The sequence below is a fragment of the Betta splendens genome, chromosome 12 (assembly GCF_900634795.4).
Source record: "Betta splendens chromosome 12, fBetSpl5.4, whole genome shotgun sequence".
Classification (NCBI taxonomy): domain Eukaryota; kingdom Metazoa; phylum Chordata; class Actinopteri; order Anabantiformes; family Osphronemidae; genus Betta; species Betta splendens.
The window spans coordinates 3644364-3713846 of record NC_040892.2 but is presented as its reverse complement, the minus strand read 5'-3'; the positions used below and the strand labels follow the sequence as shown (position 1 = coordinate 3713846).

The following is a 69483-nucleotide window of genomic DNA, read 5'->3' as shown; positions in this document are numbered from 1 at the left end:
TTTTAATTCTAGGTGTGTAACCTTTTACAAGGAATACTGCATCACGTGTATAAAAATCCTAATCAAGGGTGTTCGAATTATTGGCCCAAGGCAAATTTTTTTGTTGCAGCTCTTTTAAAACGTGTGCGTGTTTAAAGGGGGGAATAAAATGGTGAAGGCAAAGGAGGCGAAGGAGTGAAAGAGGCGAGGAGAACAGGTTTTACGAGAGTGAAGGAGGGAGAAAGTGAAGAGAGGTGAGTGAAATGAAAAAGTAAATGGATGAGAGAATGGAAGGACAGGGGGTAATGATGGAGAAAAACACCAGTAGTCAAAAGCAGAGAGAGAGAAAGAAAAGAGTCACCACAAAGAAGGAGTTATGAGCACTGTGGTGATTAGTTCTGTTTTTAGCCCCTAAAAGGTGCAGGTCAATATTGTGTGTGTGTGTGTGTGTGTGTGTGTGTGTGTGTGTGTGTGTGTGTGTGTGTGTGTGTGTGTGTGTGTGTGTGTGCGTGTGCGTGCGTGTCTCTGTGTGTGTGTGTTGCAGTGGGCGGTAGTCGTCTTTTTAATTTTTTTTTTTGAGGCCTGGATCTGTAGAAAACTGGAGCTATCATTATAGTACTGAGCTGGCAGGCAGCTCTGCAATTAACCTGAACATTACGTGTGCAGGCTTGGAACCGCGTGTCGCAGAGCACACGCTCGCACACGCCTCGTCACACGTCACCTACACGGTCACTGCCCTGACCGCAGTGACCAGGCAGACGTTTCTACAAATCCTTCCTCCCTCCTCCAGTTTTTTTATGGCCCAAAATGAATGAATGAATGAATGTCTTTAAAGGCTGTGTGGAATCTGTATACGTCTCCTTTTATTTTCTCCTCCTTTGTAACCAGTGTTTGTTGTTTGGGATCAGAGCAGCGGAAGCTCTATGCTTTTATGGATGAATACGATATAAGATCTAAGACCTAATCTTTAGGTTTCACAGAAAGTGCCAGGTCAAATCACAATGTTTAGACTTCATCCTGCAGGATTTGGCTCCAGGTGTGAATTCCAAGTCCGGTCATTCATTCATTCATTCATTCCGGTCAGTCATGGCTTCACCTGGATCTGGACCCTTTTTCAGGAGGGCTTTTTTTCTGCTCTTCCTCTATTTATTTGCTTTCTTCTTGTATAGTTCCTCATTTTTCTTTGTGAACGTGTTTTTTGATGCGTGCACGTGTCAGAGCTGCTCTCTGTTCCCGTGAACGCTTGAGCTAAATACACCTGGTTTGTGGCTCCACGTCAAAACCCAATTTTCATTTTAATAACACAAAGACAAACACTCCTGAAACAGCTTAAATAGTAATGTTAATGATAACCCCAACTATAATTTATTCATTGTTGGTTGTTTAGCAGGCATTCATCCTAAAAGCTGTCATTGCCATTGCCGTCGAGGCTTTCAGACGGCTTGAGTGAACCTCAATCTATTGTTCAGACAAGGTCAATCTGATTGTTCATGAGGTCAGACTCAGAAGATTCAGGCATTGCTGGAAAGCCGCGCGTTTAGTGTTTGTCACCAACAAAGAATATTATTATTCTGAAATAGGATTTAGATCTCGCTGTCGTTGTGCGTGCACCTGGAGAGAACTATCTTTCTAGCACTCGTTTGTGCATTTTTTTTTTTAAACCTGTGTGACCTAATTTTATTTATTTATTTTTCCCTTTGCATGTACGGTGGTGCTCGGCCCGTCTTTTGCAGTGTGTTCAGTGGTTTCCAGACTTGCTCCGGACAAATAATCCGTTTTATTTTTTCTGACCAAGGTGAACAATGTCGCTCTCGGTCATTAACATCAGTCAACCCTCCCCCCTTCGCCGTGTCCTCTCCTTTACCCCCAAACATACACATACACTCATAAATATACATGCACACACACACACACACACACACACACAGTTTGGTCCCCGCCTGGTGCTTCTGTCGCGTCACATCGACCGGGAGGCTGGAACCGTGCACCTTGACCCCTAACCCCTAACCTGTGACCTCTGCTGGCTGTCTGTTTATGGGCTTTGTGTGTGTGCTTTCTAGGGGACGTGAAGCAGCTGCTGGTCTGGATCCAACGGAACCTGCTGAAGGAGCGGCCGGAACTCTTTGTCCAGGGGGACTCTGTGTGAGTGTGTGCGCACCTGACACACAGCTGATCCGCGTAAAACAGCATAACCTTAACGAACACAGCCTCTGCAACAAAATCGTAACTTCAGAATGGGACAAAACGTGAACCTGGGCTCCACTGAGTCCTTCTCAAGCTTATTCCTCCATCTCACGAAGGAACTGAAAATAAACAGACGGTGCACCTTTCTCGTTATCGGCTTCAGAAGGATGATTACCTGTGTGTGCGTGACTGGGTGTTTGTATGCACGTGTGCGTTTGGGTCCAGTGCTCGCAGCAGTCTATAGGACTGGCTGACTTTTACAGCTGCCTTTGTGCAGGACTATTTATAGCACCACCCAAGCAATGAATGGAGAAAAAGCTCGGCTGCCTATAAAGCTTATAGATTAGATGTGTGTGTTTGTGTATTCTTCATGTTGGCAGCAAATGCAAACCGTCATCACAGCGTTTCTTCTATCTCTTAAAACGATCCAACATTAGTTGGTCGTCTTTATTTTTTTACTCCTATGCTTTTGTTCTTTTTCTGTGTGTGTGTGTGTGTGTGTGTGTGTGTGTGTGTGTGTGTGTGTGTGTGTGTGTGTGTGTGTGTGTGTGTGTGTGTGTGTGTGTGTGTGTGTGTGTGTTCTCGTTCCTCTCACGTTGCCCTTTCTCACTGACGTCACGGACCATGTACAAGGTGGACGGATGCTGGAACGTGAGCTTCAGTATCTGTGTCAGGTGCTTCTGTTACCATCTGCATTAATGACAACAAAAAAAACAAATAAAATACACACCTGCACCCAAAGGTACCTGTCGTTAACCTTCACCATCGTTCAATTAGTCCCAGGGATACATTTGTTTCATACATTTGTGACATTTGGAATGTTTTTTTGTTTTTCCTCTTTTTTACTACAAGCCTTTTTACTCTAAGGACTTTATAAATTGATAAATAAGGTTATATAATATACTAATATAAATATAATACTATACAGCTGTGATTATTTTAAAGAGGAGATTTTTGCATTTATATTATACAACAATTTATGAGCCTATATGTGCTGAAACAAAGCAACAAAGATAAACACACACATAGTCACCCACCAATAAAACAAATGATCCTATGAACATACTGTACCATGTTTCTTTTCAGGCATGAAATAGGTTGTATACTTATTTTATACTGTAGAAAACACACTTCATTTAATTTACTGTGTTCTCAGGGATGCACAAGTTATTATATTTATTGACAAATAGATTAAAATGTTTGTGTTTTTTCTAGGCTGGTCTGTTTAAAACAATGGTTCATTTTGACAGAGGAAAAAAATGAAGAATCTCCAAACTGTTACATTTCATTAAACATCATTATAAATGTTCCCATACCACCCTCTCAAATAAAAACATCCTGTGTGTTTTCTGGAATGATTTTTATTTATTTAGAGATTGTGTCTTGTGCACGTGTGTTTGTGGGTCTGCGTCTGTCTGAAAACGGTGTGTTTTCCCGCAGGAGACCTGGGATTCTGGTGCTTATCAATGATGCAGACTGGGAGCTAATGGTGAGTACTGGGAGGCGTGATGGTGTGCATGGGGTGGCTGTGTCTTCAGAAAGCACGGTTTCACTGCTTAATGCTGGAATCCTGGAACGCAGCAGTGTTTACGTCTGCATGCGTAGGTTCCCCATCAAGACCTAAATAAATCGGGGCTGCTGCTTGTGTGTGAAGGTGAGCCGGTGTCTTCACTCATACTGAGGCCGTTCGTTCTCTCTCAGCGTTTATAGAATGTGGAAGCAACAGCAACACACGTCTGTCCTTGGGGTCCCATATCTGAAGCCATATTTACATGCACACACAGTCTAAATGCTTCAATTTGAACCCATTGATTAAATTACTGGACTCAACACAGGATGTAAATGAAATGAAGAGTTTGTCATTGATTGGATCCCAAATGGGAACACGGGAGCAGTATAAATATTTGTGTTGGTAAACGCTGATATTTCTCCTTTTGACTCTTACAGCTGTGTGAATATTGAATATTGCTCGTGTCTTCTGCACCTCAGGGGCAGCTGGATTACAAACTACAAGACCAGGACAACGTGGTATTTATTTCTACTCTTCACGGAGGATAGACGCTGACGAACACACCTGACACCTGACCACGTCCGACAACGCGTCCACCAGCACCTGAATGTTGCTCACAGGACCTGGTGGAATTTCAGAGATGCTTAGAAATATGTGAAAGCTGTGAAAGTGGAAACCGTTTACATGTTTTTATGTCAAACAACCAACATTAATAACCACAGCTTCTGTGTCTGCTTGAACTCTGTTGTGGCTCAAATGACTGAGAAGTAAAGAAAAATGTCCCACAGTTTAACTCTACACATCAGCATTTCTCAGAAATAAATAAGAATTTTCACACACTTTATAAAACACAATAACGTTGTTACATATCAGTTGGCATTTTAGCTTTTTATTAGTGTATTTGTCAACAATTACAACTTGCAACATGTCATTTTTTAATTATTACAGCTTTTCCAAATTAATGCCATTCATGTGTTGACACATTAGCAATGAAGGCTTCACAGATCAACGTCTACAACTACGTCAAAAAAATTAATTTCGTGTTGAAAAAAATATAGTTCCTAAAACTTTGTGTTCCTGATATTTTTTGAGTTTTTATAAATTATTTCTGAGACATATAAACAAACGTTTTTTTTTTTAAATATTTTCACTAATTTCACAAACATTCTTTTCGTTACAAGTTTTTTTTTTTTTAATAAATATTTGAAAGCTGTGTATTTCTGTTTTGACTTACGTTTCTCTTTTAACGCCTGTACTTAAATGTATGCGCTGGAATTAGGACAAATTGTTTAAAATTGATTAAACTTATTATTAATATTTTTACTGAATGAATAGCCAGTGGTGTTTGTTTGTTCGAAAAATAAATGCAGCTGTCTTGCGTTTTTACAAAACCGTATGTGATTTCTATGAAGTGCACTGATCCTATAGCTGAAGCGCGCGCACAGGCCTGCAGGCAGACGCCTTTTTCATTTAGGGTTTTTACATCTCGCTTCGATAATTCCTGCTGATAACTAATATCTGATCGATTTAAGCCCAGCTCTGTGATCACGCTGCAGTTTTAGGCTGATTAAAGGCGACTTTAGGGAGATTTTACGTCCTATAGCCCTGCTCAGCTGGAATATTCATTAGAGGGGTGGAGGGCTGCGTGTGCGTGTGTGTGTGTGTGTAGAGGAGGTGGCGGGTGGGGTGTAAACTACGGGACCACTGCGGGAGGTCGAGGTCTAGCCTCCGGGCTGCCCTCCCCTGAACGCCCGGGGCGACCTAAAACCTTTTCTCGGCTGTGGAGTCCGATTTGCAACGGGAAACCGGCCGATAATGGCCGGTAGAAAGGAAATGCTAATGAGGCTGTGAGGGGGTTACAGAGGAAACTGAAGCACAGCGTCAGCTGGTGCGGCCCGGGACAGTCTCTGTGTATGCGGTGCCTGGCAGTTTAAATTAAAAGCGGATTTTCTCTCGGTTTGGGCCGAGTTTTAGGATAAAATGTCGAAGCTCACGCGGCTTGTTTAGTATTTTAAATGTGATATTGTTCTGACATATAATCTAATTAGCACACCTTACATGGGAATCTAGTTTTCCAATTTGTGTGCAAATACGGTTTGTTCCCAAGTGTTATTCTCGTTCATTTCCCATTATTTGCTTCTGTGCACCGAGTTATTAATAGAGCGCCTCTACAGCGGAGTCGTGCAGGGCTCGGACTAATACCTGGGCCTGCACCAGGCTGCTCGGTGCCGATGCTGCTGGTGAGAGTGGAGCTGGCCTCGCCGTCGCCTCACACACGTGTGTCACAACTGTGGCCAGTTCAGGTTGTGTGTGCGCGCGTGTGTGTGTGTGTGTGTGTGTGTGTGTGTGTGTGTGTAGAAAGGTCCTCTGATCTGCAGTGAGTGCAGACAAACCATAAAGTAAACGCCAGCTAATAAAAGCGAAGCACCGTTATGATTTAACATAATAGCGTTGATGCTCGTTTTGTCAAATTGTATTGTGGCCGTAAAAACAGCAAAACTGTCTTCAAAGTCAAGTATTTCCTGTGTGACTATTATCAGACCTTAATGCGCCTGTTGTCATGCGATCTATTTACTAAAGTGAAGCCTGACTGCTTTAAAGCAACTGTGGCCAGATCTGCTGTGAACAAATGAGCTAAATGCATCTTCACAAGTCTTTGAATTAGAGGCACAGATGCATCAATATGTCCTGCTATTACAACGCAAAGCTACAAGCTGCTTGTTACTAAATGGGATTTATTGTGAAGTTCAAAAGACTGTTGGACGAATGAGTGTTTTCCTTACATGCAGATGAGCACGTGCACATCACTGCATTTGTGCAGAACAAGCTTTGAATATTAGAACAATTAATGTGCAGTTTTGTCAGCATTCTGCAAACAAAACAAGTGACACACTTAAGGATTTGTTTGCGACATTATATCAAACAGAAACATCTGTGCAGGAGCAAACATGATGCAACGATCCTTTGGAATTAAGGAAGGTTAGCCTTTAATATTCAACATCACAGTGACTGTGTGTGTGTGTGTGTGTGTGTGTGTGTGTGTGTGTGTGTGTGTGTGTGTGTGTGTGTGTGTGTGTGTGTGTGTGTGTGAATTAATCAGCCTATACCGGTCAAGAATAACAACCTAAATAACAAAACATTTCTGACACAAACTAAAAGTGTAAGTAAATGATTTTATATATTTTCACATATTTACCCTTAAATTAGACATTTTTCCTTATTATCTATTTATTAGCATACATATTTGATAAAGTAAATTATATTTATTGCATTAAAACAATAGTTGGTTATTTTTATGCTGTTAAATTATTTGTTTTAAACTGAGAGAAATTCTAAACACCAGATTGACCAGTGTTCGTCTTCTGAGACTTGGCAGCATCACTATTCAGTTTGTTGTCTATGCTTCTATACTACTGTGACTCAGAAATATTCATTCATCATTAGTTGGAGTCTTAATAGCAACAAATACGATGTCTAACTGCTACAGTGTGTGGTGAGCTGCTCTGTTGCACTGAGCTCTCGGTTTTATTAAAAGGCTCTAAATATGCTGTAAGCACGTTTTCTTTCGGAATAAATGCAAAAAAACGTTCTAGGGGCAGATTTAACGTCCCATCCTTCACGTGAACCTGCCTCGTCGCTCTCTCGGTGCCTTCGTTCCCGTTTTCGGCGAGCAGGCCTCAACTCCGTGACCACTCAACTTGCTGCCTCCACTATTTGCCGAACACAGTCGATACATCGACGCTTCCGGTCGATATTTGCCATTTAAAACAAACAGTCTTGATTAGATCTTCGACAAAGTGTAAATACCAATCGGGCCAAAGACAACGCGCACCCAGAAAAACGCGGTGCACGAGGCAGAACGGGGCTCCCTGCGCGGCGTGGGCCCGGTCCCGCGTGCGCTCCTCCATCACACCCACACCGCGACTTGTGTCTTACCTGACATGCGACTGCTAGGACGCACAACCGCACTAAAGGCCGCCCTACAGCCTCTTTGTCGTCCAGGGGCCTGCACGCGCTCCCGACGTGGCGCTCGGCCAAAGGCAGCGGTGACGAATGTGGGTCCGCAGCAACAGATGTCCATACACAATTCTTGGGGTTGAATTTGGGTTTACTCAAGAATTGCGTTTGGACAATCAGTCGCGGAAGACCCGTGTGAGCCCGGTGCCAAGAGGGAGAAAGGAGAAATGAAGCATTTAATTATTTAAATTACAAACGTGCACGGCCAGTTATTGTGCGGGCCCGTTGTGCACCTGCTGCGGCTGCCTACACGTCCTCTGGCAGCACCGGCTGCCTCTGACACCCACAACTCTTTATCTTTCCTGTCTTTCTCTACCAGACGGAGACTTGCAGCACTGTGCATTATTTTTGACATCCTCTCTGCTCAGCATTGCGTCTTGGATTTTTTTTTTCCCCCTTTAGAAAAAAAAATCTGCTTTGAGCTGCTTCTGCAAAGCCATAGTATAAAAACGGTCCAAACGGGGCCAGTGGGACAACTTCTCTCCAAACTATGATCCAGGGTCGCGAGCATTCACGCATACGCAGAAAGTGGCAGCTACAAACGGAACCTGTGATCGCGGAGTGATCACGTTGGAAAAGTGGACGCTGCTAAGGATGCATTGTTGCAGCCACGGTCGTTTCAGGACTTTTATTCTGCGGCTTCGTGCGGAAATGCGCACACCGTTCGCTACCGGTGTCCCTCCACGTCTTTGCACTGGTTGCTAGTTGTAAAGTTAACCCCAAGTCTGTCCAAATCTCGGTCGCTCTTAAAATGGCTGAATGGCCGCTGCGTTTAAAAGCATCTCCCCTGGCTCGCGGCAGTCACACTTTGCAAGTGTTCTAACACACGGGGAGCAGGAATCGAGCATCTCGGGCGGATTTGCTTTGATTTTAAAGTCCGAGGTGAGAGCGCCAGGAAAACGCCATTTCTGCACCTGTGTACTGTCATCGATTGAGGAAAATACGGTTTAGTTCTGGTGCCTCAAGATGCACAATGGCTTTCCACTGATGCCAAATAAAAAAAAAACATCCCCTCCTATTTGAAGGAAGACGCTTGGAGCGTTCATGTGTCCTCCTCTGCTGCTTCACAGCTGCGGGCGGAATCGGACAATTAAGAAAAAGGAAACCCCTTAGTCCCCGGTCGGTGCGTCCTCGGTTCCGTTCCCACGACGTGCCGTTTTTCTCGCACACGAGCTCCGTTCAAATGCCCCCCAGCGCGCGGCGTCGGATGGTGACGGAGGGGAAGGGAGGCTGCCGAGGAGCAGGGGAGCCGCCGGGCTGCGTACTCTCCGGACAGTCGCTTCCATCCTCCCTTGGCGAGTGTCTCGGACTGACTGACTGGCGGACTGGATGCGCGTCCCTCTGCCCTCCTGGCTTTTTCTTTCCGCTGCTCCAACAATAAGCGCTGCGGCCGCGACGCGAGGCGGAGTAAGGAGTGGAGAAGGTCCTCGCTTGGTACTGAATTTGAATAACACCACGGGGTGATAAATGTCCATTGTACTGCTTAAGTAATGAATCTCCACTGTCCTCTATGTCTCACACACACACACTCACACACGCACGCACGCACGCACGCACGCACACGCACACACACACGCACACACGCCAGCAGCTGCGATGAGGGACCAGCAGCCCCTCTTAAAGACACAACAGCCCTATTTTCTAGCAAAAAAGAGATTACAATCCCGACACTGTTTACTCTCTGACCGCACTGCATGACGCGTAGTGTTCCTCTTGTGCCCCGCTCCCGTGTGAGCAAACTAGTGCAACGCTGTAACCAGGCACTTGGACATAAAGCGGCGCCTTCAGCGCCATGTGCAGCCGTTCCGCCGCAGAAAGGGCAGCCTACTGTAGGCCTCTGAGGCGAGTGTTGTCCGAAGTGACAGAAAAGGAGCGGATTATATGATGCTCATGTGACGGACGATTGATGGGGCCACAGAGGCCGGGCTGTCGCCTGCTTTGCGTAAAGATGCAACTTTGCGAGCGGACGCCTCGGTTCATATCATCAACTACAGCATTGTAACGAGCAAGTTGCACGAATGCAGATTTTATAATTGTGGTGTCTTGTTTGTTTGCTGTTCTGTTGACTGGACGTCCAGCGCAGTAAAAAAAAAAAAAAGAAAAAAACGTTTTGTATGAATGCATAATGTACAATTTGTTTTTAATGCAAGAGGAGAAATTGAAGTTAAAGTCTTGAACCTGTTTCTTTTCACTGGAAACAGGAAACTGATTCAAAGCCATCCGCATGTCGCGCATATCAGCACTTTCGAATGCTGCGTTTGCGCTACAGCTTGGTGATGCTTACAGACGCCTCCTCCTCTCTCTCTCTCTCCCTCTCTCCCTCTTTCTTTCTAATAAATCATCCTGACTGATCCCGCCCCAGGCGCAGGGGGTCCTCCTCTATAAAGCCCAATCCGTTTTTTCCCTTTTCATCCCCCTCAAGAAGCCGAGTTAACCTCTGCTGATCCACGGGGCCAGAGCCCCTCTCAGTCCCAGCCCGCCTCTCATTCAGGCGGCCAGTCACTCATTCATTGCTCCTTTTTTGAGCGGTGAAAAGCAAAACCGTCCATCCCTGCTCTTTTCTTCCCCGCTCTCTCCCTCCCTCCCTTTCTCCCTCTCTTGGCCTTTTCATGTCCTGACTTTTCCAGAGGCGGGAAACCCTAGTAAGAAGTCAAGAGGGTCCACTTTCGCTCTTGCCTGGAGAGTCCCCGCTTAACGCACTCATTTGTGGCTGTAAATACGTCTTATATTACAGCAGTGCCGCAATAATTCCTAAGACAAAAAAAAATGGAACAAAGATATTTTATTTTGATTGAAATCCAACTTGCAGCTCAACAAGTCATCTTTTATTTGTGTATAAAAAAGCTCCATAGGTTTTTCTTCAACGACGTGCAAACAAACACATTTGGCCGTTTAATCTATTTCCTTGTTGTTACTTTAAATTGTGTGTATATTTTTAGCTAGTGAGGATCAATGCGAATCGCACCTCCTAAAGGCTAAATAGCAACGCGCAGACACACCCACCCACACTCACACATGTCCAAATAGAAACACTATCCACCTTCTTCAGTGGCTGGATTAAGGCCTTTTAGCTCCGCAGCTTTCATGTTGTCTTTTCGTCTTGCTGGTGTATAGCAGGGGTGTGTGTGTGTGTACACACAGAAGCAGTGGGGATCCGCGGCACTCTGGGCAGGGGCCACTGTGCTTCCCTCCATTCACAAATCAATGTTTAACCCGCTGGCTAAAAGGCCTGGCAGGGGAGAGGGAGCCCCAGTCGGCAGGGTGGGCCATGAAACCATCCCATTGAGAGACGGAGCGCAGGGAGAGGACAAAGAGAACAGGGGAATCCGTAAAGTAAACCTCCTCTGGCGAAGGCATCTCCTCCCTGCTGCTAGGGCACTGCTATGGAGGACGGAGGTGAGGGAGGGAGGGAGGGAGGGGCGACGCCACGGCACGGAATGTCAGGGAAATCTGTGCGGAACGGAGACTGGGGTTCCTGGAGTTCAGGGGTTCATTTGTTTCACTCAGAAACAGAACGTAGACGGGAAATACGGTCGACTAGAGGTTAGAGGAGGCCCAGTTCATCCCAAGTCACGGCACCACGTGTTCCAACAGCCCGAAGTTTGGATTTCTGTGAGCGTGGAGAACAATGTGCCGTCAAATTGGCTCATCAGAGCTTCCAGCTGCATCCGTGACACTCGTGAAGTCAAAACGTGTGTGCGGGACTCATCAAGCTCCGAAACGGCTGCCGATTGAAAGATCAGAAGACGATTCTTACGTAAATGCATGAGCTGCTGGTCTGTACCCAGACCTCCACACACTCCTACCTCTGTTTAGGAGGTACACACACACACACACGCACGCACACACACACACACACACACACACACACACACACACACACACACACACACACACACACACACACACACACACACACACACACACACACGCTCCTTCCCAAGCATGCTGCCGCTGCCTAAACATCCCCCAGAATTCTTTGACAGTGGCTGCTCTGTTGCCTGGCAACAAGGCGACAGACGGCGTCATCCAGGGAGTAACAGAGAGGATGGGAAGCAGAGGAGTCTACAGTAATCTCGCCATTACGTTGTGGGGATCACGGGGCACAAGGAATCTCCAGGAATATCCTGTGATTATAGGATGGAAGCGACTGCAGGACTGAAGCAAATCCTGTCCTCCATTAAAACATGCAAGTTTGAGATTCCTGAGCTTTTAAAGTTCCGGATGCTGAAATTTGTAAACTGACTTTGACTCGCAGAAGCATTTAGATGCTGCAGCATCGTGATTTCTGACCATCAGGAGACTTTTATCATGGAAAACCTCGGCGTTAGCAGCCGTGAAATCACTTTAATGAGTCCTAACTAGATTTGGCAACATTACTATTCAATATATGAAAAGAATCTAATAAGAAATTTTAAAATGGTAAATGTTTGATGTTAATCCGTTTCATATGCATGAGAACACATAATGTAATCATACCTGTATCACTGACCTCCTAATCTCATTACTTCTGCCATTTCCAGCCATTCAGTCCGAGCGTTAGACTCTTTGTGCTGACTAAGTGGTGTTGTGTAAAGACTGGACTTGATGTGTACAGGTAATTTTTTTTTTTTTACTGAAGCAATTCTGTTTAAGTGCTCCAGTCAAACAGCAGTATTGGCCACTTGGGGTTAAAAAATGCCCAGTCCACTGGGTCGGCGGTCAATTTATCTATACTGCTGTTGACTTCGCAATGTCCCAAACGTCCGACGAGCAGGAACATGACGTGTGCAGGGTTCACTGTATGCATCACTGTGCATTGGATAAAACACACCTTTCAGACAAACAGACAAACCACAGCTGTTCTTCATCCAATTCCATCATGGTATTTTGTGAATGGTGCAGGAAAGTGCTGCAACCTCGACTCATGCAGATCTGAGCTCTACTGGAAAATGGGGCTGGTTTCAAAAAGGAGGCAGGCTCGTCCTGTAGGTTTTAAGAAATACTTGAGGAACTCCACTTAGTTTACATCGACTCATTTCCCAGTCATAAATTGCAAAACGCATGCGACTTTTTAGATCAACGCATTCCCCACAAACAATAGACACGGTCCCTTGGAGTCAGACATGTGTGATGACATGGGAGGAGGAGGACTGACAGCGTAAAGCTGCTGTAGCTGCTGAGTAAGAGCGTATGTGCCACGACTCAGATCCTGAGTGACACGTATTGACCCACTCAGGCCGACCGCGTCTCTGTGGGAACGCTATTGATTATCGCCGCGGCAATAAAGGTCCCGGAAGCCGGTGAGAATGTCACGACTCTCCGCTGCTCCTACCGGGCCGGGTCCCAACACGCCGGCACCGAGACAGGAGACAGACTGGGCCCAGGACTTAAAGGGCGGCTCCAGGGAGCATTCCCTTTATTTCTTAGAATGATGAAACATCTGTGCCACCAGTAACAACAGCAGTGTCCCAAAAAGCACGTTTCAGAGGACGCGGAGCTGCAGGAAAATTAGAACATTTGTTTTTCTTACATATTATATAGTTTGGGTGATTTAATATGGCTGCGGCCCTTCCGCTATTGTTCCTTCAGTTTCTCTCGGTCAAATTTTTGGTCAAAAACAATAAAGGTTTTTCCCTTTGTGGCCGTCTCCTCGCCGTCCCCGTCTGTCCCCCGTTCACACGCATCCCCGCACACAAACGCCGTTTCCACCCTTGACCCCCCAGTGAAAAGTTAGTGCACCCGAGGTTGAACTCTCCCAGATCCGCCGGCGCTGGGAAAGTGCCCCTGACACATATCTGTATATGCGAGGCCGAGCGTGAGCGTGGCAACACTCGGGGTGTCATGAATAGGAGAGATTTGACCCTCAACCCCCTGACCTGTCCACACAAACGGTGCTTTTAACCCAAGGTCACTATTGTTAGCGATGACGGCTTTAGGTTTTCACAGAGACCGCTAAAATTCATTATTTACCGCTTTCCTTATTGTTTGCTACCCACGTTTCTTCTTTCCTCTCCAGTTCCCATCACTCCTTTTTGCCAATTTTAGAGCCCCTGACTTCGATGTCTCAATATCTCATTCTGATTTTAAATATTCCCACCGAGCAGATGGTCAGTGCTAAAATTCATGCCTTTTTCAAAAAAATTTTTTCACATAAGACTTTGCTGTGGGTAGTGTGGATGCTGGACTGAGCACGAATTAATCAGTATTTACCACTGATGCATGATGGGAGTCCACCCGGTTGAGATATCCTTCACTCATTAGACGGGTTATTTCATGTCTTTAACGATGCGCTGCAACGTGTTTGTTGTTTTGAAAACATCTGACAACAGCTGTCTGGAGCCCTCGTGATGTCAGTGTATCATGTTGGGAAATACAGAGCGAGATGCACTTATCTGCTGTAGCAGTGCTGCGCGTATTAGGATGGACACGCTCTATAACAGCGTGCATTCATTTTAAGTTGACTAATGGAAGCTGCACACCTCGCCTCCATTAGCCACTCGTTTCTTTGCTTCGTGACAGGAAGTACAGGCTGTGATCAGACTCTGTGCTTCCAGGCCTGTAATGAAATGACTCACAACCTTATACCCTTCCGAGCAGAATCTTAATCTTTAATACATTCTTATTTACTTATTTTTTGCATTGACGCATCCCAAACAAATGATCATCACCTAAACGCTACCCACAATGCACCTGCCTGCTCCTGCAGTCTTTACTTCGCGTTCTAACGTTAGTCTCAGTGATCATTACAATAAACAAGAGCTGTTTTGTGTGAGTCATATGATTTGATAAATACTGCAAAAAACATGAACGACAACTTATAAACCCTTTATGAAAACACAATAATCCAACTTTAAAAAGTTAGTGTTATTTGTGTGCAAATCCATTCGTCTGTAGCAAACTACTGTATTTTAAGTTTATTCAAATCCTATATCTGTGATAAAATAGTAATCTATACTGTAAGTCACACAGCCTCCACCTCATCGTGACAGAGGCTCCACTTTGAAGCACGTCCGGGAAGTGATGCTATCCGCCACAATTCTTTGAGAATTCCTTTGACACCGTTGTCTATATAATTGTGTTTAACCCAACACAAGCATTATGGTCAAGGGCCTCACGCTCCTGCATTTTTATGGCCCTTCTCTTGGACCGAACCCACCCTCTGCTGGTTTATCTTTGAAACTGCTGCCAGAACAAACAGCAGAAAAGTACGCGAGCAGATGTGCGCCGCAGTTATTTCTGCTGCGGGGACGCCGTTTATTCCTACGGCCTGCAGGAAACGTGCAAAGCATTTCTGCGCGTTAACACAACACATGCTTAGGTTTTTGGGGGAGTTTGAGAAAAATAAAAGAGTTGCTTGTGTGGATGTTTGGGGTCTGGGTGTTCATAATTTCCTGCTTGTCCCACCGGGACGCGTGATTTATGGAGAGTTGCGCTTTTGGCCAAATCACGCCTTCATCCGAGTAACGTTGTGTGACTTCGCCTCGAAGCGGAAGTTGTAATGTACTGTACGCCTTCGTCGGACCGGGTTTGGACGCGTTCTTGGAAGAAGCGAGCCAGCTCGCAGATAAACGGGGGCTGAGCATTCGGGAAAGCCCTGTTTCGTTTTTTCCTTTTTTTTCTTGGACTGCTGACGCGTACAAGCGGCGGCTTCGTGCTCCGCCGCCGCCGCCGTGGGTCGTTCGCTGTTCCTGCACCATGTTGCTCCGCTTTCTGCTCCTCGGGGCCTTGCTTTGCCGCGCGGAGGGCTACTTTTCGGAGGAGAAGTACCCGGAGGAGTCGAAAATGCAGCCTCCCACCGTGGTGGTCGCTATCATAGCCCGCAACGCCGCGCACTCCCTGCCCTACTACCTCGGAGCTCTGGAGCGGCTCAACTACCCGAAGGACCGCATCTCCGTGTGGTGGGTTTCACTCCTCTCGTTTATCCGACTCTAGCAGCCGTTCAAAAGGTCAATGGCATTTAAATGAGCCGGTGAAAGCGGCAGCCAGGCTTCCTTCTTGCTCATGTATTTTCTTTAAAGTTAGTCTAAACAACATTATTACTCACTAATACTAATAAAAAGTCTGATTAAATCTCCAACATCAATCATCAGAATAAAAGATCCCAATTTTGCATATGCTGTAAAAGCGAAGCTTTTGTTATACAGCTGCAGATGTTTGCAGCTGTTGACAGTGCAGCGTTCCCTATGACGCTCACACGCAGAACGTGTTCACAGCTCTTCATCACTTTGAGCCGAATGAATTCATGGATTTCGTTCGTTGGCCTCTCTCCTTTTCAGGGCGGCCACGGATCACAACTCGGACAACACCACGGCGGTGCTGAAAGAGTGGCTGACGGTGATGCAGAAGTTTTACCATTATATCGAGTGGAGGCCGATGGAGCAGCCCACGTGAGTGGATTAACACGCGTCACAAATTAAAATTTCCCCGTGTGGACGTTTGTCTGAGCCACTGAGGCCACGAGTGGAAATGAAGGCGCTGCTTCCGGTCACTGAACCTGCTGCTTATAGTCACTCTGTGCCTCAGGTCCTACCCGGGGGAGCTGGGTCCTAAGCACTGGCCCAACAGCAGGTATGAGTACGTGATGAAGCTGAAGCAGGCAGCGCTGAACTTCGCCAGGAAGCGCTGGGCCGACTACATCCTGGTACTTCCCACGGCAACATCGGCCAGATTCACGCGCTTTGATTTATCTGCTGGAATTTGTTCCTTCTTTGCTCGCGCTGTGTCGCTGAAGGAACGCTTCCAGCCATTGTTCCGCTCTCTCTCCCTTCCAGTTCGCTGACACGGACAACGTCCTCACCAACCCAGACGTGCTGAACCTGATGAGGGCCGAGAACAAGTCGGTGGTGTCCCCCATGCTGGACTCGCAGGGCGCCTACTCCAACTACTGGTGCGGCATCACTCCTCAGGTGGGTGGCACTGGTTCCCAGCAGGCTCGGAGCGACTGGAGCCCGTTTACACTGTGTGGTGCGTTTAGGGATACTACCGTCGGACGGCGGAGTACTTCCCCATGCGTCATCGCCAGAGGGTGGGCTGCTTCCCCGTGCCCATGGTCCACTCCACCATGCTGCTGGACCTGAGGAAGGAAGGCATGAAGAAGCTGGCCTTCTACCCTCCTCACGAGGACTATTCGTGGCCGTACGACGACATCATCGTCTTTGCCTTCTCCTGTCGGGCTGCAGGTTCGTTTGAGCGTCTACATCCTCCACTTGCATTGGAATTGTGAATGAATCCACTCATGTGGTTGCCGCCGCTCAGAGATCCAGATGTACCTGTGCAACAAGGAGCGCTATGGCTACCTGAACGTCCCGGCCAAACCTCAGCAGACGCTGGAGGACGATCGCATCAACTTTGTCCATCTCCACCTTGAATCCCTGAGTACGAACCCACAGCCCGCATTCACGTCCTGTTTACAGACGCTGGCTCGGCCTAATTGTTGTTTCCACTTTGTTGAACAGTTGATGGACCACCCATGTCCCCCTCTCGCTTTGTCCACATGTTCCCCAGACAGCGAGACCTCATGGGCTTCGATGAGGTGAGAGAGGCTTCATTGGTTTTCTGTCCGGTCGAGGAAGGAAAAATCTGTATCTGTATCTTGTTAGTGCTGTCAGTGAAAACCTTAGACAGCGAGACCTTTTTGTCCTTTTTGTCTCAGATATATTTGGTAAACCTGCGACGGCGCCAGGACCGCAGAGACAGGATGCTGTTCTCTCTGAACGAGCTGGAGATCGACGTCAAGGTGGTGGACGCCGTGGACGGGAAGTGAGTAGAGCAGCCCACCGAGGAGAACAGGCTCCGCTGGTGAACCGGCGCCCTGGAGTAACTGTGTGTGTGTGTGTGTGTGTGTGTGTGTGTGTGTGTGTGTGTGCGTGTGTGCGTGTGTGCGTGTGTGCGTGTGTGCGTGCGTGCGTGCGTGTGTGCGTGTGTGCGTGCAGCTCATTGAACAGCAGCGACATCAAGGTCCTGGGTGTTGATCTGCTTCCGGGCTATTACGACCCGTTCTCTGGACGCACCCTCACCAAAGGGGAGGTGGGCTGCTTCCTCAGCCACTTCTACATCTGGAAGGAGGTGAGAGCCCACGTTTCCTGTCACGGCCTTCGTTGGGTCGGGGTCATTCTGAAGCTTTCCCTCGTTTGTAGATGGTGGACATGCAGATGGATAAAGCGCTGATCCTGGAGGACGACGTTCGCTTCCAGGCCAACTTTAAACGCCGGGTCCTGAGGCTGATGGAGGAGGTGGAGCAGGTGGAGCTGGACTGGGACATCATGTAAGACGTCTCTGCCTCCCTTACGTGGAAGCGTGCGTTGTGCCTATCGGCAGGAACCAGTGCCAGCCTTTTGTGTTAGCGCTGTGGTTTCTATAACTTTCTGCCACATATGCAGAAAAGATGCTGCAAAAAAACAACAACTGAAAATTGTTCCAAGACTCTTGGCAGCAACAGATTTCAGATGTCCGATGTTTTGGAAGCGCTTCTTTTCCTCGTGCTTTTAACCCTTTCCTTCCATCCACTTGTCCGTTGCACAGATACTTTGGCAGGAAGCAGGTGAATCCCGACGACGAGGAGCCGGTGGAGAACGTTCGGAACCTGGTGGTGGCGGGCTACTCGTACTGGACCCTGGGCTACGCCATCTCCCAGCAGGGGGCTCAGAAGCTCCTCAACGCTGAGCCGCTCTCCAAGATGCTGCCCGTGGACGAGTTCCTCCCCATCATGTACGACAAACATCCCAAGTACGTGTCGCACCTAACTTACAGTTACATCTGTCCTGCTTTAGGTTTGGGTTAATGCTCAGGTTCATTGGCTTCTGTGGCCACAACGCGTCTTACATCTGCTTCAAGGGCCAAAAAGAGATCTCGTGATTGCATGAAACGGTCTTCTCTAAAGCTTCCTGACTCGTACACACAACGTATATTTAGCCTAGTTTTTTATGGAGTAACAGATTAAAGGCCAGGAGTCAGTCTTTATGTTATTTTGGGTTCGTCAAGTGAAGTTGGACGGGGTGGATTTTAAGAGATGAATGTTTTATTTGTAACATTTTTATTTTTATTTTCATTTTTTTATGACCACAGATCTGCATGCGCTCTCTCACCTCTGACCCCAATGATCCCGACATCAGGCTTAAGCAGACAACTTTTCTTCTCATGGACACTTAGTGACTGTTCAGCAGCTGTGCTGGTGTATAGAGAAGTGGCCTAATGCCAGCCTGATTTCTCCATTTTCTCTCTCCTTCGCTCTCTCACCTCCGTGATTGTATCTTAACACGCTCGACTGCTCTGGTAAAAATGCAGTGATCGCTCGGCTGTCCAGTGTCTCCCTCTCTTGTCCAGTCAATGTATTTCATATGAATCACACAAGCATTACTCCTATCATGTTTCACATATTTATGTCAGTAGCAGACTTTTAAAAAAAATATTATTTAATCTCTGACTTCTGTCTTTGCAGTGCGGACTACATGTCACATTTCCCCAATAGAAATTTACAAGCCTTCAGCGCTCGCCCCCTGCTGGTCCAGCCGTGCTACTACGCCGGTGATCCCCAGTGGGTGAGCGACACGGAGACGTCCACCCTGTGGGACGACGACTCGGTGCGCACCGACTGGAGGGGCTCCCACAAGACCCTGAAGGGGTCGGCGCCGCCGCCCCAGATGCTGTCGGCCGCCTACAGAGACGAACTTTGACGCAGCGGAGACGCGGCCGCGGGGGACGAGCCCGCGGCTCCATGCGTCACGAGGTCAGCGTTCTCAGCCCACTGTGGGTCACACCGGCCTGCTCGGTGGCAGTAACTGGACCTTTTCATTCAGGTTGCAAAGACAATATCAAGGTGTTTCGGTACAACAGCATTTTCTCAGATTTTTGTTTAAATGGTATTTTGACAACGTTTGGGAGTTTACGCGGGTGCTTTGACTGATGCTGGGAGCATTTTGGGTTTAAACGTGTTCCCGTGATGGTGCGTGCTCCGGGTGATTGCATGGCTGTAATGATAATTACAGAGCCTTTAAATGGGAACGGAGCCGAGGACTTTTATTTGATAATCCTTTAATTACACACTGAGACTCCAGTAGCTGCCCCGTTTAACACCTCCAGCAAGTCGGGACTAAAGTCTGATACTATTATTACAGTTCTTGTTTAAACATTGTCTTCCATTTGGGAATGTTGGAGATAAAGATGGACCTAATCCAAAGCTAAGCATTTAAACAATATACACTTTTTGAAAATTTATTCTGTAGTGTCACTGGGATGCAGAGTTACAATGCAAGTAATTGATTTCATTCTCGTGTCCAACTGGGACTTAATCTTAACACATACGACAATCCTTTTTTTCCATAAGCTTTATAAATGTTTTCTTTCTATTATCACTGGGTAACGGATTTCTATACGTGTGACAGTTGTCAAACATCAACAACAAAAACTTTGTAAAGACATATTGATGTCAAACTACATGAGGCAGATTCATTTATGTTTACATGTCCTAATTTATTTGTTGTTGTTTGTCTGGATGTGGTCCACAGATGAGTAGCGAGACATGCGCTCAAAAGGCATTTACTGCCAAAATCGTCTTTGAGAAATTATTTTGTACTCGGATGTAAAACGTTTGTATAGAAAACCTTTCAAATGGTAATAAAATGTGTTGATACGCTTGTTTTTATTTCATCAATGTTTTTGTGCATTGGAAAAGAAATAAGGTGTAGGTACCCAGAGCAACCACGAGGGGGAGGAGCCGTTTATTAACCCCTTGAGGCCAAAGAAAAGATTGTTTTTCATACTAATAACATGCGCTAAGTCTGATTTATTTTGGCAAATATATTTTAAAAAATTCGGCCGAACATTCATCTTCTCCATTAGTGTGAATTTATGACTCATGTTAAGTTGGGTTTCTATCCATATACATACAGTATACAGTACACATGCACAACGTCAGCACTGATGTGAGAGTTTTACTTCTGCTCGGTTTAGTCTCTGGACCTTTTGAGCAGCAGATGGGACCCGTGCATCCCATCTACACACACACACACACACACACACACACACACACACACACACACACACACACACACACACACACACACACACACACAATGACAATGACTCTATTTTTGTGTTCATGATTAATAAACGGATGAAAACATTTCTGTCTGTGTTGCGTCTGCACAACGTTGCAAATAAACGGAATCATCTCATTTCAGTGACCTCATTTCTGGGCTGCTCCCCCTTCTTTTACGCACACGCGTGCACGTCTGGGGCATATTTGGACAGACTGGTCCCACAGTGAGGGGAGGGCTGAAGACAGGAAGTAGTGTACAACTGCTGACAGCGTTGCAGCTCCTACGAACTGACCTGACAGCTGCGAACCTGCAGCTCCTGGGTCACAGAACCGAACTGTCCGGCCGTTTTTCCTCATCCCGGTTCCTCCCCATCCGCTTTTGACTCGTTTGTGAGCTTGCGTCGATTTTACGCGTGGCGGTGCGTGAGAGGCGGAACCGAACGTAAGTGTGCGCACCGGACCGTTTTCACGCCGCCGAGCCGCAACGTGGTCCAGTCTGCAGGTTCTGTAACGCTGTGTTTGCGGAGACCACGGTCACACGTTCGGTGCCTCGCTGTTGCGCGTGGCTCTCGTGTGTCTGAGTTCGGGACGTGGCGTTTCTGCGAAAATGAATCCCGTCACTTTAATTACTGTTGAGTCTCACGGACGATCATTTGGAAACGTGCTGTGAAAACGTTACAACGACTTCGCTGCATGAAGTTGCAACTCCTACAAACTTCAGAGAAACTTTACTACTGTTTTTCAAACATCTGACGTCATCAAAGTGTAAAGTCCACTGTGCTAAAACAGTCCTCGTGCTCAGTCAAATATGTCCACACATGTTTGGAGCTGTCAGTCAATATTAACTACTGTTGTGTTTTCGTCAGGCTGCAGCTCAACACCTGGATTAATTATTAACGGCACGTTAGGGGCGGAGAATCACAGCTGAAATCACTGGCTTCTGACCATAAACCAAGATTTGTTTAAGACTGCATCCAGAAATAGTGCATATAGAATCTGCCTTGTACATGAACGGTTCAGACTGCTCCCAGTACAGTCTGAGCGTCCTCTCGTAGCCGCTCTGAGGCCCTGTTTGACCTCTGGCTCTCCTCAGGGGCCATGGCCTTCGCGGGGAGTGCAGTTCGACGGATGGTGTCGGCCGCCCAGCGTCCCTTTGCTCCGTCGTGGCAAACGGGCGCGCGGTCCTACAGCTCCAAGCCCACCAGCGCCAAAAACGTCCCCTATGAGAAGACCCTCAGACAGGAGGAGGGGGCGCCCACTGGACCCACCAAACCCCTACCGAGGTTAGCTTAGCGCAGAGACGGAACAGAATTATACCACAGTCTCCTTTCTTTGAGCTCATTTCTAGTCGCTGCTCAGGTCTGCAGATGCGGTGGTGATCGGTGGCGGCAGCCTGGGCTGTCAGACCATCTACCACTTGGCTAAGATGGGTTTGACCAATGCAGTTCTGCTGGAGAGAGACAGACTGACGGCTGGCACCACGTGGCACACGGCAGGTGAGATGCACAAACGCTCGGCCCGGACGCTCCGGCCGTCGACTGATGCGTCCGTGTCCGCTAGGCCTCCTGTGGCAGCTCCGTCCCAGCGACGTGGAGGTGGAGCTTCTGGCCCACACCAGGAACGTGGTCAGCAGGGACCTGGAGGAGGAGACGGGTCTCCACACGGGCTGGATCCAGAACGGAGGACTGTTCATCGCCTCCAACAAGCAGAGACTGGACGAATACAAGCGGCTGATGTCTGTAAGAAAACAGATGAAAGCTCCGTTGTTTTTTTTAATTGCAGCTGTTTCTAAAATTCATCATATGAACAAATACTGAACTGGTTGATGTTCACTAATGCTAATGTTATAACTAGAACAATGTTGTTCCCTCTGACAGACTCCTTTTTCTCCATATGAGTCGAGTGCATTTAAAAATGTAATTAGTTGGTGTGAGGTGCAGTCATTATAGCTTTAAATGGTTACCATAGCAACGGGTGTCATTGCAACCAGTGTGGTATAGGTGACAACAATAGGTGTGCTCGGAGAAGAGAGACTAATACTGTACCAACAGCAGTGAACAGAGATGAAAGAAGCTTCTTTATATGTTTATTGTGGCCATTAATTGCAACAAGGAGTTGCTCAAAAATAGGATTGAATAATGACCTCAATTACTGCAATATGGCTCCAAGTCCCCTACATACTAGCGTTTGAGGCTTCTCTTATGGTTGGCCTGAATCACACAGACCCAAAGAGCTAAACGTGAGTCACATCCTTTTCCTCTCAGCTGGGTAAAGTTTACGGCATCGAGTCTCACGTGCTTTCACCTGCGGAGACGAAGGACCTGTACCCGTTGATGAACGTCGGTGACCTGTATGGAACCCTGTACGTCCCCAACGACGGCACCATGGACCCAGCCGGTACCTGTACGACGCTGAGCAGAGCGGCCTCGGCCCGGGGAGCCACGGTAACGGGCACCGCTCTGTCTTTGCTGCACTAGGGTTTTGTTAAGGCCCCATCTCAGTTGAGCCTCCTCAAATCAGGTGATCGAGAACTGCCCCGTGACTGGTATCAAAGTGCACACAGACGACTTTGGGGTGAAGCGGGTGAAGGAGGTGGAGACTCCCCACGGGGCCATTGAGACGCCGTGTGTGGTGAACTGCGCAGGTGAGACTGGGACGAAGCCAAGACACAATCGCGGCAAACATACACGAGTAGTTGAGCAGGTGATTTGTGTCTGGTGATTGTGCTCCTCGTGTCGTTGTGGGCGTTGCAGGCGTGTGGGCCACCAAGCTGGGGAGGATGGCTGGAGTTAATGTTCCCCTCGTCGCGATGCACCACGCCTACGTGGTGACGGAGAGAATCGAAGGCATACAGGTAGGACCAACATCTGTCGCATCTAAACAGCTGGAATGTGGTCAGAAAAAATATATTATTAAGCATGAAACCTTTCAGAGTGGAGCCCACATGATGATTTCTGTTATATAAAGCAGCTCAATATTTGCAACAACTCTGAATAATGACGCAGGCTGTGTCTCAATTTCCGTCAGACGGAATTTATATTTGAAATATTATTCAATTTGCACCATTCAGTCTCAATCATGGACGTTATTACTGTAATTTAGATTTAATAGTTCATTCAGTTCCCCGTGGAGACGCAATTTGCGTCAGTGTGTGTGTGTGTGTGTGTGTAGCGTTCATGCGACCACCAGGGGGCACTGTGGCTACACATTCTGCCTTACAGAGGTCTGATCCAAGGAGCTGTGTTGGAAAGGGATTGTTTGCTTATTGCTTGTTGCTTGACAGACAAGCAGGTGGTTGTCTTTACATACAGCAATGCATGACATGTATATTTTGGAAGCGTTGCGAATGCTCTGTGTGCAGACACAACACGCGCCGTATGCCCTTTGCGTACACGCGCGTGGCCGCGCTCATCCTGCAGAGGCCTCACCGGCTGCGAGAGCTTCCCAGCGTCGCGTCGTCTGAGAGCAGCTCAAGCAGCGTTGCTGCTGCACCGTGCACGCAGACATCGGCCCACGCGCTGAGCGGTCCTCTCCCACGCGGTCGGGCGCCGGCGGGGAACGGGCCGAGCGCCCGCCGCCGTCCATTGTGGTCCCGGAGGGCCGGCGGCTCCCAGACCCGAGACCCGATCGATGGCGTGGGGTTCACGGCCCCCACGGTGCTCAGACGAGACGGGGAGGGGGCCGTTTGCTGGTGGTGATATGTGGCGTTGCTAAATGTCAGCGTGTTCGCGGTTATTCTGGTCCTGCACTCGGAGAAGCAATTGACTTTAGAATCAAAGGCACTCATGACACAGTGACTAAAAACGCCAGCGCGCGCAAGTGTAACTATTCATCACACGTTCACTGGCTGAACGTGTCCGTCTCCCGTGTTTTGAGAGAAGATTTTACGGTTTGTCACTTGCTGTGATGTGGCACATAAAGATGTGTTATGATCTGATTTACATGCTTGTTATGCTCTGGTTTGATCTGTACCTGTTGCAGAAACACACAGAATACAATGCGAGAGCAAAAGGCAGAAACCTAATTTGTTGAGTGGCAGAACATCTTGTTTTTTCATATTAACGGTCACGGGGCCACTTAGAGTCACAGCTTCTTACCTTTCTACTTTTTTCCAGTCGTCCTTATTGTGTTTCCAGGGCAACGCCTCATGTGTAGCGCTTCCTCCGCTCTTTGTTTGCAGAATATGCCCAACGTGCGAGACCACGACGCGTCCGTGTACCTGCGCCTCCAAGGCGACGCCCTGTCTGTGGGCGGCTACGAACACAACCCCATCTTCTGGGACCAGGTGGGCTTCAATATTCACTAATGGCTAATTCATTATTAAATGCTCTCGGTCCATGAGTGAAATCAAAGAAGTCACTTGCAGATAAACTGTAATGTTGTTTATTCACTTTCCTTTTTCTCTGTCAGTTTGATCTCATCTGTTTTTCTAGTCTGATTCGAGCTTTTACAGTTTGGAGGTCGGCGCCTATTTATAAAGTGACTCATTTCAGTTTACGTAAATGTTTTTCACTAGTGGGAGATAAAGAATTTGGCTGTTTGCTCACACTCTGCGCCTGGTGCAGTATACGCAGCGCTGGAAGGCCCGAGGCCACCGCTGTGTGGAGCGCTTTGCTTTAAGGCCGACGCCAGGAACACGGCGGCCCAGCTCGCACCGACTGTACCTGCGCCGGAAAGAGCTGCTTGACTGCAGACGGAGCCTTTATAGAAGCTTTGACTTGTTTGATGCAGACATGTCTGCTGTTCCGCGCTTAAAACATCTCACTCTTCGTTGATCCTGGCTGATTTACTCTTAAGTCTGTGCAGTCGGGACCCAAATAACCTCTGAATCCAAGCAATGCATTCATTTTGTCTCCGTTTTTACAAATGAACTGTTGCTCTTATGTTCTGGGCTCAGAGGCTGCAGGACGTTTGGTTCCGTTGCCTGGGTAGAGACTCCGCAGCGGTTTCACATTGTAGAAGGTTTTTTTTTTTTTTTTTTGTGCAAAAGCAGCTTCTTTTGTTCTCGCTCTGCAGCGGAGTGTTACTTTGATGTCCTGAAGTGGATGGATAAAGAAAGAGGAGATGGAAGAAAGAAGAATTAGCAGGGAGATGCGCAGAATACAAGAAGCCTACTGAGTAAAGATGAGCAGGATCAATGGTTCGGGAGCGGTGGAGAGGCTGAGTGTGTGTCTGGGACAAAGAGGAAGCCAATCCTGCATGTCAGGCGATCCAGTCGAGTGTCAGAGCATTGTGCGTCATGAATCACGCCGGCTCTTTGTTCACATGAAAGCAGCTATTATTACTTCAGACGCGCTTAAACGGTCTTAATCTAAACTGAACGTCGTACAGCAGCCGGTGCTCGTTGCACAGACGTTGCAGTGAGCGCTTGTGATGTTTTACTCGATGTGAATTATTTAGCTCTCCTGACAAACGTGGAACCAGCGTTTCGCCAGGACGTGTGCGTGGCCGGCCACGTTCCGGTGCGAGCGAGGAGCAGAGCGGGAGCCAATGGACGCTCGGACGAGGAGCCGAGATGCAAAAGCCTGATTTGATAGAAGTTGATTTCCTGCTGGGAAAGAATCAATCGGAGAGCGGCAACAGAACGTGCTTTGGTTGTAGTGCGAGCTTCACTCGCAGTTGGCCGTCCGCACTTCCACTGAAGTTGTCATCAGTTCCACATGAGAAACCAGAAAGGAGCCCTGGCAGTGAAGGAAATAATAATAATGAAGTAGATTTGTCTCTCTTTCCTCCAGGTGTCTGACAGGTTTGCGTTCAGCTTGTTCGACCTGGACTGGGATGTGTTCATGCAACATATAGAGGGAGCGATCAACAGAGTTCCTGTTCTAGAGCAGATTGGAATCAAGTCCACTGTTTGTGGACCAGGTACTGGTTCAAACACGCACACACACACACGGCCTCCTGCGTGTTCATCATGTATTACAGCAGGAAGCCGACCGCTTCCTCGACCCTGCTTAAATCGAACATGTTCTAATCTGACAGGGAAATGTTCCGTCTGTAAAATGTCTTATTTAAGGCTCCCATACTGCCCTCGCTCATGAATGTTTAAACTTCGTACATGAGATGGTTTGAATAACTGAAACCTGGAAATAAGCCAGAGTGAACGTGGTCGAGACTTCTGTGGATGGAAAACCTAAAGAGTTTCAGCATTAAATTGGGGTTTTCATCATTATCGTGTGATGAAGGTTTGGAGAGGCCGCATGGTTTGAAACATATATTTACACACATTCGCTCTCACAGAAACAGAAATCTTAACTGTTAAGGAGGATTAAGCTATGAATTGAAAATGAAACAGAAATGAAAATCTGTGGTCACTCTTTGTATTGAAAACGGTTTCTACCTGTTTTCAGAATCTTTCACTGCCGACCATAAACCACTGATGGGAGAAGCACCAGAGGTCCGAGGCTTCTTCCTGGGCTGTGGGTTCAACAGTGCAGGTAGGAGCTGTGGCAGTGAAATGAAAACGAAAAGGGAGGTAGCATCTTTTGAAACGGAAGAAAGAAAAGTAAAAAATAATCAAATAAAAAACAAAAGAGTGAAACGGTTCATTCTTCTTACAGTGACGAAAAACTAGCAAGAAGTGGAGAAATGTCGACAGTGTTTTTCCTTCACTGTGGCTGAACCAGTGATGGTCACTGTCAATGTACAAATCAACAAAGAGTGCTTTTATTTTGATGGGCAGAAGACACACACACACACACACACACACACACACACACACACACACACACACACACACACACACACACACACTGTATTTAGAGTGTGTGTGTGTGTGTGTGTACATATATACACAGAATGACTGCATTACCTGCTCCCAGCTGTGTAGCTCTGACATTAGAGCAGGCCAAATGTACCTTGACATTCCAAAAACAAAGACAAGGGGGTGTAAAGGCTAGAGTAATCACCACTGGCATTAACGGAGAGCTCGACAGGAAGAGGTTTCTCTTCTGCATAAGAGCAAATATCAACAGGACAGAGCTTTAGAGTTGTTATTACAAGACCTTGAAAGGTGCAGCGTCCGTTTTATTTTAGAAACACATCTTTTGAATGTTTCCTCTTTTACCCAGAGACATCGGCGTTTGTGCCTCATACTGTTTCTTACTCAGCTGAGTTTGGACAAAGTGTATTAACAGTCAAACATGAATATTGATGCATCAGTCTTTAATCAAACAATGCTCTTTTAATGTCATGTGTGTGTTTTGAGGCATCGTCCTTGGGCCTTATTGAAATGATCCAGTGTCACAGATATCACACGTACTCCAGTAATTATGAATTGTTTCAGCGTCCGTTCAGTCAGACTGGTCCATGTCTTCCACCCACTGCTGAAAATATTCTAGTTTTTATTACTAACATTTTCCCTTATGCCAATAAAAGGGGTCATTTATAATCACAGGTTCAGCTACTGTGTCATAGAGCCCCATGAAAAATCCATAACCGAATGCTTTTAAACTTTTGATGCTTCTATGTGTTTAACATTATTTACAGCTTTTGGTTTCTAAGCAGTTGCTTTTTGTGCCTATTTGGATCGATCATATTTGTTGCCTGGATACTTTTAAGGTGCTTATTTTTAAAGTCAAAGCCATCAAGTGCAGCTTTGGACTCGGAGTGCATTTGCAGCGTTTCCATCACTTTAGCATTTGCTTTTAGTCTAATGCAAATCGAACCCACTGCATCACCTTCCTGCTCTTAATTGTAGTAATGAGCACAAAACAGGTAGCGCGCGATGACAGCTGTGACCGGTGGGTTCAGTTCAATGTTTTTTATTATATATCACAGCCAGTGATGGTATTGGCAGCAAACCTCATTCCCATGTCTAGTGATGTTTGCACTTTGGTTGTCATGGTAACCTGAAGGAGAGTTGAATTCTTCAACTGTAAAAAGCAAAAGATTACGTGAATAGCTACTTTGGTAAAAGATGAGCAGCTTCAAAGCTTCAGGTCTTGATGTGATGGATCTGTCAGATGCTGGACGAACTGCATAGTTCCTTTTATAGACATTCTCACATTTTTCACAGCTTTTAGCTAACGTCTAATTTCTTTCCACCAAATACTGTAGCTGGCGTGAACGTGCAATGACACGGTGAGACACTGGGAGTGGGGAGGAACCGAGGCAGAGCGGAGATGATGTGTGGATGAGGGTCCACATGCAGATACTTAGTCTCCTCCCCCTCCCTCCATCCAGGCCGCCTTTCAAACGCCCAGCTAGACCTGGGCAGTAGTGACAGCGGCCACGAATGAGTGAGGGGATGAGGGATTGTGTGTGTGTGTGTGTGTGTGTGTGTGTGTGTGTGTGTGTGTGTGTGTGTGTGTGTGTGTGTGTGTGTGTGTGTGTGTGTGTGTGTGTGTGTGTGTGTGTGTGTGTGTGTGTGTGTGTGTGTGTGTGTGTGTGTGTGTGTGTTCACAGTGAGGGATGGAGGGAAGCGAGGACACGTCGGCCGTGATGCTGCATATTGATGAGACGCTCGCCACGCGTTTACAGTAGCGCGCAGGAAAGGATGCGTTTGCACACGCTACATGACACGAGCTGGGGCTAAAAGGGAGCAGCTCGTTAACCCAGCTGTTTTGGGACGGGACGGATGAAATATTGAGTTGCTGGCGTTGGATTGTTGAAATCCACACACTCCTGCGGCTGAAGGGGTCAAACCATGAAACAAAGGCCTGGTGATTAAAAGGCGGCTTGTGAATAACTCATTCTTTGTTGTTGTGCGTTAGGCATGATGCTGGGGGGCGGTTGCGGCAGAGAGCTGGCTCATTGGATCATACATGGGCGCCCTGAAAAGGACATGTACGGCTATGACATCAGGTAAACCTGTGTCATCAAAGGGCAGGAACCAGTGGGAGGTTCTGCTGGCGGCTGCTCGCGCGCGACTTTTAATGAGCGCTAACCTTTCGAGTCTCTTCTCAGGCGCTTCCACAGCTCGCTGACGGACGACCAGCGCTGGATCAGAGAGCGGAGCCACGAGTCGTATGCAAAAAACTACTCTGTGGTGTTTCCCTTTGATGAGCCGCTGGCGAGCCGCAACATGAGAAGGGACCCCTTCCATCAGGTACCGGTGGTGTTTGATCTCGCTGGTCAGATCGGTGCCGGTCGAGGTTCAAACGACTCGTTTCGCTCCCGTTCTAATGTGGTTGGCTTAAAACCATTATGCTGAATCATCAAGTTTCGCATGTTTGAGGCCTCAGGTTAAAGCCAACAGACTTTGCCTCTTTACCAAGCCATTCGCCTCCATTTTCTCCAGTCTGTTCAGAACTTCAGGCAAATAACCGCTCAGACGGAGCCAGAGGGCCGTTAAGCATCGTAACGCATCCCCAGCAGCTGCATCCATTAATCAGATCCTGCCAACGCGACCAGGACTGATCTGCTTGGCTTTGGTCGCTGGCCTCAGACCTGTTTCAGCTCCTTTTCTCTCTGTCGCCTGACACAGACTCTTAATGGGCCTCACCACCATATGTTACGTATTAATGACTCCTGCTCCAGACTTCATTTACTCTTGGAATTTCTCCCCATGTCCACGCATGCAGGGATTCTTTCAGAACACATTATTGTCAACAGCAGTGTCAAAGTATTTAGTAGTTAATGCCTCTGTAAAAACATTTGGTTACACGTGTTTAGTATGAAAATATTCCGATGCTGCTTGATTTGAGCTGGCAGTCAGTCCACTGTCCGCGCGTCATCATCCTGAGGTGACAGTAGTTGACCTCTTGTCCTTTTCCAACGCGAGGCAGTGGTTAAAGCACGGAATTTGCGCATCCATCACAGCTTTCTCTCGCAAGCACAGAAGTCTTTAATTTGCATGGCAACTGCGGGGTCAGCCATTATCATGTAATGTGCATTGTAATTTATGGCATCGCATTTTATACCAATACTGAAAAGACACCAGTAACTGCTTTCGGGTGAACAGATTGCGTCTCGAAGGAAAGTACAACGTCTGTGTTGGGTCCAGCCCTTTGTTACAAGCCCATTAGGCCTCTGCTAATCACTTGTCATGAGCCATGTCACCTAGCAACTGGACATCTTACAGCTGGAGAGCATCCAATAAATGAAGGCCTGAAGAGAAACTGAAAAGGTTTTATTATCATAATTAAAGAGCTTTTGTTCGTTATACTGCCTCTTGCTCTTATCAATACGGCTTGGAGGTAGTTAAGGGCTTTGATTGGCCAAGGAGGCTGTAGTCTATGCAAATAACCAGAGCGTCTGCTTTCGGGAGCTTATTTCGAGCTCACTTCCCAGCACAAACGGGGCAATCTCTGACATTGCTGCTCACACGGCTTCTCCACCTCGGTAGCATGGCTGGTAAATATAGCTCCGTGTGGGAAGCTTTGGCAAGAGACAGCTAGCTGCCTGCTAGGAGGAGAGCTCAGCGGAGCAGAACCACCAACAGTGGGTGGCTGTCATTTTTAACAAGCAAAGGATGGTGAGCGCTCAAGTGTTATTCCAGTGCTGTTCAAGAAATCAACAGTTGACATGGGATTTATATTAGCAACAGTATGTACTAAAGAAAAGATTGACCATCGCTTCTCCTCCCGTCAGCTCTTACATTTGGACTTTTTGACAAGTTTTGAAGTTGTTTTAATCATTAGTTTGCTCGCTTTGTTTTGCTTTTATATTTTGCATTAGTTTCAAGTAAATGAATCCAACTGTGTTATACATTCACTGAAAAAAAGAACAGAACAGATGCTGGTGGAGACCAAACAAGAGCTAAAATGATGAAAATGGGTGAGAGAGTGTGTCAGTATAGTTACAGCTTGTTCCCCTGCCTCCAAGTAGCCATAAAATATGCTAAATGCATGTGTAATAGTGTAATTTCTGCTGGGACTTCCTGTTTGCCGTAGGTGCTGTTGGAGCAGGGCTGCGTTTTCCAGGAGCGACACGGCTGGGAGAGGCCTGGCTGGTTCAACAAAGGCCCGCCCGCGCCGGTGAAACGCGCACACATATTGTCCACAAACAGCTCTCCAATGATTTTTATTTACATCCACATATTGATTAAAGGCATTTAAAAGACAGTAACATTTAAAATGCTAATTCTGCTTTCTGAACGCGGATTATTGGACCTGGTTGATTGCCAGTAATGAGCACTGACACAGTATCCAGCCCAATGTTGTGTCCTCCTCTGCACCCCTGCAGCAGTAATGATTAATTAGCCTCTAATTGTTTGTGTGTCTTACCGCAAAGGTTAAAAGCTACGATTACTATGGGGCCTATGAAACTAGGAAGAATGTGAACTACAAGTACAGCGAACTGCTGGGCAAAGAGTACACGTTTGACTTCCCTCCACATCACGACGTGGTAAGAGACAAATTCTTTGTGTGTGTGTGTGTGTGTTTATGAAAATTTGAGTCATGCAGACATTAATCTTGGTGTGAGGTCTGTTTACCTTTCATGAGGAGGTGGAACATGTGTCCTCATTGGAAATTGCATGCCTGAACATCACAGCAGTGGCAGTGACAGTCGGTGCAGAGCAGCTTGATGACAAGAAACCTTAATGTTTAAACCTTCTATTAGTTTACACCTCATTTTCATTACTGTGATTCATGATGAATTCAAGGAACTGGCACCATATTAATTATCTTCATTAAAGTGGGGATCATCAGATAGCATAACATTTGGACAACATGTTGTCAGGGGAATATTGTGTGTGTGTGTGTGTGTGTGTGTGTGTGTGTGTGTGTGTGTGTGTGTGTGTGTGTGTGTGTGTGTGTGTGTGTGTGTGTGTGTGTGTGTGTGTGTGTGTGTGTGTGTGTGTGTGTGTGTGTGTGTGTGTGTGTGTGTGTGTGTGTGATTTCTGTTTGCAGATTAAGAATGAGTGTCTCTCATGCAGACACGGCGTGGCCGTGTTTGACATGTCCTACTTTGGAAAGTTCTATCTCACTGGGCCAGATGCTAAGACGGCAGCCGATTGGCTGTTTACTGCTGATGTCAACAAGAAGCCAGGTCAGTCTGACTGCTACCAAGGCAAAGAAAACACTGACACGTACGTGGCGAAATGTACAGACACAGACAGATGGAGGGAGAAGAGTGACAGAATGAAGAGGGCAGATATGCAGAAACCTCCCGGAGGTTAAACACGATGCCGGCGATCGTCTTCTACACAATCATGTGCTAATACTTTAAAATTTCAATTAAATGAAATAGACGTTAGGCAGATTAGACCTGTGAACAAACATAAATGTATATCGTCTCGGATAACTATGCAGAGGATAGTTTAGTCGTCATGGAAACGACCATGTATTATAAAATAGTGATCACCAGCATGTGCTTTTTGTTGCATTGCATCCATTGCAGTACAAAACTCTGCAGGTTTTAACTTAACAACGTCCTAGAGGACAACAAGGATCACTGAAAACCAAAGCTAATGTGTTTAATACGTTCACTTTACTGCCTCTGAAGGGTGAAATCAGTCTGTGTCTGCTTTCCGGAGCTTTATTATCCTCGGTTCACTGTGAAACGCAGAAGAGGTGACGCGTCATCTGATCTCGCTCCCAGCTCTCATCATGAAGCAACTGTTGGGATCAGACGAGCCCAGAGAATATTTACATCTCTGACGCCAGTCTGCGTCTTGCAAACATGTTTAGACAGGATTTTCTTTAATGCCGACGACAGAGTGAGACTGTAGCATCAATTATTCATCCAAATTGGAGCTGACTGAGGGGCAAGTGCAGATTAGCATGCTACTGAAGCGATCAGCTGCTCGGCTGCTGGATGACAGACGGGTTATCGTTGTGCGTCTCTTGTAATTAGAGACTGGCTTCATTCATTTTAGGGATGTCTTCATTATGGATGTGTTTTAAAAAGGGTTCATAGTGGATTCTTTGCTTATTGTTTCACACACTTGAGACTCGTTAAATTATTATACAGTATAACCACACAGGCCAATATAATACGTACATTTATTCAAAGGGCTTTTTCTGTTCTGTTTGTTTGGGGTTGGTTCCAAGAGAATGCACACTTCAAATGAGTGTAGAGCGAGTGCTTCAGCCGCTGCTTGTGTGCGTGTTTCAGGCTCCACCGTGTACACCTGCATGCTGAATAAAAGAGGGGGAACGGAGTCTGACCTGACTGTGAGCAGACTGGTGCCGGGAGAAGCCAATCTGCCGCTGGCCCCGGAGTCCAACGGTGAGGAGGTGTGTGTGTGTGTGTGTGTATGTGTGTGTGCGTGTGCATGTGTATGTGTGTGTTGTAAAATCCTCTTGTTTATTTACTTACTGTGGCGGTGTGTGCATTTGTTCTGTTTATCGTGTCAGCTCTTTCTCGCTGCTTAAAAAAAGTCATAAATAGAAAACAAAATAGACTTAATAATGAACTCCATGCTAATTCCCTGCCTCGTTCTCCAGGTGACGCGTACTACCTGGCCATCGGAGGCGGCGTGGCCGAACACAACTGGAACCACATTAAGACGGTGCTCCAGGACCGAGGCTTCCGCTGCCACGTGACGGACCACTCTGAGGACATGGGGATGATCAGCATCCAGGGGCCCAAGAGGTGGGAAACGGGAGGAGGGAGGCACATTGTGATGATTTGTATGAGCAGGTGAGAACGAGGCCAAAGGGCCGGGGGAGCAGAGAGGAAGGCGGTGACTGACTCACCCCCCGTCTGCAAGATGTGAGGAAAGGAGGAACGACTCGATCAATGGGAGGAGAGCGGGTTAAGTGGTAATTCTCGGGTCCGGACCGACAGCAGAGGAGGGACAGAGGTGGATGGGAAACTGGAGACGAGGGTGCAAAGTTAATGCGGAGGTTTAATGTAGCCAGTGGCCGCTTTGTGATGCTGTAAACCCTGCAAAGTAAATTAAAATCTATTTTTCATCCAGTCCAGTGAGCGTTTTAAGAGCGTTTTGTGCTTTCTGCGACCTGGCCTGACCTGTCACCGGTATCTGAATGTACAGGCGTGTGGTTGTTTCCTAGTTGGTTCTATTCCAGCACATTGAATAACTGTATGAGGTCATATAATACATATACAGCTCAGTGTGGATCTAAAGTTGCGTCCCTGGATGTGAAGACCAAAGATTAGGCCACAACGGCCGTATGTGAACACTGTAAAACACTGGATTCATGCGTGTAGATGGTTTGAATGGGGCCATTTAATGAGCTCAAGCTCTTTAAGAGCTGTTCATTCAGCAGCGTTCATTGTGTGGGATACCAGAACTGTAAAGACTGCATGAAGCTGGAAGATTCATCTGTTCAGGGGAAAAACTCACGTACTCAATTTCCTAAGAAACCGATTTAGTGTCGTATGCAACTTTATAGAAAAGCAGCAAATCTGTTTACCAATGCCAAACACTCTGAGTGTGTGGTATTTTTACTGTTTAACTAAAGATTGTCCACAATCTTGTGGTGCTGCACATTCAGATCGAGGAGTCGGTCCAAGGTTTTTTTTTTCCTTTCTTGCCTCTTCCCACATCTTCTTTGTTCTCTGCCCAAGGAGCGAGTGCAGCACCTTTACCTCTTTGAAATGCTGTGTGTGCGTGTGCGTGCGCATGCGCGTGTGTGTGGGCAACATCTCCTGTTGTCCTAAGTTTTCGTTTCTCCTCCTGTCGAGATCTCATCCATCTCTTCACCTTTTTTGATCGGTCACCCACAGTATTCTCTGTGTCCTTTCTCATGTTTCTGTCCCTCTGGATTTTACAGCATGGCTTGCGTCAGACCAGACAGCGTTGCGTCAGTGGCTGCAGTGGCCCAATACTGTACGTGGTTGTGTGTGTTTCATGGCAGACACACACACAGTATGATATTGATTATGGAGCTCATTGAGTTTTCCAGAGCATCCAAAGTGCACTCAGCTCATCGTGTGTGTGTGTGTGTGTGTGTGTGTGTGTGTGTGTGTGTGTGTGTGTGTGTGTGTGTGTGTGTGTGTGTGTGTGTGTGTGTGTGTGTGTGTGTGTGTGTGTGTGTGTGTGTGTGTGATTTGAAAACATAAACAAGATTAGCGTCTGTGCTGCTTCTCTCCTCGACTGTGCCGTAATGACTCTCCTTCTGCCACATGTGAGGAATTGCAGGGAATCAACCCACCAATGTTTGGGTTTTGTTTCCTTCAGAGCAAATTGATCTCGTTAAAGCTCGAGAGGAGGAGAAAAATTACAGCGTTCATGGAAATTTGTTTGTTTGCTTGTGCGTTTTCCTGCCCAGAGGTGTCCTACTCACATCCTCTGGGGAGGGAGGCCTCTCTATCGTGCATGTTCTCAAGGATGAAACTGGCGCTGGCTTGCTTCTCTTTGTAATTACAAACCTTAATTATAATATATGAAATTTAATGAGAGTGTGTGCATGTGCGTGTGTGTGTATCCATCCTCTGATCCACAGCTGAGAGCCCAAGAGTTAAATGGCCAGTCAGTGAAACAAATTGGTGGTTGCAAGACGCTCGCATAAAAACACACAAAGCCATTCACTGATTATATACATAGCTACTTGGATCCTTTTGGACTCCAGAGGGAGGACATAGATTGGGGGATGGCATGAAGACAATATCCGCATCCATGCACGCATGCATATATTCAAGGAATGTTTTATTCACGTATTCCTCCATGAGGCTGCAGCACACGGGGTAATGGGACGCCCACATACTGTATACGCTAACGGGACCCGAGCCCGTCCTCGGCCTCCTCCTGCAACACGCCCGCAAAACTATCTTCCTGAGGAGAACTTGCACCTTGTTTTCGCTACCTGCCCACTGACACGCGTGTAAGCGTGAGCTAAACTTGGTCGTCTCATTTCTGCTGACTCATCTTTACGTAACGTTGATCTTCAGCGTGCGTCTTCGCAGGGGAAGGGGAGAGGGTCCGTGTTTACTAACCAGCTCTGCTCACGACGTCTCCGTGTTCTCTCCGCAGCCGCGAAGTCCTCCGGGAGGTGTTGGACGCGGACCTGGGCAACGAAGCGTTCCCGTTTTCCACGCACAGAGTCGTCAGCGCGGCGGGACATCGGGTGGGAACGCACGCGCATCCATGTGGTGGTGGGATGCGCTACATGAGCCAGCTTCATAAATAACCCTGACTCTGCTCGCTAATTACAAATCTAATTCATTAGGAAATACTCCCATGCATGTCACGAGCTGTTGCTTTGAAGGTTGTGGGACGTTTAGTGGTGAAGCTGAAGCGATTTGATGGAGACCCCTGGAAAATGAATATGTTTATATTTATAGTTAGACTTTGTGCCTCCTCGACCTTCTGAGCCGACCTCCTCAGTGTTTATGAACAGAAAGCGGGTCGCACGCGGCGACACATATGTCCACACACACTCCCCTCCTGCATGAGTTATAGGACGCGCTGGTTGTGGTCGGCGCCTTCTCGCAGCTCTGCAGGAAGGTGTGTGTGTGTGTGTGTGTGTGTGTGTGTGTGTGTGTGTGTGTGTGTGTGTGTGTGTGTGTGTGTGTGTGTGTGTGTGTGTGTGTGTGTGTGTGTGTGTGTGTGTGTGTGTGTGTGTGTGTGTGTGTGTGTGTGTGTGTGTGTGTGTGCGTGCGTGCGCGCGCGCGCGCGCGTGCGCGCGCGCGTGCGTGTGTGTGCGGCATTCCAGCTGGTTTGTTGGCCTTGTCTGGGTGACATTTTAATGGCTGCACTGCTGTGAGAACAGAGCTCTCTCTGCCCTCTGCTCCCACGTAGCTCATTAGACGCTTTCTTCTCCCGCCCTCGTTCTTTCTCTCATCGGTTAAAAGTGTTTGCCGCTGACTCGTGTGTTTATTTGCATTTTTGCACGCGCGTGTGTGTGTCTCATGCGCGGTGAATCAGTCGGTGCCCGTGTTACTGGTCCGACGTGTACTGTACTGGCCTCCGTCCACTGGGGCCCAGTGATCCTGGTTGGCCAGATGGCCTGACTGCGATGCCGCACACTGTTGGCGACAGCTTCTCTCCTCATTTTTCACTCCCTTCCACATTGTTTCGCTGGCGTTCTTGTCTTTTGCTTCCTCTTGTCTATTAAATATTGCTTAGCTCCTAATCATTCTGGCATTTGTCAGCTCGGTTGTTTTGTTTTTTTTCTCAAACCAAATTGTGATAGCGACGCTTGGCAGTTCACTGCAGAAGCTACTTGCATATGGATTTCACTGGAAAGCTTATAAATCTGTTTAAATATTGAAGGTGGAGGTGAAGGTCTGTCAAAATAACTGATAATAGCTAGAAATTAGTAACGAGAAACAAAAGTATGACCTTTAATCAGTATTTGACTTCTTCTCCGACGTGCATTGTTTCGTTATATTCATCCTTTCCGATTTTCACCTCCAAGGTGAAAATCCAACCATTTTCAACCCAATATTAGTTTTTCCAGCAGAACCTTTTCACCTTTTCTACAGTTTCCAGCATTTTGCTGTGTGTGTGTGTGTGTGTGTGTGTGTGTGTGTGTGTGTGTGTGTGTGTGTGTGTGTGTGTGTGTGTGTGTGTGTGTGTGTGTGTGTGTGTGTGTGTGTGTGTGTGTGTGTGTGTGTGTGTGTGTTCTAATACATGTGTCCCTGGTCTCTGGTCCAGGTGCGAGCCATGCGTCTGTCATTCGTTGGGGAGCTCGGCTGGGAGCTGCACATTCCTAAAGACGCTTGCCTTCCAGTCTATCGTGCCGTCATGGCTGCGGGTGCAAAGCATGGCATCGTCAACGCCGGTTACAGGGCCATTGACTCGCTCAGCATAGAGAAAGGTACAGTAAGCTGCTCTAGGGGAGCCAGTCGAGGTTTCCTCCTATAGCAAGTTGGGTTTCTGCTCAGTTATTCCCACTAATGCCTCCCTCCACCAGGCTACAGACACTGGCACGCTGACCTTCGTCCAGATGACACGCCCCTGGAAGCAGGCTTGGCCTTCACCTGCAAGCTGAAGAGCTCGGTCCCGTTCCAGGGCCGCGATAGGCTGGAGAAACAGAAGGAGGAGGGGCTGAGGCGCCGCATCGTCTGCTTCACCATTGACGAGTCAGTAAAGCCTCCACAAAAAGAGCTGATTATTACACAGAAATGACAAAAGGAAGTTTATATGCAGGAATTCTACCACAGACCTTCTAGTTTCTAGTAATTATTTCAATTCTTATAGCAGTAACGCTACATTACTGTACCTGTTATTGCTTCGCTACCGTCTTAATATTTCATGATTTTAATGCATTTAGTAAATGCAACAGTGATTAATTAAATACTAGATATGTTTCAGCCTTGAGCTACAGATGTACCAGGCAACATAAAGATTTAATAGAATATCTCTAAATTATATACAAGCTAGTACAGTATTCTGCTTTCAAGTGCAAAAATATAAACAATTGTGTCTAATTGTGGCTGAAAACAACAATTAGCTTCATTTAGCTTATAAGATTGAATCCCTTTCATTTTATTTCCGCGCATTTGTTAGTTTAGTGGTCATGAATGTTTAATCATCAGCCGGAGGATTGTTTCCTCGCCGTGTATGGGATGTGGGAATACTGCAAACCTCAGGCTTCTGGATCCAGTTAGATGTACATGAAATGACATCGCAATTAAAAATAAATCTTTCTGTCTGTTTCTGTTCCGGTTACACTTTGTGGGATCAGGGTGCTTCATCACAAACCAACCAAGACAGTTTTTCAGGTTCTTGAAATCTGTATGAGGCCTGGTGGACACATTTACAACTTGTTGAAATACAGCTAAAGTTTTTTTTTCCTTCTGTGTCCTTTCGAAGAAAAGTACCGATGTTCGGCCTGGAGGCCATTTTCCGTAATGGAGTTCCAGTTGGACACCTGCGCCGCGCCGACTACGGCTTCTTCATTGACAAAACCATTGGTTACGGATATATTCGTAACCCTGACGGAGGAGTGGTGAGGACACACACAGCGACTTATACTAGACTTTTAAAACCTTTTCAGGTTTTTATGTCATATTTTTCATCATCAGTTTTTGAAGAGTGTGAACTGGGACGTGCATCAGTCTTTGAGGCACTTCAGGTCTGTCATAGTTGAAGCTTGACACTTTGCCTTCTTCTGAACATGACAGATATTCCATGTTGTGAGAGGAGCACCTGCCTAAATCCAGAACCTTATTTCTAATGTCCAGAGAGTTGATCCTAATAAAACTCTGTCCTAGTGTCTGCATGTTGCCAGTTTAATTGCTCACACTACCTGCCCACACGGAGACGGGGTCATCGGCGCGTACGTGTGCTTTCATGTGTGGCCGTAGCGTGAACCGAGTTCGTTTTGTCGCTTAACAATTGGAGGGAGCCTTTGACCAGAGTTACGTCCATTCCAGAACCTGCAGCATGTGGGGATGAAAGGCTGTTTGTGTGTGTCTGAGAAGGAGTGACAGATCAGCAGAGAGCTGCACGGGGGGAAGGAGGAGGCAGTCAGGTAAAATTAGCGCTGCGCGCTACCAGGCTCCTGTGAGAACCGATTGCTCCCAGCGTTGTATAACCGCGCCGTTCTCTCCGTTCTGTCAGACACGAGGCCACGAAATGACCTGAAGTGCTGGCAACTGTACTTTTTAAGTAGTGGATTAATTGCTCGTCTAATCTCCCTTTTTATTTGCGATCCCTGACAAATTCTGTGGTTTTTCGCTTCTCTCTCTTTCTTTCCCAGGTGAATGCTGACTTTATAAAAAGCGGACATTTTACGCTGGAGAGGATGGGGGTGACGTTCAAGGCCAAGGCTCATCTGAAAACTCCGTTTGACCCCGAGAACCAACGAGTCAAGGGCATCTATGCTTGAGTGGGTGGAGAGGCTTCTCTCCAGTGATCTCAGTCAGCTTAGTTACTGATGTATGAAGTGATAATAGTCACTGGACTTATTTCTTGCTTGTGTTGTATCTAAAAATGAGTCGGAGAAGATAAACACTGATGAAGAACAACTAGAAAAAGCAGTTGTTGGCGTTTTCTGATTGGTCCCTGATGCTGATGTTGCTGATAATGTGATTCTTCCATCTCTGCTACATACGTTTTGCACATTAGTAAAAGTACAAAAGCTCCTCTCTGTCTCCGTTAGCTCCAACGTAGCATTCTGTGCATCTGCTGTTGCTGCGGTGGAGCAGTTCACGAGGCTCTTCCTCCCAAGAGCCTTTTTACTGAGAAGCATCATCAGGAAGTGCATTGAAAAGGGCTTTAGCTTAATTAATGAGGGCGCTTGATTCAAATTACGAGCTTAGTGCAGTGGAGAATCGAGTGGTGTTGTAGAGCAGTACTGTGGGACTAATGTGATTAGTGCTGTGGGAAGTCGCAAATGTTAATTATGCTGAGTGTTCGTTAGAGCTTTTACAGCAAAATGCTGGCATCTTAACTCGTAACTAGTAACTTAACTAGTAAACACCTGGGAAACTCACCCGTGTCTTGGCAAGTGTTAAAAAATGTTCTGTCCTCGTGTTTACGTGAAAAAATTGGAGTTTAATAAAACCTATTTCCCACTGAATGTTTACATCCGCTCATACTGATGCTTTCAAGGCCGAGTGAAGTACTCAGCTGGTCACAGACTATTTGCAGAGCTGTAAAAATGTGGCAGGAGAAGGAGAAGGCGGCGTTTCGTATGTATTGCTGCTACTTTGCCTCTCGGATGCAGTTGCAGCACAAAATGTTTACTAATGTGAAATGATTCATTGATTCTGCCCAGAAGGCCATTAATCATTGAAATGGTCGTTCGCAGGAGTAGCATAGGTTAATAACAGGATTTATATGGGAAACGTGAAACAGACTGATAAACATTATCACTGCTGCTCCTCGAACATGATGCGTCCTGAGGATGCTCATTGTTGTTGAAAAGCAGGTGAAGGGTTCAAAATATTGATGTCATCGTCTTAAAATGTTCCCTTGATGAGTGTAATGATCCTTTAATATCTTTTAGTGACGTTAAGCCTGGATCATTGTGAACCGCGTGGTAATAAATTCTCTCTTAGCTGTTGGAGTTTTGTGACGTTTATTATTTAGCACACAACATGATGTACACATGTAATACGTAGAAAGTCTGGATGGTACTGGTGATAAAATGGTTTACTGGTTCACTTTTACTGGTGAATAATATCAGCATGTAGTTACAGCAAGTTTCTGCAAATTAGGTGACATCACCTCCTCTGTTCCCAAACACCGAAACGCTGCCAAGTCACAATAGCTGCTTTGACCTTGGCCTGGTGTGGTGCTCTCGCCCAGCAGGCCCCTCAGGCCCAGCAGGCCCCTCAGGCTCAGACTAGAGGTGTGGAGGACCCGCTGGCCGGAGCCGCTCCTCCCTCACAGGGGTACCGAGGTTTTTCAAGGACAGCAGTCACTACTGGTAGAGGCTGTTTGTCCCAGTCTCCCTGAAAAGATGAGAAAAGAATGCAGTTTTAAAAATAAATTTGTGATAATGTCTGTAGAATTATTATTATTATTATTTATTATTATTATTGCTGTGTGTGTGTATTTTGGACTTGCAGGAAAGAGCTGTGCGGTTGACTGGTTGCAGTGCATGGAGACGGGGGCCGTGTTGTAGAGGGAGTCCAGCACTTCGCCGCTGAACGCATCCCAGTGTAGCTGAGAAAACTGCTCGGTGACACTGACCTCGCCGCACACACACCGCTCGTTTCCCTGGAACCTGGGGGGAGAAGGGGGGAGGTTGAAGGGAAATCGATACAGGAGCGAGGCAGGGTGAGATTGAGAAAAGAAGAACGGAAAGGATTCGGGGTGAGAGGAGCAGTTTGGTTTTAAAAGCACCGAGCGCTTTGGGCGCTTTTAGATTAAAAGCAGTAATCACCGGTCGGGCCCCGGTGAGTGAAGGATGGATGAGGGAGGGATGAGGGTGGGGAAAGTGGCTTAGACGCATGCGAGATGGGCCCCGCTCAGGGAACACAAGGGGAGGGAGGCCCCCAGAAACAAGCAGATGATCTGAGGAGGCTCCGCGTGCGTGTGCCACCTGTTAATGAAGCTGAAGTATTTCTGCAGGTATCCTGGGTCCACGTGGGTTTTGCAGAGCTCCAGCTGAGTCCTGGGGTAGTAGTGAATGTAGTTGACGCACATTTCCTCCATGATGCCAAACCCTCCCTGAGGGGACATGGAGTTAAAGGCAGAAGCGGGCAGAAATGGAGCACTTTGTGTGTTGGAGGTGAGCCTCGTGTTTGGTTTGCATTGACAGCGTGCGTCTCACCACCGTGGCTTTGCTCCGGTCCTCCGTGTTGTAGGTGCACTTTGTTATGAGGACGTCGCCCTGCAGGATCACACACAAACACCGGCGGACCGGCGCCGTTCAGGTTCTAAACACACGCCCCGGAGGTCACTGAGCCAAGCATTAATTATTGAGCAGAGCCGGCGGCCAGTTTGCCGTTTTCCCGGCGCAGCGTTGCTTCGCGGAACTCGGCTGCTGCTGCGGTTCTGTCTCGCGTGTCTCCGGGGGAATCTCCTTTACGGCCGCTCTTATTTCCTCCTCATTTAAGCACCTCACGCAGCAGCAGCAGATTCTAATTCAATAGTTGACGTGCGAAGGGAGGGGAACTCACATCTGGGGCCCTATAGTTGGGTATAGGTGGGTAGAAATGACCAAACCATCGTATAGTCACTGCTTTTATACTTACAGGTAAAACATTGACCATTTTCCTTAGGATGCGGATTGTCTGTGGAAAAAAAACAAAGGTTACAGGTCGGTTCTGCTTAGTCTGAAATCAACAGCAGCAGGACATATCACAGTCTAGCAGGTGTGTGTGTGTGTGTGTGTGTGTAAGCACAGCACATGTCAGCTGCTGTCACTCTGCAACGTTAATGTTGTACATCGGCTCCGATGTGGAGTCGATCGTCAGGAGGGTTGTTTTCCTCCGCCGCTTCTAGTGGATGGAGAATGTGCTGCGCTGGAGCTGATGAGGCCTAAACTCATGGCTCATTTAACTGTGACTGTCTTATTATAAAAGACTTAGTTTTTTTTTTTATCAAATGCAGGCAATTACAGTAAGTAAGTGAAATGTCAGCAAGTAGTCGGCAGCAAATGCTTTTTGAATCACCAAAGGTAAAAATAAACCATGGAATCATCTCAGTAATGACTTCTGTGCCCTGCGCGCCTCGTTTTCCTTATTGACAGAGTTTTGCTCCGTCAACAGGGGAAGTGTGGAATTAGTTGACTTGAATTCCCCCTTCTGTAAAGCCTCACCAGAGCAGCAGGTGTGCTCGGTAAAGCCTCCGCTGGGGCGGCTCTTTGTTGGGGATTATAGTTGTGCTGTTAATGTTGGTTAGGAGAATTATTCAGTCGTTGTAAGTGAAGACAATTAGGCATCTGTGAGCCGTTTTCAACAGGCAGACTCATGCTTCAGGTCTTTCGTCTGCGGCTCATGTTGCTTCTCATCAGCTTCGCAGGGGTGTTCGCCTCGTAACAGAGGCCGACATCAGACTAATGCCAGTGTCCTGCTGCGAGCCGTGATCTTAATGGCTCAAACTCCGAGAAAGCGCCAATGCTGTGAATGTTATGAACCAGTCCCGTCTGTGGTTGGCTGCAGGTGGAAGCTCACTGTTGAAGCAGACTGGGTGGAGCCAGGACCCACCTGGTAGTGTGTGCTGAAGTGCTGGTCCTCCTGCACCACCTCCAGCTCCGCGCCCGCCCGCACCAGCACCGTCCGGACCCCGCGTCCCGCCAGGTGGGTGTGGAGCTGGGACGCGAAGACGTAGATCCCACCCGGAGGCAGAGCCTGAGCAGCGACACCCCCCCCCCCGTGAGTGAGCCCACCATCAGAACCAGAAACGCAGCGGCTGCTCGGATACGGACCGTCTGGGTGCACTTGGAGGTGCAGTAGCCGCTGAGGTAGAAGCGGTGTTGTCTGGGAGGGACGGCCATGATGGGGGTGTAAACCAGGCCCAGCTCCATGATCCCGGCATCGTAGCGCCGCAGGCTGGGCGTGTAGTGCAGCCGAATGCCCGATGCGTCGCGCCGGCCTGAACACGCCATGAAATGTGAAGTATTCAAACGCAGCAGGCGCAGAAGAGCGACTTCACGCCCCGTTTGCGCGCGCGTACCCGATATGAGGAGAGGGTTGTGGTAGTGGACCTCCAGGCGAAGGAACCTCGAGGATCCGGGTCCTCCCATGGGAAGACCTGCGTCAGGAGGATAGTAGAACGCCTGCACGCAAACAGACCTTCACTGAAGCCTACGTGTAAAGACAGGACGGACGCGGTTCCTCTGTTTGGAGATGAGAACGTGTCATTTCACACAATAAGAAGCATTAGAATTCAACAGCAGCTTCACGCCGGCCATCGTTCACCTTTATGGTACAAACCGATACAGTAAATCCACAGAAGCGCAGCTCAATTTAACGCTGCAGCCATAATAAATAGTTTGGCTCCAAAAACATCAGGACGCCTCCTCCGACCCAATTTAAAACAGCAGAATGTTGATCATTAAGATACTGAAGATATTTCAGTGATTTTAGCTCTCACGTGGTCTCAGAAATATTTAGTTCCTAGTTCATGTTCTCGTGGATCCACATTGTGGGAATGTTGAATTGAATTCTTTGCGGCCCCCGTGGCTTCAAAAGCTCAACTGATCGAAAAGGGATTTTGACGTAGTTTTTATTGACGTCTGATTCAAATGGGCTGTAATGGAGGTTGCTTTGTTTAATATTTTCTTAACTGTAAAATCACTTTCTCATCTTCACACACACACGTTTTCTCTCTCCTCTGCTTTTTGACAGTGTCATGCTTTACTGCGTTGCTCCTCTTTTACCCCCCCCCCCTCTCTCTCTCTCTCTCTCTCTTGTTTTGTGTTTTTTTTTGCACATCTCCCCTCTGATGTGGTGCCAGGCAGAATGAAACAACACTATTAAGAGGTGATGAAAGAGGCCTGAATATTTCCCACCTAATCTCGTCTCCGCAGCTCGCCGCTCACAGAAGGCGCTCGCTCGCCTTTGTTTGGCTGGCAGCTAATCCAATCGCAGGGAGGCCGGGCCGGCTGCGATACAGCGGGGAGCGGAGCGGAGAAATACGGTGACAGCCTCAGCGCTGCCTGTCCTGTCTGCTTTGTGCCACCAGCAGGCCGCCTGCCCGGTCAGACGCGCGGCCGGAGGCTGCAGCGCTGAGCGTGTCCCACGTCTGACGAGGAAATTATACGTGACTGAGAGGAAGCAGATGGGAGATCAGTCTTCAGCTAAAATGAGACGAATGAGACGGTTGGGGTTGACGGTTTGATTCCGCCTCCTGAGCTGCTAGTGGCCGTCATATACTGCTTTAATTCATCTGTGCTTCCCACATACAGACTGTCTCAGCTCTGACGTAGACTGGAGCTGCGTGTGGGGGATCATCATCGCTTTTCTGCTCCTGGCTCGGATATTATGTGCGTGGGGGTTTGTGTTTATCTCTCATAATAGACACAAGGACGGGACCAAAATTAAGTTTCATTCCAACTCCCTCTTTCAATTAGACACCTGTGTGTGTGTGTGTCTCGGAGGGGGGTCCAACACACACATACACACACACACACACACACACACACACACACACACACACACACACACACATCCCGTCATACCTCGGCACCCATAGCCCACGCCGCCAGCACGTGGCGGCAGAAGTTGATCTTGCGCGGCTTCATGGTGTCGTCGCAGGAGCCGCTGTAGTCCGGCACGTCGCGTGCGTCCGGGGAGCACTCGAACACCTCTATGTGGTGCACGATGGCCTCGTTACCCGGCGTTATCACGGACTCGTACTGCGGGAGAGGCGTGTGAATGGAGACGGCTGCGTGGTTCTCACTGTACAGTGTGTTGACTGCGTGGTGACGCGTACCATCACTATGTGGTTCTTGGGCATGTTCTCAGGCAGCCGCTGGATGTAGCACCAGTACGTGGTCTCCTGGTTCGGTATGACCACGTTCGGCGCCACCACGTCCAGCGTGCGCGCGTCCGGAGGCAGAGTGGGCGACGGGGCGTCGGGCCGCAGCATCAGCACCCTCTGCACGCCCGCGTGGATCCGGGACAGGTTGAGCTGCTCCAACGAGGCCAGTGGTCGGTCCAGGAACCCGTAGATGATGTGCACCGTTCCCTCCTGGCCAATCAAAAACAAAAGGATAGCCAGGATGTTCCTTTCAAATTAAGAGTCTCCTATAATTGTTATTTAGTCAATTTAACATTCCCAACATTCCCAGCAATTTCACGGTGACACCTGAAACCACAAGGTCTCTCTAATAATAATAATAATAATAATAATAATAATAATAATAATAATAATAATAATAATAATAATAATAATAATAATAATAATAATAATAATGATGTCTTTGTTGTGACAAACATAGAAGACATATTAAAGTAATCTTATGTCCTCCCTCCCACACACGGGTGCTAATACTCCAGCGCCATCTCCTCCACCTTCCTCCCGTGTCATCATCTTCTTATCACCACCTGTTAACTGTCAGGTTCAGTCAGTTCACGGCTGACACACATTTTTCTGGAGGCCATGAATCACATGTCAGTCTCCCCTGGTGCTCTATGTGCACCTGGGTGGGATGAAAGTGCAAGGCTCGACTTCAGCGGAGCTTGAACCTCCTTTTTCTCACATAACACCTTGTTTGTATTTGTTCGATTTCTGAAAATGGATTAGTAAAATGCCATCAACATATATTCAAAACAATTCAATTGGCGAAGGCTATTAATATAACTGCTTTCCATACTTCCAATCCGAGCAAATAAAGTTGACTGACTCACCTCGATGAGGTAGTCCTTAGGGTCACAGGTGCTGAAGGGTCTTTTGAAGAACAGGTAGAAACCATCAGGTTTCTGTTTGGCTTCAATCAGCTCATAGTTCTGCTGAGTGTCCAAGGACACGTGACCCTCGCTGTCGCTCCATGCATCCTGGAAAAAACACACAGAATAGCTTTATCAATTAAACCAAAAGCATCCATTCAGCGTAAAATAAAACCCATTCTGCCTCTTCTTTTAGGTGAAATGAACGCTGTTTGACACACTGTATGAAAATGGATGCATTTAGCTGAAAGACATTTCTGTAGCAGGTTGAGCTGTGAAACTCTGGCAGACCCAGTGTACGAGATACTCTTCCACCGGCGTCTGTTATGTTTCTCACATTCATATCTGTCCAGAATAGCACCTACGACCGGGCTCTTTATTTCCGTCTCCCTCTCCGTCCCGCTTATATAACTGTTCTGCACGAAACGGCAAAGATTTTGATTTCAAAAATACATCCTGTACAGGAGTCTAAAATAATGTGGGCTGCTCTGGGTACGCGTCAGGCGTCAGGTGCGTTTCATGTCTGCGCTAACCTCTGCAGAAAGCACAGACGTACAAGGTGTTAGGCCCCGACAGGGTTTTTCACTGAAATGAGAGGAATAGTAACACACGGGGAGAATTTAACCTTGAAATGGAGCTGAACTTTGGAGAATTTTAGACTGTGACCAGTCAAAAGGAACTCGTCATAATGTAATAATACTTTTTATATATCTTGCTGTAACACATTAGCAATATATATTAATATAGTATAGAGGTAGACAAAATGTAAAGTAATAATCGGAGTCTCCCAGACCTGCATACATTGATTTATAAAGGATTTTAGGAGTCACTGAACTATAAAGCGTATCCAAAATGTGCCTTTGAGAAGCTGTGTGTGTGTGTGTGTGTGTGTGTGTGTGTGTGTGTGTGTGTGTGGGAGAGAGAAGAGTGAGGGCTACAGCTCGGCAGTGACCTTTCTTGTGCTGGTAATTTCGCCCTCCTCTGGGAAGAGAGACAGATGGGAGCGAGCGTAGGAACAGGCGGGGAGCAGCGAGGAGGGCAATTTAACAAAAGATGCTTTATGATGTGAGTGCTGCATGATGACTGTTTAAACTTCATTTGCAGTGATTTGGGACGCAGAGATTTGAGTGAGTGAAGGGAAATAAAGGCAGTTTAGAAAATGAACAGCTACGATTCAACTTAATATATTCTAATATATTTTTTACATTCTGCTTTATTTGTATATTAATGCCAAAAACAATATAATAATATTAAATGTCCCTTCTTTCCTATGTGAGTCCAGACCGACCTTTGGAGTCCTGCTTGCTCCCTCTGGCCCCACATTGAATCACATTTTGTTTCTCTCTTATATCTGCTCAATAAGTCAATAAAACATTTACTGGTATGAATTATTACTATGATTTGTTCTAGGAAGCGTGTGTTTTTACCCTATGGGTCCACAGCTAAGCTTTCATGTGGTACATTCCAGTCTGCATTGTGATATGCTAATAGGTGCTAATGATTCCCAGGTGAACGCCAGCTATTAGTGCAGTTTGAGTGATTTCCAATTAGCAGGGGCCGATAACGTCCTCTGAGACTCGGTGGCCACGGAGCCGCGTGTCCGCCAGCCGCTCGTGCACAAACGGCAATCTCATGCTCCAGGGACCACGGACGGGCGAGGAACGCCGGGAAAAGATGGAGATCTCCACTCCTTAAAGACTTTCATCTAATCCCTGAGCATCCAGAGGGCAACCGGAAGGAGGGATATTTTACACCTTTAGTTTGAGCGCTTCCATCCTCTCTGTTAGTCAGACACAGATGACGCGTGACACACTTTACCCCAAAGAAGCTCTTGGTTCCAGAGTCCCACAGCACCACCAGGTCGGCGTTGGTCAGCTCCCCGCGGTCAGACATGCCCAGGACCACGCCGTGCCTGAGCCGGGCCACCCGCAGCTCCATGTAGACCTCCTGCCGGGCGTAGCTGATGTTCCAGGCCAGCCGGAGCTCCCCGCGGGGGTCCAGGGGCACGTGGAAGGGCATGGGGAGAGGCAGCCCCGGGCCGGACGCCTCCGAGGTGAAGCCGGACACCTCCAGCGGGTTGCTGGGCGCCTGGTACGAGGCCACCAGGATCACCATCAGTGCGGCCAGCGCGGTGAAGTAGACGATGGTGATGTCCTGGAGGCGAACGTTCCTGCTGCAGATCCTCATGGCTGCAGCGGTGGATCAGTGTTTCAGGCACTGTCCTCCTGCTGCTCTCTTCTAACAGTGCAGACGTGTCCGCCTGGAATCTCCCGACGCTCACGGCTCGTGTACTGGAATCTGGACGCAGTTCAGGTGAGCCTGCTTATTCTTCTCTCACCGTATTTGCTTTTCTGCCAGGCCCTCGTGTGCTGAAAAGTTGGACGTGCACCAACTTTTTTACTCCGTGTTCCACAGTCCTAGTGGCTTTTGTCTTTCTCCTGCTAGTGAACGCTGTCTCCCCTCGCCGCGTCTCCTATACTGCTTTTTAAGGGACTCCTCCCTTTTTAGTTGTCTGTTTCCATCCAGCTTAATGGCACTGCATTTGTTGAGGAAAATTGGATTTTATTCTTTAAGCCCCGAGGTCAGCCATGATTCTGCACATCTGCCAGCTCCTAATTGATCCAAATCCAACCATGGACATTATCAACAACAATCGGATTCGACTGACTAAATTTTATTGCTCGCTCCATCTTTGTCCTGTTTCTTGCTCTATTAACCGTACATCAAACATTTCCTGACAAAATAACAATCCACGTATACGCCACCCCGGTTTTTTTCAGGTATTTGTGGCTTTAGGGGACTTGCGGAAGCATCAACAAGGCATTAACACATTATGTCCTCTCCCTAAGCCACCGCCTGAGGCGGAGGAAGACCTAATCAAACTGTCAATTATGGCTTTGAGGAGCAGGACACATTGAGGGTGGCTTAAAAGGTTAGTGAAGCCCCTGTAGAAAAGTGTTTGTGTTTGTGTCTGTCCGTGTTCCATTTGATGAAAAACACTTTACAGAGCATTAGCGCTCTGTAAAGATACAGTGTTGAGAAGCCTTTGTCCATTAAATGTGAAGTGTGCTAATCCCACTCTCTGGCCATAAAACCTTCACAGGGAGTTTAAGATCGTTTCTTCCTCGTGTGATATTTAAAATCCAGAAAAGTCTCTGCAACGTGTGCCTCTTGTTGATTCTTATTCCTTCTAACCATATTTGCCTGTGCATTAGTTAGTTGTCTGTAACATGCACAGTGAGGTTTGGCGGTGGTTATAAAGAGCCCTCTGGTTCATTCCCAGCTGATCACCTGCAGGTGACTTCACTGATGAGCTCTTCGTCTCTACCTGAATGTGGTGCTAATAAGCTGTTGGTGCCTCCGATTGTAATGGAACCCAGTGGATTGTTGGCCCGCCGTGGTCCACAGCTGCTAATTCACCCAATTAGGCTCTAATTATGTTAGTCACATAGGGAGAAATGAGGGATGGGTGGCTGCATAGACAGACCGAGAAGTAATGGACACCTACAAGGTAACACAAGCTGCTGTCTGTTTCGTGTCCTGTTATGAGTGATGCTGTGAATTCCAGCTCCTCACGAGGGCGAATGCACATTCAGAGGATGGATTAAAGTTGTGCATGATGTTAAACGTTGAAATCCTTGTCCCGGCAGGAAAACAGAGGAAGCAGAATGAAAGGGGGGAAAAAAGCCCTGAACTGGTTTTGTGCTGGTTAATGTAATAAAGGCAGTCGTTCCCTGGAGCAAAAGCACAGATCTGTGTGTTGCTCTCATGTCGCCGGCCTTCACACGAGGCTCAATAACCATTTCTCCCGTTCTACATCTGTTTGATGGCCGACTTTTCTTATCTTTACACACTATCTTTACTGGTCTGTCTCTGCTGTGTCACTGCCATCATCCCCTCTCTCTCTCTCTCTCTCTCTCTCTCTCCCTCGCTCGCTCTCTCTCTCTCTCTCTCTCCCTCGCTCGCTCTCTCTCTCTCTCTCTCCCTCGCTCGCTCTCTCTCTCTCTTTCTCTCTCTCTCTCTCTCTCTGTCTCTCCCTCCCTCGCTCTCTCTCTCTCTCTCTCTCTCTCTCTCTCTCCCTCTCTCTCTCACATGCTCACTTGGTTGTTTTTATGCTGCTGCTCCTGATGTCTCCGCAAACACAAATGAGAACAGGGGGGTCAGAACAGGGAGACGGGGGGGAAAGAACCGATTCACGGAGAGACCGGTGTGTCTTTTGTGCGATCGCGTGTTCATTTGCATAGGTGACATCGTCCCACAACGTCCTGGATACTGGGCCCTCGACATTTCCATCACGCATTGCTTCCAGTCCAGGACAAATATGGGCACACAGGAACAGCGACGCCACAATGAATCAATCGTTTGTGAGCGCCGTGCACACACTTGATGGTACAGGTGTTGTTTTGTGCGTTTAGAGGGCAGCGGCCCTCAAGCAGCAGTGCCCAGCCCTGTCATCCATATGTCATGAGACTGTTTATGACAGCTTCATGACTTATTATTACTTAGGCAGAAATAACAGCGCTGGGCCCCTGGCACTTTGCAGTCATTTCAAACACAAAGTTATTTAAATATATGCACCGTTCAACTGTTATTATCCATCCATTGTCTGCTCTTATAAGTTATCCTGATCCTGGAAAGGATCCCAGCTGTCACTGGGCGGACTACACCCTGGACAGCCCAGCAGCCCAGTTTAGACTCACTAATTAACTCTGGGTCGTAGAGAAATCTATGAATCCTGCTACTAAATGTTTCATTTTAATTATGTTCCAATAGATGGTGGTGGCCTGACTGTCAGGCATTCTGAGAGACAGAGGAATGAATAAAAGCAGATTTCAATTCAACAGGACCAATGCAGCCCTCTCAATCTTTCTTAATATAAATATTTCAACAGTGCACACTTTCAAAGCGCACTAATCTCCATTTCTGGGAGTTTGAATAATGAATGCAATAAAAACTCACACTGCTACTCTTAACGTCGCCTCAAACTGTCCCTCGTCTGACAAGCAGCTGTAGATGGATTGGGTAATTAGGGGATTAGAAGCAAGGAGTTTGAAGCGAGCAGAGACGCGAGAGACGCGGTGATAGAGTTCAGGTTCAGGATTTGACGAGGAGGGGAAAATTGTGGCCTAACCATCTTTCATGGGCGTTAATGGGTTCCCAGTGTGTCCTGTAGTGAGGCAACAGAGCAGCGGAGGATTGTGAAAGGACGCGAGGGAGGTATAAAGAGAGAAATGATTTTTCCAGGGACAGTTGTGTCCCTGTGTCCCAGGGGAATTTAATTAACGTTTTGTTCCAGACACAGGGACATTTTGTTTTCAATGAACCTTGGACAGAGAAGAGATATGTTTTTAATTAAATTATGGAGTTAGCTGTTGCATATGAATCAAGCCTTGGTGGAACGTGTCCTTGAGGACGTGTGAAGCTGGAGTCAGGACACATCTGTCTCCGCTCTTTCCATGTCTGCTTTGCTTTTATTTTTGCAGCACCATCTCAAACTTAGCAGCTCAGCAGCTGTGCGTGTCTTGAAGCCCGGTCCAAAGGCATTCAGCCTCAGACAAGTCGAACCAAACGTGCTTTTTTTCTCCAAACCTTTCCTGCTCATCTCTCCTATTCAGCGCCCACTGGCGATCCGAGCCTGTGACTAAAGCGCCATCTCGCCGGCTGCTCGCTCCAGGCTGCGTCTATTCACTGCGAGCCACCTCTGGATTTAAAGCGCACGGCGCCGGACGACGCTCTGCGGGGATCGGCGATTACACGGAGATCCGAGCGTGCATCGGCGGCGTGCGTTGTCTGGGCACCGACGGGCTGCAGACCCTTCGGAGCCCCCGGGCGAACGGCCAGCCTGCCTCTCGCCCACCATGGGCGGCAGTGAGAGCAGCGTGCAGGACGGGGAGCGCGCAGACTGGTGAGGAGGAGAAAGGGAAACCGCTGATGCTGGAGCGGCGCTGCAACGAATATCTGACCTCGACCCCGTCGGACGGTGGGAAGCTGGTTGTTGGCGTGGAGATGTCGCGATTTCCTCTCGTGCCGTCTCCTCTTCTAACGCACATGCTGCCGAGGCTCATGGTGATGATGATGACGGTTGCGTAGGAGTGTTTTATTTTGCGGACAGCGTTGCTGGTCTCTCTTGTCTGTACTGTTCAAACAACTCCAGACAAGCGGCGGAGGGGACCGTGTTTTGCCTGATTTGAACGCATTCGGTAATAGTCCACAACTATCGCTTTCATTTTTTTTCGTGCGTTTTTGCAGTTGGTGTTTCTTTTTTTTGAATGGGTCTGGAACTGGATAGAACGCATTTTACAAGAATGTGTCCGGAAAACTAGAAGCAGAATAATAACGTAGGCATTTGTCAGATTGGCTGCGAATGTCTGTTTTTAATGAATAAACGAAACGCGTCTGGCATTTTGACTGAAGTCGAGCGCCTTCTCCGCTTCCACAGCAGGTTCTGCTGATCGCTTACTGGGAACCTTTCGTTGGACATTTTTTTGCTATTTACTGACTCAAACCAACAGAGGTCGGAAACTAAGCTCCAAGGGGCACCCACTGCACTAGATGTGACCCGCTGAATCCCCCTGTCTCTGAAGGTAAGGTTCCTCGCCCTTTAGTGAAGCAAAGGTTGCTATGCTCGTCTTCGTATTGGTTCTAGTTTTATCTAAACGGATGCATCTGCTCGTAGTAGCAAGAACTGAGAAGTCGGCGTTTTAGGAACGATGATTAACCCTCCGAGATAGATAAATTTGATTTCAGCACCATGGACAGAGCCACACTCGACAAGATGGGAGCAATCTGGATTTCTTCACCCCATTTCAGCCAGAACATGTATAATTAATCATAGACCACATATTCAGCTCAGTATAAATGGAGCTGAGTGTCTTTAGAGAACTTTCAGTTAAACGCGTACGATACGAGTGCAGTGCAGATATGCAAAGGATGAGGAAGGATAGATGGGAGGGAGTATCAGCCATGAGGAGGTTCAGTGCTTTATATGACAGACCTGCTGGCTGGCCGGCTTGCCACATGCTGACAGAACAGCATGGCTTGTGAGCCATAGCCACTGTCACCAACTGTTAGCCATGGTCACATTCAAACAGTTAGCTCCAGATATTTTTAGGCAGGGTAGAAATGCATCTCAAGCAGCATTAAGACCATGTAGCACTAAAGCCACTGGTAAAATTATAAAAAAAAAATTAGCCAAGTGAGCCCAGTGCGTCCCACAGGGTCCTGGGCGTCTCTGGACTCACTGTGGCAGATGAAGCAGCAGCTAATCAGCAATGTGTAAACCCACACATGCTTGTGCTTGCTGTGCAAAAAGAATGTTTGCTGTGTATTGAAGCAGCACGAGGGAGCATGAGGGTGGGAGCCCAGAATGGTAAATATTTTGCATACGTTACTGCTATAGTTCACTAATTATAAAATGACTGTGAATGTACACACCCACACTCTTTCTCTTTATACTGTATAAAGTAAAATGGACCTGTTGGAGCATCAGAACTCCAATCCATTGTGATCAATTTCAACCTGAATTCAGACCTTTTTTTTAAATTTAGGATCAGTAAGAATTATTTGTTTATTTAATTAAGCATCTCACATACAGTCATGTAATGTCATCCCTTCTTAATAATCATCTGAATAGCTGATAACCAAGAACCAGATTGTTGGAAATGAATCTGCACATGTTTGGAAAAATATCTTTCCACAAGAATCATATTCCTCCCTCCAGTAGAGTAACACTCTGCTGGCTTAACTGCTCATTGAGCTACAGGAAATTGAATTATGGCGTCATCATATTCGATTATATTGCACATTCTAAGACAATATGACCTACATAATGCTTTATATGAGCACACGCACATACAAACATGCCCGTCGAGGCTCTATAACAATAAAAGGAGGGGCTTCCGTTCCCATGGTGACTTCCTCGGTGACCCTCTGAACACCCTTAGCCCCCTGGAAGATCCGTCACGGCCCTCCAGCCCCCCTGGGAGCAGCAGCGTCGGCGTGCTTCTGAGTCTGCTTGGTGCTCTGTCTGCGTAGCCCAGTCAGGCGATTGCTGCAGGAGCCAGAAGAAGAGGAGAGAAAGAGAGTTGAAGGACAAGCAGATGAGTAGGATGGAGGAACGGAGAGGGGCGGCGGAGTGGAGGAGGAGAGAGGAGTTAAATGGTGGCACAATAATCCACTGAGGCGACGCGTCCTCTTCTACCTTCTACTTCACATTTCAGGTTAATTACCTTAAGAATGCGCTGCTGGGGGGAGTCATGGTGGATCCACTGTGGTCAAAATAAAGGGGAGAGGAGAATGGAGTGGATGGATTGGGGTTGGGGTTGGGGTTGGGGGAGGGGAATATGGCTGCTCAGTGATCATGTCAAGCAGTCACCACCCGTCCCTCCCTTCCTCCACCCATCTCCCCTCCCCTTCCCCTTGGCATCGCGCTCTCCTCTCCCCTCGCATCCACACCCGTGCTCACGCGCAGATGCGCTTCCACGTGGACACCAGTATGACCAGCACATGCGTCCAGGGGCCAGCATGTGTGCTCAAGCTGTTGGTCAGCTGCCCTCATCCCGCTGACTCTCCTTCCAAAGGGTGGAAGGGAGGTGGATGAGGAGAACAGGGCCAAGGCCATGTGTCATTCCTCTCCTGTGATTCACCCATGAAAGCATCTTCATCATCTTTACATTTTCATGCATGAGGCTTTTAATTAAATGTAACTCATTTTACTTTTGTTTCCCCCCAGATAATAAATACAGTTACTAATGATAAACTAATAGTATGACAAATCGCTGTGAATATATAAACACAGCAGCAGATCAGAACACTGGATTTATTGAGACATGCATTAAGATTCTGTATCACTTAACAAATGTGATGACTAAGGCTACAACAAGGACATACGTTGCATAAATGCATTTCTACTACGCCTGTAATGGGACTGGTCTTTGTAAAAGGCCTGAAGCACGCTGCATTTATTACTGGCTCAATACCAAAGCGCTCACGACTTAGACGTTTAACATTTGCATTACACCCGTACGAGAAACCACTTCCCCAGATGCTTATGGGCTTTCTCATTATAAACGTCACGGTCCAGCCACAGGGCTCGAACAACGTCCGATTAAAAGTTGCAGATGTCGCACGTCAAACGGAGCCGCCGGGTGCGGCGAGGTCAGAGCGGCTGTCGCGAGCTCCTGTCGGCGCCTCATGAGCTGAATGAGCCCTGGAGAAGTTGCTTCGAGTGGAATCTGGCTCAAATTTCTCAACGTAAACCGCCCACTCACGAAATAAAAGCAGGAACGCGATGGTAAAATTGACGGTCTGTAATAGCGCTGTCGCCATAGTAACTGAAGACCCGTTTGTACTTCCACATACACACGCTGCCTCTTGAGCACCAACCATCAAGGAGTCGCTGGACTTGAGAATTTCACATCGTCCAACCAACTATACCTTTAATGTGAGAGACTGCATGTGTCCCCCTGCTGTACGTTCTCTCAGACGGGTCCTCTGATCCTGCATCATCTCCTCCTGTTCTCTCCTGCATCCTCTCTGCTAATCTCTCCTTTGTGCCATCTTCCTTCACCTGTTCTACTGTCGTTTGTTCCACACATGCAGTCTGTTGCTAATGTATTGAACCTTAAGAAATTCTGCTGCAGCCACAGTTGTCTCGAAGCATCTACGACTCATTTCATTTGCTCTTCAAGGATTATTACCAAGGGCATTACTGAAATTAAGTTTCTGCATTTCTACATAGGATGAATTATTTTTGGTGTATCAACATCTCATTGAGAGATTAAGTGAGGTTCAAACTTTGCCAGGTGGCTTCTAATGTTGGCTTGAATGTCAGATTTATTTCTGTTTCTACAAAAATTGCCAGATGCCTCAAACCATTTCTGAATGGTGTGTGTGTGTGTGTGTGTGTGTGTGTGTGTGTGTGTGTGTGTGTGTGTGTGTGTGTGTGTGTGTGTGCGTGCGTGTGCGTGTGCGTGTGTGGTTGTTGAAGTCTGTGTAATGATGCTTAGACAACATCCAAATTTAGCACAGTCACTGTAGTTATACAACTTTGGAGCCTTATGTTGGTTTGTGGGGGATGTTAATGAACTGCAGACACTGTTAAATCTTTTCAAGGGAATGTAACAGAAAAATGGCTTTAATTTTTTATTAACATAATGATGTCATGTTAAAAATATACCTAAATGATTGCAGTTGTATCCTGGGGAACGTTTCTCTGCTCTGTGGCTGTTGTATTTTTGTGAGTTGATCTGTGCCACATTTCAGCTTTGGAATCAGTTCTCATGAACGTGCTTCTGTTCATGTTGTTGAAGGAAACTTTGAGATGTAAATCATTCAGCTGACTTTTTTGCATGTGCATGCGTGTTCAGCGTATCAGCGGGTGTCATTTTCCCAAAACAGCGTTTTTGTCACATGCCACAGAACCAGAGGCCTCTGACGCTTATCAACTCCCAAATCTTCTGACGGTCTCTGGAGTAACTCATTGTAAAGATCGCTTTGCTCGACAGACCTGCTATGAAAGGCTTTGCAAAAAGCGAAGTCTAGCACAGCGGGAGCCCCATCTCCATGTCAGAGGCACCGGCTCTGCTGTTAAAACAGAGGCCCACGCTCCCCGAGGCGATGTACAGTACAGTCGTGGAACAGACAGGGAGAGATGGGGAGAGGAGAGAGGGAAACGGTGACGAGGGGACAGAGAGACGAAGAAGAGCAAGGGGAAGATTAGCAGCATGACTGACAGACAGCGACATACTGCAAATACGAACATATTCATCAAATGCGACTCCTCTAGTTGTGTGTGAGCAGCAACATCTGGGCTGAGGCAGAGGTTAGAACTGTGATTACCAGGTTACGCTGTTATGATATGACTTGACCTTTACTCAGCCACCTCTTGTTTCAGTCCACTCAGGTTTAATGCATACATTTAGATTAACTGTCAGATAAAATATCCATTATCCCAGATAAGGACATTAGCACTGATCACGTTACATGTCCTTGACTCGACGGGAGCTCAGTCCTCTGCGTTCACACACTCTGCAAAAACACCCTGCCTCCACTTTGACCTTCTCTCTTTCACAGAGGCCGCAAATTTAGGAGCCATTCATCTGATTTAGAAAAAAGTCAAAACAAAACAGCATTGCTGCGTTATCCTTCAAGCCAATAGTCCTACTTCCCTGTAAATCCATGTTCAGGCTACAAGAAATTGCCATTACACAAACTGCTGATTTATGCAGATTTCACATCTACAGATGTGACTGAATGTGGGTGTATTTATTTATTTTTTAACTCCGTCAAGTCGCCAGCCACTCGTGCACCAGCAGTGATCACGCATGAAAACCATGCACAGGCGAGGTTTCACGCACGCCAACGAACAAGTCGAAATTCATGTACGAGCTTTGAAGTGACCTCCTGCAGAGACGGCAGCCGCAGGGGCCAACGTGACCCGGTACATGTGTAGAAGACACACAAACGCGCCTGTGTGCTGTTCACATGACTCCTCTGCAAACACACACATGCACGGTTCGGTTTATAGCGTGCTGCACCTCACACCTACAGTAACTTACCGTCATTTCCACCTAATCACTTAGCAACCGAGTCCACAAATGACGCCTTGCTGTTCTTAAAAGTCTAAAATTGGAATAATCTCATCGCCGAGTGTCAGAGAGCAAATGTAATTTATTGGTGTCTTATCTAATTCAGGGAGAGGAAAAAGGGAATTTAATTTATTAGTGCGAGTAGCCAGAGGTAGGATGTGTGTGTGGACGTCGTGTGTTCCCTCATGTAACGTTGTGTTAACGCGTTCACCTGGCACCAGGGCACGTTCAGCACTGCATCATCACATCACAGGGCCCACAGGCTCCGGGTGTCACAGCAAGCCTTCTCCTCTGTCACTGTGATTTCTCACAAGCCGATATGACTGACGCTGAACTTCTAAGCCGGCGGCAGGCAGCGCTCGGTGTCTTTGGACAGTTTCATCGCGCTCGGAGTTAGAAAGCGAATCAAATGGAACTGAAAAATTATACACAGCTTGGGGCGGAACAGACACAATCAGCTGAAGGTGAGGAAAAACCTGCTGCGGTTTGGTTTGCTTTGTTGCTTCATTGTTATTATCCACTATGAAAAGACAAACAGCGCACGGAGAGTTTGCGAAAGCATCTCAATGGCAGAATGACACTCAGTTTATTTCTGCTTGGCCCGGAGGCTGGAGACACCGTCGAGTTGTAGCTCAGCTCCCGTCTGCTGTAGCTTTGCAGCACCAAGCACAAACAGAAACCATTGCTTCGGTTATTAGAGCGAAATTGCTTGAGGTGCGTGTGAGTGCGAATAAGTGTGTGTAAAGAGGAGCTAAGCAGCAAACGCTGCCTCCTCTCGCTTCTCACCTATAAATGTCAATTATGCATTTATGCACATGCAGAAAAACAAATGTGTGCATCTGCTTTCACTGCGACTTATAAATTAAACACTGCCTCAGCTTCTATTTACATTCTCAAGTGAGAGAAGTGAACCCAGCTGACGTTTATCTAGTCTGTGCCACTGAGCTGTCACTGAGCATCTGCAGCTGACTGTTGCGTTTAGCGTTTGCACTGTGCCCAGAACTGCTGCCACTAGTAATGGCTCATAGTGAATCAGGGGCAGAGGCAGCCAGTGAGCTGCACTGTGTACATTACATAGACCTAAGTGGCAAAAGGCCTTAAAGGGCCAACACCTGCTGAAGCCTCGTTCAGTCAGCGACGTGTTGTTTTAACACATTCTGAGGGTTATGTCTTCTACCAATTAAGAATCAAGGATTATTTTTTTCCCAGATCTCCTTGAAATTATTTTGCTCCTTTAAATGCGAGGATTTATTCTCATTACTATTCAGAATATGACTATTGCTTAAAGAGCTAAACAATTTTTATGATTTAAAAACTGAAGGGGAGATTGATCCCATACTGTGCCAGGAGCGGCCTTGTCAGTCCACATACGCTATGTATTTCCTCGAGGAGAGCTGAAATGCAGCGAGGACACCTTTTAAGGTAGCAGTCGGCTTCGGGACTAAAAGCTGCTCCTCAATCCATCAACGGGGAAGTTCAAAGAACTGTAAGATCTCTGAGCCAGATTTGGCTCCTGCTACTGCCAAGATTATAGGCTGTCGCACAGGCTAGCGGTATTATTTGCACAGCAGAGGGTAGAGAACGGCGTGGCGGAGGGAGGAGGAGCAGGAAGTGCTGTGGCACGTTGACAAAATGTGATTACATGCAATTATCGAAAGTTGATTTGAGAGCAAAAACAGTGTCAGACAATTGACGTCCTCATAAACCACTAAATGACTTGATTTTTGTCTACAGATCAAAATTGGGCAGGAAACGAAAACGGCACCCTACAACACAAAACCATACACACACACACACACACACACACACACACACACACACACACACACACACACACACACACACACACACACACACACACAGGCTGCATGTTTAAAAGTTTAAAGACCGATTATCCAAAGTATTATAACATATGACACTGCAAGAAATGACAAAATCTCAAAAAGAGGCTCCACTCATTTCCCTGTTCATCCCAAATATTTTCTATAATTTATAATACAGTACATCATATGAATATAAAGAGACAGAGACAAAACCCCAAAGCTTGTTAAAATACAGTGGAGTAATGAAATACTTCCAGTACACGTTAAAAAGTACATTGGTCCTTCTTACGTCACTGTACAGTTGGAACTTGAGCCCCAACAAATCAAGGACAATCAGATGGATGGGAAACATTTAGTGAGTCAGACCCTTAAATAAAGAGACCACGTCATTCTTTTTTTATTTCCTCAGGGTGCTATGGATGTGAGCTGAGAGCCATTTCTATGATATATCAATAACAGATGGGGCACTAATTTTAGAAACACTTCCCAGTCTATGCCAAGAACAGAAATGATCCCTCGATTCATGGCTGCTGGTTCGATCATTTGTTCAGCCACAACTCCAGACTCCTCTCTCCTTCTTCCGGAGACCTTCTGGATGTCCTTAGATTACCTGCCTCAGGGTCATAGCTGGGCACGAGCTACAGAGACCGAAGAGCTGCAACTGTGAGAGTAACAAAGCAAGAACAACACCGGCAAAACAGCTGTATACAGAAACATAGAGAGCGAAGGGGGGAATCAGGGTTATAGCATAGGTTTAGACTGGGACTGTATTAGTGGCAAAATGTGTGTGTTAAAGCTAAAAATACAGCTACAGTAGAGAGAGACGTTCAAACCCCCAGAAACGGATAGTGATGGTGGGAAGGACGTATAGCAAACTGCTTCCATACATAATGCATTGAGTGGCATCGATCATCTCAGCTCAGCAGAAAAGCAGAGAGTCCCAGAATGTTTAAATATTCTTTAAAGCTGCACAAGTGTAAAATGCACGAGCTGGGCTTCACACACAGTAATGGAGTGTAAGAGTAGAGCACTTCACCCTCCTCCTAATGATGTGTGCCATGTTAGATAATGGAGATCTGATTTGATGGAAACGTCCTCTGATGCGAAGATGCACATTGTTGTTGGACTTTAAACACTCTCCGGCTGCACAGTTCATTAAGGAGCAGACAAAGGCTAATCAGGGACAAAAGGGCTGCAATCGAGCACATTTGAACCTTCACCACCGGCTGATTGTGAACAGAAAACTTGAGCACATTAAAGCAGAGAAGTTCATTTAGGTCTTCGACAGCCACGGTCGCGACAGAGCTCATCCAATTGTTCTCTCTCCAAACCGCCACCTACTGCATACGTCCCCACTGAGGCCTGTCAGCAGCCATTATTCCCAGCACGACCTCCGCGGTCCCTGCCATGTTTCATCCCAGCGCGGCTGCATCCTCCAAAGCGCACTGTCTGGGCGCGTTAGCTAGTACTAACGTTAGTGTGTGTGTGTGTGTGTGTGTGTGTGTGTGTGTGTGTGTGTGTGTGTGTGTGTGTGTGTGTGTGTGTGTGTGTGTGCGTGTGCGTGCGTGCGTGCGTGCGTGCGTGCGTGCGTGCGTGCGTGTGTGTGTGTGTGTGTGTGTGCATGTTACCTATTGATGTGATATGGAGCTATAGAGAGAGCTATTTAGATTATATTAGATTAGATCCCTGCTACAGTGTAAATATTACAGACATTTATTAAAGAAGCACATTTTACTGAACAGTTTTTTGTGTGTACTCCCTGTGTGCTGTAACTATATGTGTCCATCTAATCAAATGAAGGTCAAAGGTCAAGGACTAAAACCAATTTTCCACAGAAAACAGCTCAATACCACCAGAGGAAATACTGCTCATACCACGGACAGATTTATACATAATGCAGCGTATGATAGTTGTAGCTATATGTGTGAGCCACAAGGGGCAAATGTGCTGTAATCCTGTGTTTTAAGTAAAACACAACACACAATACCAGTGCTCTGGTATTGTGTGTTGTGAAGGTACTCTGTCCTTAGCAGACTAATGCTCAACACAGTCACCTTTTTAAATGCACCGTGCTTTTTTGCAACACACTTCCGTCTGTTGTCAATTCAAAAGCGTTGACTCACGTTAAGCAGCTTTAAGCTCATTATTGACACCCAGCGGATTAATAATATTTAAACTTAAACATGAGAGCAGGCCGGATTAGATGCCTGCAGTGTGTTACGTCACTGACTCAGCTACGCATTTCAGAATTCAAATTCTCCTCCTTCTTATCTGCTTCAGTGTCCTTGACAACAAAGATCACAAAGTCACTGTATTTCCCTCTTTAGTTTAACTCAGGACCTTTAAGGACAAAACGCTCCGTCCTCGTTGCTCATGTATTGATTCGGCCACTGGACTGTGTGCCCTGTAGATTGGATTAGAGTCTCACTGTATTGCAGCTCTGGGGAAAAGAAGCTTCCCTGTGTTTGGAGACAGGGCTGATCACTGCAGAGACAGTTTGATTTATTCCAACTGTAGATGTTCTCTGGAGATAATACGGTTTAGACAAGTTACCCGCAAAGGGATTCAACATATTTTAGAGGTTTTCGGGGTTAAAAGGTCAGAGCTGTCAGTCATTTGGTGAGTAGTGATGTCCTATAGTAAAGTGCATGAGTGTAGGCTGGTGCGCGGCGCTAAAAGGCCTCGTCTATAGCAGTAACTCACAAGTCAATGCAGGCTGCCTGCTGAATAAGCAAGAAAAGAAAAATATGATGGTTATCTTATATCCAGCCCAGATAGCTCCATATTTTGGGTTGTGACTGCTGCCTGCTTCCTCTTTTCACTATTTCTATTTCAGGGAGTGTCCATGTCATAGTTTTGTTAGACCTTGACAACATAGGCTCATAGTGCTGTGTGTTTGCTGCTAGTAATGGCTTTCACCATTGAGTCATAGCTTAGCAACAAGCCTGCCGGCCTATTTTTGGTTTCAGGCAATTATCCACAATGTGGTTTGATGATATGGTCTTATGAGACATTCAGGTTGTGGATGTAATGAAAGGAACACGATCTGCTGCAACATCCGTTAAGAGGTTCTTCCTAAAATAGGTAAGTGATGCTCAACTTGGGAAACTGATAGAAAACTGTTTTGATGTCTGATTTGTATTGATCGTGTGTGGCGCCTACTGCAATGTGCAGTAGTGAGCGGGAAAGAGGTTTTCAAATCGTATGAAATAAAAAAAATTGACTTTTGACAGTGTGACTGACTTTTCAATGTAAACAATGTGCATTGCTTGCATGCAGTGAAGTAAATGTCAAAAGCCTCTAGGCTCTTCCAGGGCGCCAGCTGCTGAAGAGACAGAAGGGCGGCAATTAAAGGGGAGCACTGAGCTGATGCAGCGAGAATGAGGTCAGGTCTGTCTCCAGTCAAACACACTGCTTCGCCAGTCTTTTATTGATATGAGACAAACCCCAGCGTGGCTCAGTTCGCATAAAGAATAATGTGAAACAAGATGCATACGTTCTGCTGGTGCAATAAATGTGGATCCGCGCTGATGAAATGTCAGGGCCGCCACTTTGACCTGACCTGTGATTTAGGGTCAGAGGTCAGAGTTCACTGGCTCAGAGCTGCCTGCTTGGATGTTTCTATTTAACTGATGCTGTATAGGTCATGATCCTGCTCTACGCCCTCTTGTGCTCAACATTAGTGTCTGCTGTCCCTTCTTCAGACAAGTGAACAATATCCTGTCACTTTGAAATATTATAATTCCATGCCATGCGTCATGTAAAATAGTTATTCTGTCCTTTGTCTGATACCCCCTCGGTCCAGACTTGCATCAAAGGGAAATTAAGCTGATTGAAGATGTCATGTTCTCAGAATGGTGACTTTGAAAACGCTTTCAGGAGCGTCCTCAAACGTTCACTCACTCGATACATCAATGCACATATTGGCTGCGTTCCTGACAATTCATGCATCAGGGATGAATGCATCGCCACTGTCCAAGGGCTTCTCTCCAGTTACGCAACTGCGCCATAAAACCTTGATATCTTTGCATTGCTGGCATACTGTATGAATACAGCAGTGAATTATAAAACACAGCCTCAGCTCTGACACCAAGCTGGTGGAGCTGGAGATTCTGAACAGAACACATCACAGACAAAGGCATCAAATATGCAATTTCCTGAGTTCCGGGAGCGTGCATAGGAAATATCAATTTTGACTTTCATTCAATCCCGTGTTTCTCAGGAAATTTGATTCGTCTGATAACCTTTTAATCGCTGTTTCGCCACATCATCATCAGTTTCCATGCTTCCCGTTCATGTTGCGCTCACACTATCCCCCTCAGTCCTCAGTCACTGTCTCTCCAGCTCTTATCTATTCCTCAGATCCCCTGCTATTTGCATGAGCCTGTTCATCTTGACCTCCTTTCTCTGCCTCGCTACCTGCCAATTCGGCGATCGCTCCATCTTAGTTCACGCTGCTCTCCTCACGCCCACCATCCATTTCCCTCTTACCTCCTGTCATTTCTCCATCTCATCTGGATTGCTCCTGCGCTGGCGAGCGCTGATTTTCATCTCTTGCGCACATTTATTTCCCCGTGTGTTCCACAGTGAGATCCTGTCTATATTAGGAGCAGCACTTGTAGCATAATTGTATTACATGTCTCCTAACTGCTAGATAATTCAATAAGCAGCAGCGTGATGACACACACAGTTAAAATCTACTTAATGAAGCCACTGTACTGATGAATTCTGTTCTTTCTCCTGCTTCATTATTTCCTCTGGCTCTTCTCTCTCTTCCTGTTTCCTTCTCCTGCATCCTTTCCTCCTCTTGCCTGTTGCAGGGTGTTGATGGAGAGCCATTCGAATGACAGCCGGGACAGTGGTCATCACTGGTGGAATTCTAGCTACTGTTATATTACTCCTTATTATTGCAGTACTGTGCTACTGTAGGCTGCAGGTGAGCCCTCGTCTGCATTTATTCACATTCAGCAGGTGCTTTTAGTGAATTCTACAGTAGGTGTAATTAAGTCTTTGGTTTCAGGCAGCTTGAACTTGTTATCATGTAATGTCTCATTTAAATAAGTGAAATCCTGCCATTCCCTTCACTTTAAATGCACATAATTAGTTTCCATAGCTCTTTGTCAGTTTAAGTTGCATTTGGAACAGGAACAGTTTTAATCTTTGTAAGAACATATATTTAATATTTTCATCAAGGACGTCCAAATTCAAGCTCTGCTGCAAAAGCTTTGCTCCAGATTGTCGACCTTATCTCACAGGAAACATTAAGCATTTGTCTCGTATTTGTGTGCATAAATAAAAATAAGTCCTTGCACTTTCAAATCCTGCAGTTGATTCAAATTTTCAGCTTTGTCCTTGATAATTTGTGACCCTGTCACCTAATGTCTTCCTCTTTCCTCTTCCTCCCCATCATCTTCCTCTCCCGCCGTCAGTACTATTGCTGTAAGAAGGAAGAGTCGGAGTCGGAGGAGGAGGAGCCAGACTTTGCCGTCACCTCCCGCCTCCCGCCGGTCCACTCCAACCACAACATTGTGGCGGCAACAGCCGCCGCCTCCTCCATCCCCAATGGCCCCGCCCTGTTCTCCACCCCTCCGCTGGCCAGGAAACTGACCCGCTCGCAGACCTTCTGTCCGTCCTGCACGCACTATGAGCTGCCTTTCTACCTCCAGCCCCCTCAGCCGCAGATCCACCACCAGCCGGATGGGCTGAGGAATGGAGGGGACCGGATCAGCTACCGCAGCATCCAGCAGCAGGACCTGGAGCTGCCGGTGCCGGTGAACATTTCAAACTACCGCAAACCGAACCTCGCCCGCTCGGTCACCATGAGGGACATGTTCACACGCAGCTGCAGCATCAGCACTGATGTTTAGCTGTGGGACGCCGGAACACTGGAAATGAAGTAGGCTGGACTGGCCTCCATTCAAACTTTGTCTTTTCGTTTAGTCTAGTCTCATATAGTCTCATGGGCACCTCTTGTAGAATGCGGGACTCAGACAGCTCTCAGGACAGGTTCTATGCTCAGGTCCAGGACCTGACACTTGGGCCAATATAAAGTAAATTTACATTTTTTTGTTTGCTTTGTTGACATTTTTTTATCAATGACAATAGAATTCATACAATGTGACGTACACATGTGTAGCCCTGCTTCCTCTGAACTCATCTGATCACAGACTGAAGGGCGGACAGAGTCCCACCATGTCAACATGATCGGCGATGCTGCTGCTATAAAGGCCAGTGTTTACCTTCCCTAAGATGAGGTGATCTCCTCACACCTCCACCCACATTACAAAGACGTTAGGATATTATCAGCCACCACAGGAGACTTGAGGAGGATAGATGATGTCACGTTCCCGCTGCCACCCACAGGCATTTAAGATAGATGTAACTTAGGCCATACTATTTATATCAAGGGCTCACAGAAGACGTAAACCCCTGCTCGTTTCCACATCCTGTTATAGAGGTTGATGGGAGGCTGCTTTCTCTGCGCATCCACTGACATCACTAAGTGTCCAGTATTCTACACCTGCCCATAGAGAGACCTCTGTGTTCTCGCAGGCAGGGTGAATTATGTGCCAAAGGGGGACTGGGTTCTAATACTCGTGTGCATGTGTGTGTGTGTGTGTGTGTGTGTGTGTGTGTGTGTGTGTGTGTGTGTGTGTGTGTGTGTGTGTGGATTGTTACACTGGAATTCTGATTCCATTCAATTACACCTAATTTGTGGTCCCAGTGTGTTTTGAACCCAGTGGTGGGTTGCAATAATATTTTAAACATTTATTGTAAAGGGCGAAGGAACTGTATATAAGTTTCTAGGCACCACTTTAGGTTGTTAATGCAATGAATGACCCAAACAGGAATATTGATTTATTTGAATGATTAAGGATTAAGACGCAATGCAGGTGGTGCTTGAACATGGGCTGATCTTCAGTGTGGTTCCGGTTCATGGACTCCTCACTGCATTCCTTGTGTTATTCCTTGTTAATGTGTGGATCCATGGGCTGAAGATTATTTCACCTTTAAAGGCACATCTATAAATAGTTGACAGGCCATATACTGATCTACTGCACTTGTTCTGCTCTCGACTCGCCGGACTGAGGAATACTTGCTCTCGCGCTGATGTACTCTGATGCAATCAGAGAGCTCCATCTTGGAACTGTTGTTCTTTTCCGTACTTGGCTCACTGGCCTGGCTGGAGGGCCGATATGTGTGGAAGGAGGAGCGGCGCCAGACACGCAGATTTAATGAATGAAATCATTTACTAGGAGGTGCGCGAGGGCTTGAAGCTGATTGGATTGCCCTCCATGGACACCACCCCTCCTGTCACCGTGTATGGTAAACGCTGTCGTGCCCCCGTTCTCGCTCTCTCGCTCTCTCTTCCTGTCTACCTGTTGATTTTATCAGACACCATGCTCTTGATTTTCCCGAAGGGTGAAACAGTGAGTGAAGTTTTATCTCTTGTGACATGTGCTTTCCTGCAAATACGCCACTACACGATACATACGCGCAGACAGATCACACACAACAAACACAGGTTCTCAGTGCTATGCTTTCCTTGTTTTTGAAACTGAAACTATGTGACAGTTGCACAGGAATTTAGTGCCATAAATAATTATATGAGAAAGAAGTTATTATTATTATTATTATTATTATTATTATTATTATTATTATTATTATTATTATTATTATTATTGCAGGTGTATATTCAAATGCAGTGTTGCTTTTACCTTAAAGTATTTGAATTACTTGCTTCATTTTATGATCCCGCTGTTTTTTTTTTCAGACTCAGTACAGTACAGCAAAAAATGTTTATTTCCGTGTTTCTAATGTATAACAGACACATTGTTGCTAATAAAATTGTGTGAAAATCCTTCTATGTCTATATATATATACATATATACTGTCATCCTTATCTTTGGGCAGGATTTGAGTGGGCCATATTACTGCTGGCTGCCAAATGTTTCACATTAGATTGAAGCTAAACCGTGGTGCATCATCCAGGATTATCTTAAACTGCTAAACGGACAGTAAACATGCATAAGACTGGTGAATATTTATTTTTGATCAACATAAGTTGCAGTTGTTCCTCTTCTCAGCTCATATAAGAAATATTTGGTAGAATGTATTCTTTAATGGCTTAATGGTCTAAAGGAGAAACCAGTGAACATGATGGAGTGGAGTTTTTTTTTATTCTGACTTTAAAAGTCAAGCTTCACACTTGCAGATTAAACACTGATATGAGAAAACAATGAAACTGACAGGGCCTCTCGCCACAACAAGAGCAATAAAGTGTGTTTGCACACAGAGTCAGTCAGCCCTGAAGCGAGGAGGTGAGAGTCACGACAGCAAACATGTTTGAATGGGAAGGAGTAAGAGACGAGAATGGGACGAGTAAGTGTGATGATGAACCGAGCTGGCAGTTACTGTAGAGGCCTCAACGGAAAGACGCTCGCACGGGAAGGCGAGAGGCTGGAAAATCAAAGGTTTATGCTAACAATACACTGAATGAGTCAATCCAATCATACAACAGTAATAGAAATGAAAACTATTTCGGGGCGAGAGACGTAGTTATTAGAACGCTGAGTCAGCTAATGAATGAGCGGGCAGATGGATGTGCAGAGGAGCTGATACCAAACGGAGGCATGACGTGATGCTGCTAATACAACGGCGCCGCTTTACACATGAAAACCCTCTCAGATTATGATGGATTCACTTTGATGTGGATATATTCAAGCCCCCACTTATTTTCTACATGAATTGCAAGTTCTGTACCAGAGAATTACT

The 69483-nt window shown here is 46.9% G+C and overlaps 5 protein-coding genes across 6 annotated transcripts in view; 4 read left to right on the top strand and 1 right to left on the bottom strand.

Moving 5' to 3' along the window:
• Nucleotides 1-5001, top strand: part of urm1 (ubiquitin related modifier 1) — a 7392-nt gene extending 2391 nt beyond the window's left edge. The window contains exons 3-5 of the mRNA XM_029169075.2: nucleotides 2040-2121; nucleotides 3604-3652; nucleotides 4153-5001. Of these exons, the coding sequence (XP_029024908.1) occupies nucleotides 2040-2121; nucleotides 3604-3652; nucleotides 4153-4221 (200 nt within the window). The 3' untranslated portion in view covers nucleotides 4222-5001. The remainder of the gene's footprint in view (nucleotides 1-2039; nucleotides 2122-3603; nucleotides 3653-4152) is intronic.
• Nucleotides 5002-15050: 10049 nt separating this feature from the next.
• Nucleotides 15051-20305, top strand: cercam (cerebral endothelial cell adhesion molecule). Its single transcript, XM_029168971.3, has 12 exons — nucleotides 15051-15570; nucleotides 15949-16059; nucleotides 16196-16313; nucleotides 16444-16578; nucleotides 16647-16851; nucleotides 16928-17047; nucleotides 17128-17204; nucleotides 17325-17431; nucleotides 17605-17737; nucleotides 17809-17936; nucleotides 18194-18397; nucleotides 19110-20305. Exons 1-12 carry the CDS (start codon nucleotides 15368-15370, stop codon nucleotides 19342-19344), a joined length of 1776 nt encoding a protein of 591 aa, XP_029024804.1. The 5' UTR covers nucleotides 15051-15367; the 3' UTR covers nucleotides 19345-20305.
• Nucleotides 20306-20934: 629 nt separating this feature from the next.
• On the top strand, nucleotides 20935-41521 carry sardh (sarcosine dehydrogenase). Of its 2 annotated transcripts, XM_029168935.3 has the most exons (22): nucleotides 20937-21150; nucleotides 21802-21991; nucleotides 22068-22204; nucleotides 22269-22447; nucleotides 22973-23152; nucleotides 23229-23352; nucleotides 23462-23562; nucleotides 24889-24993; nucleotides 26444-26573; nucleotides 27059-27145; nucleotides 29423-29513; nucleotides 29616-29757; nucleotides 31544-31627; nucleotides 31884-31997; nucleotides 32504-32642; nucleotides 33711-33824; nucleotides 34043-34190; nucleotides 36535-36628; nucleotides 38161-38323; nucleotides 38420-38588; nucleotides 39322-39457; nucleotides 40211-41521. In XM_029168935.3, the coding sequence occupies exons 2-22, from the start codon at nucleotides 21807-21809 to the stop codon at nucleotides 40337-40339; spliced, it is 2751 nt and encodes a 916-aa protein (XP_029024768.1). In that variant the 5' UTR covers nucleotides 20937-21150; nucleotides 21802-21806; the 3' UTR covers nucleotides 40340-41521. The 2 variants fall into 2 exon arrangements, 1 of the variants encoding a protein (XP_029024768.1); XR_005898424.2 differs by lacking the exons at nucleotides 39322-39457; nucleotides 40211-41521 and having other exon boundaries at nucleotides 20935-21150; nucleotides 36535-36656; nucleotides 38420-38559.
• A 153-nt stretch (nucleotides 41522-41674) lies between these two features.
• Nucleotides 41675-51175, bottom strand: dbh (dopamine beta-hydroxylase (dopamine beta-monooxygenase)). Its single transcript, XM_055513437.1, has 12 exons — nucleotides 49116-51175; nucleotides 47259-47405; nucleotides 46342-46599; nucleotides 46088-46264; nucleotides 44581-44683; nucleotides 44333-44499; nucleotides 44112-44255; nucleotides 43158-43196; nucleotides 42734-42793; nucleotides 42503-42630; nucleotides 42021-42184; nucleotides 41675-41905 (listed from the first exon to the last, which is right to left on the bottom strand). The coding sequence occupies exons 1-12, from the start codon at nucleotides 49482-49484 to the stop codon at nucleotides 41796-41798; spliced, it is 1866 nt and encodes a 621-aa protein (XP_055369412.1). The 5' UTR covers nucleotides 49485-51175; the 3' UTR covers nucleotides 41675-41795.
• Nucleotides 51176-52683: 1508 nt separating this feature from the next.
• On the top strand, nucleotides 52684-68570 carry fam163ba (family with sequence similarity 163 member B, genome duplicate a). The gene is made up of 3 exons (XM_029169066.3): nucleotides 52684-53881; nucleotides 65529-65644; nucleotides 66138-68570. Exons 2-3 carry the CDS (start codon nucleotides 65552-65554, stop codon nucleotides 66573-66575), a joined length of 531 nt encoding a protein of 176 aa, XP_029024899.1. The 5' UTR covers nucleotides 52684-53881; nucleotides 65529-65551; the 3' UTR covers nucleotides 66576-68570.
• Nucleotides 68571-69483: the final 913 nt, after the last annotated feature.

What these genes read in the sequence shown, in the direction of transcription:
- dbh (XM_055513437.1), bottom strand. Translation starts at nt 49,484, where the DNA reads ATGAGGATCTGCAGCAGGAACGTTCGCCTCCAGGACATCACCATCGTC. An exon ending in AAATGGTCAATGTTTTACCT is followed by an intron (nt 42,794 to 43,157) that starts GTAAGTATAAAA and finishes GTGATCCTGCAG; the next exon opens with GGCGACGTCCTCATAACAAA. An exon ending in ACCGGAGCAAAGCCACGGTG is followed by an intron (nt 42,631 to 42,733) that starts GTGAGACGCACG and finishes ATGTCCCCTCAG; the next exon opens with GGAGGGTTTGGCATCATGGA.
- fam163ba (XM_029169066.3), top strand. Translation starts at nt 65,552, where the DNA reads ATGACAGCCGGGACAGTGGTCATCACTGGTGGAATTCTAGCTACTGTT. An exon ending in TGTGCTACTGTAGGCTGCAG is followed by an intron (nt 65,645 to 66,137) that starts GTGAGCCCTCGT and finishes TCCCGCCGTCAG; the next exon opens with TACTATTGCTGTAAGAAGGA.
- sardh (XM_029168935.3), top strand. Translation starts at nt 21,807, where the DNA reads ATGGCCTTCGCGGGGAGTGCAGTTCGACGGATGGTGTCGGCCGCCCAG. An exon ending in CTGTGGGTTCAACAGTGCAG is followed by an intron (nt 27,146 to 29,422) that starts GTAGGAGCTGTG and finishes GTTGTGCGTTAG; the next exon opens with GCATGATGCTGGGGGGCGGT. An exon ending in GAAGGGACCCCTTCCATCAG is followed by an intron (nt 29,758 to 31,543) that starts GTACCGGTGGTG and finishes TGTTTGCCGTAG; the next exon opens with GTGCTGTTGGAGCAGGGCTG.
- cercam (XM_029168971.3), top strand. Translation starts at nt 15,368, where the DNA reads ATGTTGCTCCGCTTTCTGCTCCTCGGGGCCTTGCTTTGCCGCGCGGAG. An exon ending in ACTTCTACATCTGGAAGGAG is followed by an intron (nt 17,738 to 17,808) that starts GTGAGAGCCCAC and finishes CCTCGTTTGTAG; the next exon opens with ATGGTGGACATGCAGATGGA. An exon ending in ATGTACGACAAACATCCCAA is followed by an intron (nt 18,398 to 19,109) that starts GTACGTGTCGCA and finishes CTGTCTTTGCAG; the next exon opens with TGCGGACTACATGTCACATT.